Consider the following 72,089-nt stretch of genomic DNA (forward strand, 5'->3'; position numbering starts at 1 on the left):
ATTCCAGAATGCAGAAATTGACTGTTGCTTCAGATTTAAGATGACAGTAAAGATCAGATACAGAGGGGAGCCTGGGTGGCTCAGTTGGTTGAGCGTCCAACTTCGGCTCAGGTCATGATCTTGCGGTTTGTGAGTTCAAGCCCCGAGTCAGGCTCTGTGCTGACAGCTCAGAGCCTGGAGCCTGCTTCTGGTTCTGTGTCTCCCTCTCTCTCTGCCCCTCCCCCACTCGTGCTCTGTCTCTCTCTCTCTCTCTGTCAAAAAAAATAAACATTAAAAAAATTTTAAAAAAGAGATCAGATACAGAGACAAGTGAACCCATGGAATGGGGAAACTGTATCATTTAACTGTATATTGTGTCTAATATGTAAAATGAGGAAAGGAGATGGATTTGCATTGAAAGATAAAGTACATTTGGTAGGCTAAAAATACATTCTAGGGAAGGATTGCAGCAAAGGTGAAAGACATTCCTCTACTGCAAGCCCCGGGACACGTGAAAGTGCAAGCAGGGAAACTCAAATTCTTAACAAGTTCAGAGATAGTGGAAGTGGACCATCGTGATTATTAGGAACAAGGTTGGCCATTCATAATAATAATTATTATTGAAAGAAACAGCTGGGCCAGTCAGCTTTTCTCCCTAGTTTTTCCTTTCCCACTTTTCACAGCCAATATAAAGAGGCAGGCAGCAGTAGCATTAAAGCTAAATGTGGAGGAAAACTGTGAAGATAATAGCAGACTTGCCTGGGGAGGTTTAGAGTGGGTGTGCCTTCAAGAGAAGCAGTAAAAGGATTGACATAATTTTAGAACTCTACAACAGGCACAGACAAAGAAAAACGAGCAAAACCTAGCTATTTACAAGACAACAGCATACTAAACATTTTTATACTAAAATAAAGTTTGTTATTATGTTTTCACTTTTACTATGTATGAGATATAGGTCTAAATATTTTGTTTTTTTAAATTTTTTTTAACGTTTATTTATTTTTGAGACAGAGTGAGACAGAGCATGAACGGGGGAGGGACAGAGAGAGAGGGAGACACAGAATGGGAAACAGGCTCCAGGCTCTGAGCCATCAGCCCAGAGCCCGACGCGGGGCTCGAACTCACGGACCGCGAGATCGTGACCTGAGCTGAAGTCGGACGCTTAACTGACTGAGCCACCCAGGCGCCCCAAGGTCTAAATATTTTATGTGTAACTTATGACAACCCTATGTTGAAGATTCTATTATTTATATTTAACAGAGAAGAGGCACAGAGAGATAGAGTAATTTCTACCAAGTCATGGAATTTATGAGGGCAGAGCCAGGATTTGAACCAGACAGACTTGTTTCCAGAGCCAGTGTGCTTAACTCTGTGCTACTTCTCCTTTGTGATGCTGGGGGAGGGACAAGTCCAAGCCTGTCTTCCACTCTCCCTACTTTATTTCCTGAAAATGAATTATGCATGCAACAGCCCCTTAAGGGATCCCAAAGTCACTTTAAACTTTCTTTTACAGGGAAGGAAACTTTAGGAAGTGAATCTAAAACTCTGCCCATGAACCCCCTTTGGCGAACCCAGTTCATTTTATAGCCATGAATGACTTAGAAAGCATTATTTACTATTTAATGAAAAACAACAACACAAAAGAGAAGAATAAAGAGAAATAGAACTAGTGAATATCCTCACAGGAAAGTGATTAAAAAATATTCATATTATCTCCTGGTATATAAAAATTTAACAGCTTATTTCAGACATAGAATAAATAGATGCTTCTATGGAAAAGGTGCAAAGGCACAACAGAGAAAGAGGTCTTGAAATTTAAAATGTGACTGATATTTTTTTTAAGTCAGTAAGATTGAAAAATAAAATGGAAATTTCAGAAGGTCAAATAAGTGATCTGGAAGATCAAAATGTGGAGATTTCTCAGAACAGGGGAGAGGAAAAATATATAATTATTAAAAAAAAAAAGAAATGAGAAAAAACTTAAGAATCAAGAAAGGGGCGATTAAGGATGGACAACAACCACTTAGGAATTCCAAGAAAAATAATTAACCCTAACCCTACCCCAAAATGGTATTTATTATTATCCAAAATGATGATATCTATTACTATTAAAAACTCAATACTTAATGAGTGAAATGAATGAATGAACACATATTTGCTAGTTGGTTAAAATTTAACAATTTCAAGAATGAAGTACAAAGCCTACCAAAAGAGAAAAACAAAATGAACTAGCAAATACACACACAACGAATCACATAAAAAAGAAAGAGAACCATTGCCTTCAAACTGGCATTAAGAATGCCAGATATAAAAACACATTGGAGCGGGGCGCCTGGGTGGCGCAGTCGGTTAAGCATCCGACTTCAGCCAGGTCACGATCTCGCGGTCCGTGAGTTCGAGCCCCGCATCAGGCTCTGGGCTGATGGCTCAGAGCCTGGAGCCTGTTTCCGATTCTGTGTCTCCCTCTCTCTCTGCCCCTCCCCCGTTCATGCTCTGTCTCTCTCTGTCCCAAAAATAAAAATAAACGTTGAAAAAACAATTAAAAACACATTGGAATAAGGCATTCAAACATCTAAAAGAAAAGTTTCTTAAAGGTAGATTTTTAGACTGAATTTCTCATTAACAAAGAATAAGGAAAGATTAAAACATTTTAATTCATACACTTTAATATGTAACAAAAGCTTGGCATCCATGTGGAATTTAATGAAAACATATCCAAATATATACAGCATATTGAATGAACATTCTAAAGAAAAATGCAAAATATATGAAACACTGATCTGAACTCATTATCCCATGAAAGACATCCAAAGAGGATAGCTGTACATGGACCTAGCAAGTAATTCTTGTTTAAACTGAAACAGGAAGATACAGGCTTCATGAATAATATATATCTTTAATAAGAAAGTGGAAAACATGCAACAAATATTTTATTAAGGGGCCGCCTCCTCCTGTATCTTTTCTAATGGCAACAAAAAGGCAGAATTGCAAATTAAAGCTAAGAAAAACAAAACAATTATGACCTTAATAAAAAAAAAAAAAAACTAGAATATGATATGGTTCTGAGCTGTTGAAGGGAGAATGCATCTGACACTGATACTTTGAAAATTCTTTGAAAAGCAAAGTTTAAGGGAATAGGTTATAAATCCCGTTCTGAAGACCCATAGAATAAAAATATTTGTACACTTATAAATGTTTAGTAGCTTTCACAATTCAGTTAATCAATAGGTAAACTGCATTGAAGATTTAATTGTGGGAAAATAAAAACAAAACAGATGCAACAATTCTGAAAACATCAATGTGAAGACACAAAGGAGAGGAATAAGAAAGAGTAAGGAGGAGGGAAGTATATCTATGCTAATTTCCTTACTTTGCAAACTATGAAGTCATTAGAAAATCTCTAAAGAACATGGATTAAGGAACTAGAAGCGTAAAACAGAAAATTAAATTTACCACTAAATTATTTAAAACAATAACAGGGGGACAAATCATAAGAGACTCTTAAATATGGAGAACAAACAGAGGGTTGCTGGAGGGGTTGAGGGAGGGGGGATGGGCTAAATGAGTAAGGGGCATTAAGGAATCTACTCCTGAAATCATTGTTGCCCTATATACTAACTTGGATGTAAATTTAAAAAAATAATAATAATTAAAAAAAAAGAAAAGAAAAAGAAACTATAGAGGCGCCTGAGTGGATCAATTTGTTGGGTGTCTGGACTTAGGCTCAGGTCCTGATCTCACCCTTTGTGAGTTGGGGCCCTGCAGAGGGCTGTGTGCTGACAGCTCAGAGCCTGGAGCCTGCTTCAGATTCTGTGTCTCCCTCTCTCTGCCCCTCCCCCACTCATGTTCTGTCTCTTTCTCTTTCAAAAAAAAAACATTGAAAAAAAAACTATAAATGAGTGGAGATAGTATTGGTAGGCTTGTGTGTGAATTTTCTCATTTTATATACTGTCTTACTTTGTGAAACTGTAACTACAGTTGCCCTTTGAACATTAAGGGTTTGAATCGAGTGAGCCCCCTTATAGGTGGATTTTTTCTCAACAAATACAGTACAGTATTGTAAATGTGTTTTCTCTTCCTTACGATTTTAATAGGACTTTCTTTCCCTAGCTTACTTTTTTGTGAGAATATAGCATACATGACACAAAAAATACAAAATGTGTGATAATTGACTCTTTATGTTATCACTAAGGCATCTGATCAACAATAGGTTATTAGTAGTTACGTTTCTGGATAGTCAAAAGTAGTATGTGGATGTTTCACCATACAGGAGGTAGGATCCCCTGACTCCTAAGTTGTACAAGGATTAATTACACATGGATATACCCACACATACATACTAGTGTACATAGTATATATTTTCATAATTATCTATATAATTATATGGATAATGAAATCTAGAATACTAGCTAGTATAACTGCAAGAAAGAAAAGTTCGCCTTTAGCAAAACAGCATTGTCTCACCTGACCGAGAAGTACGGAGACTAATGGGCTGGAGCTGGTTCCTCACATAATGTCATCAGTTCCTGACTCATTATATCTTGGTATGTATAACTTTGATGATAAAAGCAGGATGTGTCCACATGGTGGCAAAATGGCCACGAAGAACCCCAAGCTTGTGTTCAATCCGTCAAGCAGGCCAAATTCCAGTAGTCCTGTAATAACCCAGTAGCTCCACAAATAATCCCAATACTGACTCTCCTTGACTAACTTAATGGAAATAATAGTAAACATGTATTTTATCATTTACTAGCTGCTTGATGCTGTTCTAAATCTTAGGGAAGAGAAACAACTAGCACAGGTTTTTATGGTTAGTGAATGTTAGAGCTTGGATTTGAACTGAAGCGGTTTTACTCCAAATCTGGTGATTTTAATCAATATTCCACATACTCATATCTGAACTGATTGCTGTAATCTGTTCACCAGGCCTGGGTCACCTGTCTACCTCTACAGTGGAGTGAAGTCAGTACCCCTGAACTGTATGGACTGAGAATAAGACAGGATAGTTCCTCCAAAATTGCTAGACAGATTAAAAAGTACTTCAAATGAGCTGGAAAAAAGAGAGAGAGAGAGAGAGAGAGAGAGAGAGAAAGAAAGAAGAAAACAGATGAAGAGTGTGAAGCTAAAAGAAGAAACCAATAAATGAGGGAGAGGGAAAAGGACAGAGAGAAGGAAAGGGAGAGAATTAGGGAGAGGGAGAGGAGTATATACAGGCTGGTTTCCAAATGGTTTTTCAGTGTCTGATTCCAAACCCTTATGAGACACTAATCCTCTTCTGACATTGGTTCAGTGATAAAATAGACCCCCTTGTCATCCAGTATTTTTTTTTCTTTTTCTTAAGCTAGTTGAATAAGCCAGTGTTGATTACATTATTAGAATTTGGTCTTGGCTCTTATAAGTTTGTAAGGGATATGCCCTTTGGAGTAGAATATGAGATCCAATGAAATATTTGTATATCTGTTTCAGGACTTCTTGAATAAATCTTTTTTTCAGAAATTAAAAATAATGGAAGCAATAATGTTAAATCTGTGTAGTGTGATAAAAGTCACTCTCAATTGTTCATTTACTCTACCATTTACATATTCTGTGTTTTTACATTAAGAAAAATTATATTGGAATATTCTATAATGATTTTAAATATTTGCAAGTTAAAGAGAAATGAACTATCAAGCCATGAAAAGACAGTGGAAGAAAATAAATGCATATTGCTAAGTGAAAAAAGCCGATATGAAAAGGCTACATTGTGTATGAATCCAACTATATGGCATTCCGGAAAAGGCAAAACTATGGAGATATAAAAAAGCAGTGGTTGCAAGAGGTTGGAGTTGGGGGAGAGATGAATAGGCAGAGCACAAACGATATTTAGGGAAGTGAAAATATTCTGTATGCCATATTGATGACCCTATGCCATTATACATTTGTCCAAACCCATGCAATGCACAACACCAAGAGGAATTCTAATGTAAACTATGGCCTCCGGGTGATAACGATGGGTCAGTGTAGGCTCATCAGTTATAACAAATGGAGCACTCTGGCGAAGGATGTTGATAAAGGGAGGCTATGCATGTGTGGGGGGCAAGAGGTATTAGAGAAATCTCTGTAGTTTCTTTTCAATTTTGCTGTGACCCTTAAACTACGCTGAAAAATTGTCTTAATTCGTAAATAAACAAAAGGGAGTAGGCAAGCGAGTGCAAGTGACTTTTATACCTCATCACCAATACAAGGGAAACATAGGCACGTCGGGTCTATCTGCGATTTTGATGTATCAAAGAATAATGCGTGGCAACATGCTGTCTGGTGCTTTTCAGCAATTGGATTGGAGAGTTAGATATATCTACTCTGAATTCCAAGTCTTTCACTTATTTGCTAGGGAATCATATAAGTTACGTAAGTTTTGTTTATATTTTAGTTTTTTTTCCGTCTGCAAAACTTGACATGAAGGATTGTCATGAAGATTAATTAAGATAAGACATATAGCATATATAATCGTAATTCAAAATAAAGTCTTAAAAGTGTTTGTTGTTCTAATTTTCATGAAGTGAAGTGTAAATTCACAATTTATTCCTAAGCAAACAGATCCTTTAATAGAAAAAAAAATAAATTCCAAGACTAACCTATATCAGGTCGTATTACCACACATGTGTTATAGACCAAACAAAAGGCAAATTAATATTTTGTGTTATTTGTCCTTGTATTCACACATTCTCTCTCTCTTTTTTTTTTTTTTTTTTTTTTTTTTTTTTTTTTTAGATTCTGATTGAGTGGATTTGATGCAGGGTTTGGAACCTGCATTTTTTTTAATTTATTTTTTTATTATTTTTAAAGTTTATCTATTTTGAGAGAGAGAGAGCACAAGTTGAGGAAAGGCAGAGAGTGAAGCAGAGAGAGAATCCCAAGCAGGCTCTGCACTGTCAGCATAAAGCCCAATATGGGGCTCGAACTCACAAACTGTGAGATCATGACCTGAGCAGAAGTTGGATGCTTAACTGACTGAGACACCCAGAACCCCTATTTTATTTTTTTTTAATGTTTATTTATTTATTCTTGAGAGGGAGAGGTAGAAAGCAAGCAGGGGAGGGACAGAAAGAGAGGGAGACTGAATCCCAAGCAGATTCCATGCTGTTAATGTGGAGCCGATGTGGGGCTCGAACCCACAAACCATGACATCATGACCTGGGCCATAACCAAGAGACAGATGCTTAACCGACTGAGCCACCCAGGTGCCCTGTATTTGTGCATTCTAAGTTTTAAATTGCAGCAAGGTGTAGATAGACAGAGTCAGGAAAACATAATGAGAGAGAGTGGAGAGAAAGAGCAAGACAGAGAGAGATCCTGGACATCCTGAAGAAGTCATTGTGAAGGCTCCATCCTACTGAAGAAAAATAACCTTACTCTAGTTACACTGCACATTTAACCTTTAATTTTCCCAGTGCAAAAGGGAACGCTAAATATTTCTATAATATATTCATTTCATTCTCTCTCTCTCTCTCTTTTGATTCTGTGAAATCTACCATAGTTTATCACTTGGATTGTTTCATTATCTCCTTAGCATGCCTCCCCATCCCCATTCTTGATTCTTCTAAGCCCTTCTTTATAGCTACATTAATCCCAAATGGAAATGTAATCACCATCTCCCCTGCCTAAAAACCATTGCTTTAAGAATAAAGAATATTATCATTAAAATATAAATCTCCTCATTGTCTGATCCCTGCTCTTCCCTGTTTCCTCCTCCTCCTCTCTCTCTCTCTCTCTCTCTTTTTTTATGTTCAGAAAAATAAAGTACATTAAAATGTTCTACTAATTATTTTAAATATTTAGGGCAGTCTTGTACTAATGACACTGTCAATGTTAGTCGGGGTACTGAACTCGGAGACAGTTACCCAAGAAAATGTTACAAATTTGTTCCTTCAATTTGAGGCACATGCTTTGTATGCCTTCCAGCTTCAACGTTTTTGCACTCCGAGGACATGCTTATTTCTGAGCCCGCGTTTAGTTGGAACAGTTTAATTGCATTAATAGGCCAGACAGATCATTGGATCATCTACCCCAAGAAGTCACACAGTCTCCAACAACCCTCATTTCTACTTTCTTATTTACCTCTCTGCGACACTGAGATCTATCAGACAAACTAGCAAACAAAACAACTAGTAAGAAGTAAGATTCAGTCAACTTGGTCAAGGGTTCAGTCTGGTCCACAGAATTCAATGTTGAACTTGCTCCATTTTGAGATATAAAATGAAACTGTGAAAACTTCAAGAAAAAATAATCCTTAATTTTGTTACAATAGATTATGTTTTAAGTTTCTAATATAATTCCAACCTAATGACTAGAAAACAAAATTTTAATGCTAGTAACATGAAGAAAAGTGCAAAGCATGATAGAATATCCATAAGTAAGATGGATTAAAGTGGGTAGCTGTCTGACTATACATCTGGTGAAGGTGGAATTTTAAAAGAAGTGGATAGCATGGGATCATTATATATCTCAGGGTGTAATATCTTGAATGCAAATTTTGAATAACTTGGATATGTGGCCAAAACTGAAATAAGCGTTTTTCTCTTTTGAAAGGCACAGCTGTGGAATTTAAAGATGAGTTATAGGACTTGCGTTCCAAAGTATTTGAGAATTACAGCCAGCATAACTTGAAAACATAAACCGATATAAATATAAGGAAGGAATCAAGCATTTATCCTGCTTTTCCTATCTGAACTATAGAACTGGGTAACCGAAGAGTAGATGAAGGGAAATGTCTCATCATGAGAATATGTCAAAAAACCCAGGAAGAAAGAATGACAGAATTTCAATTTCAACATCTTTTAAATTCTAATTAATTAAAGGATTCAAGGATTAAGGGCTTTTAATTTTATCAAAAGAGACAATTGGTCATTAAATACCTCCCGTGATTCCTCAAGGGGAATACAATACCAGGTATAAAGCAGATTTGAAAAAAAAAAAAAAAAAAAAAAAAAAGCTAGCTTGAATGTGATTAAGCCTCTCAACTCAATTACAAATTTGGAGAAAAAGTAGTAGAACAAGTTAAACTACAGAGGAATGCAATCCGTTATATCCTATAGGACAGATAACCTGGGCTCTTTAACAAATAGATTTCAGGAAAGAGAAATGATGGAGGGGATTCTATAGATTAAAACAGGGGTGCCTTGGGGGTTCATTGGTTAAGCGTCCTACTCTTGATTTGGCTCAGGTCATGATCTCACAGTTCGTGAGATGGAGCCCGAGTGGGACTCCGTGCGGACAGCAGGACCCTACTTGGGATTCTCTCTCTCTCTCTCTCTCTCTTTCTTTCTTTCTCAAAATAAATAAATAAACTTAAAAAATTTTTAAACGAAAATACTTAAAAAAACCAGACAAAACTAAACTTTGATGTCTATCAAAGCACAGTAGGATGATAAAGTAAGGAGGTAGCTACTATAAAAGTTTAGAGAAATAACTCAGAGAAGAGAGAAGGGGCTGTGATTGGGCCTACATAGGGACCCTTGGGATGGCTTGGGAGGTTTTATTCCTTGACATGAATGGCATGTAAAAGAATATTCACCTTGTGACAATTAGGTAACTACACATTTGTTTTATGAGGCTTTCTATGTTTCTTATTTGAGAATAAGAATTTTTTTTTAATAGGTCTACTAAGAGCAGACAGAGGAAATAAGTTATTTTGATATAGTCTTGAATTTGGGATCAAATTATAGAATGAGTTAATCCCTTTAATTAGCAAAATACTGAGTACCCTATCCCTAATAATCTGTTTTGTTCCAAGGGTCTAGATTGGTGTTTACAAGACGTGGCATAGCCCTAACTCTTGTTTTAATGTGAAAGTACTTTGTGTTTTCTATTTCCTTTGTTTCTTTAATTAAAATGAATATTCATGAGTTGAAATTTTAGAATTTGGAAAGTTAATTGGGATAGCTGCTGATAATAAGGGTTAGAATGGAATATATACATAGGTTGGTAGGCTATCAAGATTTTTAATATGTTCCGCCTATCTCCACTGAGAATTATAAAAATTATCTCCAGATTTAATAAAGTACCTTAAACCCTTCACAGAAAAGCATATAAATGCACAGCGAGCCATAACAATAGCAACGATAATATGTCCTGTTGCCCAAATAAAACCATGGTCAGTTGACCAAGACTGATGAATTTGTTTACAATGGGAAGATTGAGATAAATAGAAGCCTAAAGGAAACAGCAGAACGAATAAAAGGGAGGCAATTTGCCACCTTAAATATCACAGGAGTCCAGGAAAGCTGACAATTATTAGGTACGTTAAATATTACTAATATTTACCCAAACGTTGTCTGCCGAACACCTGAATCACTTACGACACAAATAATCCCAGACATAGCTGGATTTAGAGACATGTTTATGTAACAATTTCAAACTTGATATTTTATACCAAAATTAAACATAAAATATGAATGTCTTTTAAGAAGTTTTAATTAATAAAACCTTCTTTCATGAGGAAAATATTTCATATTCAAAAACCATTCAAAGGAACCTAATAAATCCTTATTTTTCCTGTAGCTTCTCTTTTGAAAATTGTTTCCACTGATGAATCCACTAAAATATGTATATGTCTATACACGAGTAAAATTTGCCATAGACATGTTTTATATGATAAATCCAAGGCAAATGAATGCCTCTTAAGCCAGAATAATGTATTTGGTCAGAACAAGCATAGGGGAAGAGAGAAGGAAGTTGATTTAGAACACCCCTGAGTTATAGGCCCATGGGTTGGACCCATCAGAAGACTGCTCATATCCCTACATCAGATGGCAGCAGCATCAGTTGACCTCCCAGGCCAGGTGTGGCTGTGCCCAGCAAGCTGGCTTCAATATCTGAACACAGGGCTTCCATGGCTCTTGGTCTTACTGAGACCTTCAGAAAATGGCCCTGTTTTTCTTGTTTAATCTGGTCTTGGAAGCAGACCTCTGCCTGAGGCAACATTTCAAAAGAGCTGTTTATGACTCTGGCATCTTTCTGTCCTTTCCAGACTCTCCTTCATCTATGGAAAATCCCTTCTCTCAGTTCTGTTTGTAAGAAACTCATGCTGACATGATTTGAGATGAGAAAAATTCTTAAAAGAGAGGGAGACATACTGGTGAACCACACCAAATGAATCATCACATATCTTAAAGAAAAGGCCTTTGGGGCACCTGGGTGGCTCAGTCTCTTAAGCATCCGACTTTGGCTCAGGTCATGATCTCACAGTTTGTGAGTTTGAACCCTGCATCGGGCTGTGTACTGACAGCTCAGAGCCTAGAGCCTGCTTTAGATGCTGTCTCCCTCTCTTTCTCTGTCCCTCCCCTGCTCACACTCTGTCTCTCCCTCTAAAAAAATAAATAAACATTAAAGGAAGGAAGGAAGGAAGGAAGAAGAAAGAAAGAAAGAAAGAAAGAAAGAAAGAAAGAAAGAAAGAAAGAAAGAAAATTTAAAAAAGGCCTTTAAAACCAGAGTATTATAGACAAGATCATAGCTAACAAATCTTAAAGGAGAAGAAATGTTAAAGAGAAAAATCAAGATACTGGTCATGAATAGCTTTGAGGGTTGCCTTGATTTTACTTAAAAGCAATAGGTAATTATTTATATTAATAACATAAGATTATTAATATCATAATATCAATGCTAACAAAGAGAAGTGCTATATCCTAGAAATCTTTTCTGAGACATGAGAATTGTAGAGTCTTCTTCATTAATGCTGTTCATTAACAGGATTGAAAACTGGCAAATGTGAAGGCATCTAATAGCTGTGGATGTTTCGGGACATGTAAGCCTTTCATTTGCACATTGCTCCATTTCCCATCCCTTTGCTCTGCTTGGTATTTTAGGAAAATATTCTCTCCAGTACCTTGGACAGCTGAGTTTGGACTAGTTCTGTAATGGGCATACTGGAGGACATAGATAGTTTCTCATTATTGCTCTGCCTTACAGCTTGCAGAGGAAGTTGGATCTCCCTCATGGCCCAGATCCTACCTGGGCAGTTTAGGCACATGGTCTGACTTCCATATTCTGGCTACTCCACTTTTCCTTTAACCATTGGGATTTTCCACCTTCCTACTCTTGCTAGTCTGGTTTGCCTACTTGCTTTAAATTGTCTAGTTGGATTCTCGGTTCTTTCTTCAGATCTAATTTATTCAAATTTTGCCTGATTTAATTCTCTATACTTTGAAAAACCTATCATGTTTTCTGTTCTCCTGAACAGAACCAAAGGAATTCAGAAAGTATTAAAACACCATGCACCGTCTGCATTCAATGAAAAGAGGCTTAAGCTATCAAGACATCATATGAAATAATTCAGCTTATTTTGTGTTCCCATCTTCCCAGTCCTGCTGCAAATCAACATAACCACAACACCTTGCTGGGGAAGAAGAAACACAATGGACGGTGCATGTCCCACGTGTAATGCTACTCCCTAGGGCTCTGCACTGTATGCACTCACACCAAAACCATGGGGGAAGACAGCATCCAGGCAATAATAAAGATTTGATGGAGGAATCTCCAGGCTGTCCATGCTGTGTAAATATTTCTTTATGAAAGAAAGAAGAAAGAAAGAAAGAAAGAAAGAAAGAAAGAAAGAAAGAAAGAAAGAAAGAAAAGAAAAGAAAAAGAGAGAAAGAGAAAGAGAAGGAGGGAGGGATGGAGGGAGGAAAGGAGGGAGGGGAGGAGGGAGGGGAGGAGGAAGGGAAGGAGAGAGGAAGGAAGGAAGAAGCAGCATGTATTTACTTTACAAAGTATCCTATTTCTGATGCAAAAGGAAAAAAAAAATGGCTGATGGTAACATATTACCTAAAGGAGAGAAACTCCACTAGATGCCAGAAAGATGGACTAAAATAGGCTCAGAAAGCTTGAATTCAAGCCCTAGTGTTAATCTTTACTTTCTGTGCAAGCCAGAAAATAGCACTGAACTTCACTTTCCTCATCTGTGAAAGAGGAATAGTAATGGTAATGCCTATCTTACAGAGATGTCCTAATATTTAAAAGTTACATCCTCCTTGTCAGCTATGTGGGAGTTACTTCCACTGAAAATGGAGCTATATTTTGCCAGGGGGCAGGCAATCACTTTCAGTACCTCTGGTGGCCTTTCTGTGAGAACAGAGCAGGTGGCAGAGCAGGTAAATGAGATTTTGAATCTGAGGCTAGTCAGTGGAGGTATCAAGTGAAGAGAAGTGACAGGAGGGCCGGGAAGGGAAGGACACTGGGAGAAAAGCAACAAGGGCAGAAGGAAAGTGGTTGGGAGAAAACCATTAATGAGATAGCAGGAAACTCTAAAACAGGGAGCAGAGTCTCACTCAAGGCTCTTTGCTTTGCCGCAACATCTAAAAACAAATTCCTAATTTTGAGAAAAGGTTAAGAAAGGAAAAATGGAACTTAGAGCAAGAAGAGACCAGAAAATTTAAGGTCTCCCCTTCCACCTGGAAATTTGTAGGAGTCTGAGTGAGGACTACCGTTGGCCTCGAATGCGGGTTGATTCCAATTCATTTAAGTCTCAAAGAACAAGGAATCTTGCCAGATAGGTCTTTATATAGAGATGAACCAGTTTCACATGAGAGAGCATGTGACAAACAGTGCAACACTAGACAGGACTCATTGTTTGTAATGAATGTTTTCCTCAATTAATTTGTAATGGTGATTTCAAAAGCTTTCCTTTGTTTAAACCTCTCATTAGATAAATGTTTCAATTTTTAATTAGTAATCGTCAGGCTTCTATTCTGTGTAACCGTTTTACACATAGTAGATTACAACACTAAACCCTCCCTTGGTTTTTAAAGCACTCATCAAATAAAAGTACATGTAGGACATTGACGGTGCCATAATCTAGGCATCAGGCAGTTTTCTACCATTATAGTTAATTGCATCTTCGTTTGACTAAGAGCCACTCAAATAAGTACCATTCAGATGTCATTTTCAGAGAAGATCCTGTTTTCTTTCCCTGACTGCATATTGGTTAGGGAGGTTGCTTTGCAAGCGGTGTGCTTGACTCCATATCCCAGTGAGTCTGTCCCAATAATTGCTTCATTAATGGAAGATCACTTGATATTGGATATCTTCATGTAGCCTTAAAAGTCTCCTAAAAGCAATAGGTTCCTCAGTGATATCAAATTTTACGATCACTGCACCTGTAATAGAAAACACATGTAAAAAAACAGTGCCTGTCCAATCTCTGTATTGGAAATGCTTGTCTTAATTAATATGCATTATTTTGAAAAAATATACCAGTTAATATATAGTTTGTTAAAATAAATGTGCATTGCATTTAGACAAGTTGTAACTCCATGACTGTGATGTTTTGACTACAATGAGAACCAGTAGAATTTAAATGAACCAAATTTTTTTCCTTATCAATTTTTTCCCCTTAAACACAGGCAAATACACAATGTAATATCACATATTTCCCCAAGTAGCTTTCTCTCTGATAATATTTTTTGAGGAAGATCAAGAAGCAATACACAGATTGTCATTTCTACATTTTCTGTATTTCATATGTTCTTTTTTGAATCACGACTCAGGTAAACACATGGTGATTTTCCCTGCCTAGTTGAAAGATACATCTTCTAAGTCTAGTGATATTTGGCATTTTAATATTTCTTATCAGCGATGCCATACAACCAAGTAAGCTTGGTTACCTTTAAAACTATTTCATGTTTGGAATCAGCTGATCACGGGTATTACTTATTCTTTTGTTCATTTTGTAGTGATGTGAGATGACAGGTATCCTTTTTTTGATGGAGTAGTGGTTTTCCAGCAAGGTTAACTGTCTTGGGCATATTCTATAATGTGAATTTGGCTTTTAAACTTCCCTTTAAAAACATAGAAATAATTTCTATGACAGAAAATCTCCTTTAAGAGTTTGAAATATATTTATATTTCATTCTGGAAGGGATTAAGCCAGAGGTATGCTTAGGGCTACAGCGTGCTAGAAATAATGCACGTAATGTACTTAATTAGAATGACACTTCCTAACTTCTTAGCAATTTTCTATCTCTCTTCTCTCCCACCATCATCCCCTTCTCATTCTTTGTACCAGGATTTATTTTTCATCCCTTTATGAGGTTATGTCATTTGAAATGAGTAAATATTTGCACTTCTTTTATGATTGGCAAAGTATACTCAGCATGCTTGTGAAGCAGTAATTAGCAAGGTACATGACTGTCTGTTAAGAAATACTGACATATTTTTAAAAAATAAATCCAAGCAGCATATCACGTCTCACATCTCTGTATTGGGAGTTACCTTCTAATGGAACAGCTCCCTAGACTAAGAATGTCACAGCAAAATGCGGAATTAAAACGCAAACAATTTTGCACCATGGCTCTGCTTCTAGTATCTGTTTAACTCTGAGCTTTTCTTTTTTCTTTAAAAAAAAATTAATGTTTATTTATTTTTGAGAGAAACAGAGAGACAGAGAGACAGAGAGGGAGAGACAGAGCACAAATTGGGGAGGGGCAGAGAGAGGGAGACACAGAATCTGAAGCAGGCTCTAGGCTCTGAGCTGTCAGCACAGAGCCGGATGCGGGGCACAAACTCACCAGCTGTGAGATCATGACCTGAGTGGAAGCCAGTCGCTTAACCAATTGAGCCACCCAGGTGCCCCAACTCTGAGCTTTTCTATGCTAAATACGTATTCTCCTCACATAGTTGAAATTAATATCTTCTAAATATAATCAGTAAAAGGATTTTCATCAGAACTAATATTATAAATGAGAATATATCTTAACTTTCTCTTAGTACAAGAATTCAAATAGTGTTCAGTAAGCCTGAACAAACATGTTTGTTCAGGAAGCTGATTCCCAAGCTGCGCGTCTGCTTTCTAGTGATAGGAATGACTTATCCTACAGGTATATACGCATGTGTGCTTTGGAGTGTATTATAATACATATCAAAGTAAAGGGTCAAAAACATCTCAATTTCTTATGACGAATTTAAAAATTCAGGTTCTTTTAAGTATGTACCTCACTTCAGCAACTTTATACTGGGAGAATTTCAATCATGTCTTCAATACAATAAGATTCATTGACTTTCACATTTCTGTGGGTCACATATCGGTTTTAGCTATGTCTGTGAACGGTATGATCAATGGTACATTCAGAGGTTTTGTTTGTTTCTTTGTTTACTCCTTAAAATCGATTTATTATATTACAAAAACAGGGTCTCCAAAGTTCTTGCACACAAAGTAATATAGCCACATAGTGAAAAACAGAAGTAACAGAAGGAGAAATAATCTAAGAAACACAGGGGATGAAAAATGGAATGTATTTGTTTGACATTTGAAATGGGAAAAAGAGTCAATGAGGCAGAGAGATTCAGAAAGTTACTTCCAGAAGAAGTAGAGAAAGTTTTCACGTTGACGCCAGTAAGATTATGTCAAGGGACCTAGAGAAAGCTGGTATCATGCCTCAAAGGGGAGCTGGCTTGATGGTCTAGGGAATGAAGCTTTTATACATGTTCAGGCAAGTGTCTGGAATACTTTTTTTTTTTATATTGAAGTATAATTGACATACAAGATCCTATTAGTTTTAGGTGTCTGTCATAGTGATTGGATTTTTTTATATATTACAAAAGAATCCCCATGATAACTCTGGTTATCATCTGTCACCTTACAAAATTATTACGATGTTATTGACTATGTTGCCTATGCTGTACATTATAGCTGCATTAATTAATTTGTTTTAACACTGGAAGTTTGTACCTCTGAATCTCCTTCACGTGTTTTGCCAGGCTCCCAGTCATAGAGCCTCACACCATTCTCAGCCATATAGAAAAGAAGATCGTTTACCTGAAGACTTTATACTACTTGAGATAGATGTGAGGGCATTAAAAAAAGAGAAGGCTTTCTTTTGGGACCTGCAATATTTTTGGAGAACAAAATGAATCAAATCAGTTTGTATTGTTTACTCACTACATCTCTGTAGCTGAGCTGGGTACGGTTTCCTTGGCATAGAGTTTACCTCTCGCAGGAAGCTCATTGGATGGCCATGCGTCTTTATTCCACAAGCCACTCCTGCCAAATTGAAGAATGGAGTCAGTTATTTTCACAAGCAGCCTCCTTGAGCATGATTAAGGTCTCATGCATGTATCACAGATAGGTGGACCAATCTGGGTTTCCTCACAGGAAGAAACAGATGCTCTAAATTAGCCCTGAAACTGAACTGGAATTTATGTTCATTATAAAGAAAAAGCACAGATAACTAATTCATTAAAACTTACAGAACAATGGTGAATAGGGCAGTATTTAGGTATCATTTATAAGGTGAGTAACCGATTCTCCTTGTTCTCAGATCTGTTATTATTTTCATATTCACAGATATAATAACCTCTCCTGGGTTGAATTCCTTGAATATAGCATGTTTTGAAATGTTTTAGAATCTTTTATTTTAAAGGTTACAGATTAATATGCGAGAATTTCATCTACTAACTAAGCAGTATAGACAACACAGAACCTCTCAGTTGTCACGTGCATCTTAAAATCTGTAACTTCCTTCCTGTTTCAAAGTTAAAATATATATACACCTTTAAAGTGTCAAAGCATATATTCCCTTTCCCACCATTATCCTCTAAATCACCTCTCTCTAGCTCTCTGTTTTTTCTTGTCATCGTGTGTTCCCCACATATGGCAATATCAATGGAATCTCTTTTATCATTTTTTTCTCCCTTCACTGCTCACTATCACTGTGGAGATCAAATACATCTTCATCTGTGCAAATTGTTCATCCTTAAATTTTTTTTTATATCCTTTGCAAGTGTAGCCTACTTTTGATCAGTGAGGGGAATGAGTCTCTATCACCTTCTCTAACATAGTTTTAACATTACAGGAAAAAGAGTAGCTGAATTTTATATCACTATCGCTTCACAGTAATATTCTTTCTATCATAATCATTTGTTGTTTGGACTTTTAAAAAAGCCAAAAAGAAAAGTTAGCTTTTTCATATTATCCCTATGATCATAAATTAATTTTATAGTACTAAAGACTATGGGGTAAGTTGTAGTATCCTGTTAAGTAGGAAGTACTACATGCTGTCAACTTTTACCTTTTCTTCTTTATATGATTTTGAAAATCCAGATTTTATTTTTTAAGTTTTTTATTTACTTTTTTTGAGTTTATTTATTTATTTTGAGAGAGAGAGAGAGAGAGAGAGCGAGCATGAGTGAGGGAGAGGCAGAGTGAGAGAAAGGGGGGGGGAGAGAGAGAGAGAGAGAGAGAGAGAGAGAGAGAGAGAGAAAGAGAATCCCAGGCAGGCTCCTCACTGTCAGCCCAGTTTGGGGCTTTATCTCACAACCTGTGAGATGATGACCTGAGCTGAAATCAAGAGCCAGACACTCAACTGACTGAGCCACCAGGTGCCCCAATCCAGATTTTAGTTTACTCTTTAAGTGTTCCCAAGTTTTTATTTAAGTTTCAGCTAGTTAACATGCAGTGTAATATTAGTTACAGGTATAGAGCTTAGTGATTCACCATTTCCATATAACACCCAGTGCTCATCACAAGTGTCCTCCTTAATCCCCATCTTTGATTTCACACATCCTTGACCCACCTCCTCTCCAGTAACCATCAGTGTGTTCTCTATACTTAAGAGTCTGCTTCCTGGTTTTCCTCTCTTTCCCCCCACCTCCCCATGTTCATTTGTTTTGTTTCTTAAATTCCACATATGAGTGAAATCATATGATATTTGTCTTTATCTGACTGACTTAGTTTGCTTTGCATGATGCTCTCTAGCTCCAACCATGTTGTTACAAATGGCAAGATGTCATTCATTTTTATGGCTGAGTGTTATTTCACTGTACACACACACACACACACACACACGCACTACATATTCTTTTTTTAAATTTTTTTTAAAGTTTTTATTTATTTTTGAGACAGAGACAGAGCATAAGCAGGGAAGGGGCAGAGAGAGAGGGAGACACAGAATCTGAAGCAGGCTCCAGGCTCTGAGCTGTCAGCACAGAGCCCGACGTGGAGCTTGAACTTACAGACTGCAAGATCATGACCTGAGCCAGAAGTCGGACGCTCAACCGACTTCCCAGGAACCACCCAGGAACGCCTAACACACTGCATATTCTTTATCCATTCATCAGTTGATGGACATTTGGGCTCTTTCCATAATTTGGCTATTATTGATAATGCTGCTATAGACATCAGGGTCCAGGTATCCCTTCGAATTAGTATCCTCTGGGTAAGTATCAGATTTTAAAAACACATCCACTAAGACTCTAAATGATCAAATAGTCTGTTGTATCTGGCTTCTTTTACATGGGGTTATATCTTTATATATGGGGTTAAATTTATAACATGCATCCATATTTTATTCTTTTGAATTGGTGAATAACATTCCATACTATGGATAGACTACATTTGGATTATTCATTCACCACTTAATGGACATTTGGATTTTTTCCAGTCCTTGCCTGCTTAATAATGTTGTTGTGAACATTCACATACACATCTTAGTATGGACCTATTTTCATTTCCTTTGGGTAGATTCCTAACAGTGTAATTGCTGGGTTGAATGCTAAGTTTATGTTTAACTTAAAAAAAAAAAAACAAAAAAAAAAACAAAAAAACAACTGTCAACTGTATTACCAAATAGCTGTACAGTCTTGTATTTCCACCAGAAATGTATGAAGTTTTCAGTTTCTCTGTACCTTCTCCAATACTTGAGAGCTGAAGTGTAGAAGTCTTACTGCCTCAAGATGTTTGACCACCATCTATGATCTATCACTGTTTGAACATTTAGCTATGCAGACATAGAGGTTGCCCTTAGGAATCTGGGCTTAAAACTAAAATCAAGAGGGAAACAAACAAACAAACTCAGAGCAAAAACATCAATAACCACACATTGTAGAGGAGATAATACAGATTTTATCCAGGCAAGTAAATAAATAAGCAAACAAAAATACAAACAAACAGACACAAAACAACAGATTAAGGAGTGCACTCAAAGTTCAGGATGTTTTTTAGAATCTCTATCACTTTTGTTTACTGTTGGACCCCCTGCATGTATATTTTCAGGTACCTTCAGCCAAGGATTTTGTAGGTAAGTTTGGCCTACTCTGATCTCTGCAGTATATTAGATTAGGATCAACCTGAAATTGGTGGGAAATCAATCAAGTCCCTATGGTTGTCACATCTACTGGAACTCCTAGTTAAATCACTCACTGGGTTGCAGGTCTGTATTTGCCCACACAGACCTGCAACCTATACCTAGCTGAGCTTCTGGCCCTCATTGTTGGCTTTTCCATTTATGACAAGACTCCAAATCAACTGAGTGCTCTCTTGCAGGTGGGCTGAAGGTATTGGTTTCAAGATCTGCTTTGACTGAACTTTCTCACCAACAGAAGGGGACAGGAAAATGGTAGCAATCTCAGGGAAGCATACCATAGACTCCTGCGGCTCCTATGCCATGTTTAATATTTTCTTTTATAAACTCTCCTCAATTTGTCATCTGACTTTGATTTCAGGAGTGCTGAAACGATTTTTTTTTCAGTTTGTCTACTTTTATAATTGCTTTTTGAGAAGAAAATTTGTTGATGCCTCCATTTCATTGTGCTTCCAGAAGTTAATCTTCTGGGTTTTCTCTTATCTTTCCTAGAACACATCTCCTGAAATCATCTATGAATATGGGGGTCCAAGTAAATTATGATTAAATATGATGGGCAAAAATATGTTTACCTCTGTATGCTCTCCTTAGAAATGACATTAAAGTGATTAAAATTATCTAAAAGTCTAAAGAGAAAGAAAATGGAGGAGGAGATGATAGGAGATAAGTTATGTCAAAGGAACATTGGACTCAGCAGGTGACAAGAAACTGACACGTCAGATTCCAAGGCAGAAGTTAACAGGTAGCAGGTGATTTCTTCTATAGAACCCAGAAGATGCTCAGGAATTTGAGGGGCCAGTTACCTGGAACCCAACTGCTCATCAACAGAGGAGTAGATGAGTGGGCTCTGATATAATCTCAGAAATGAAATTGGCATCAAACAAAATGAAGTAACTATAATAGATAAATATGGAAACATTTTAGTAATATATATGTTAAAGGAAGTATGAGATTATATAGAGTTTAAGGTTCCTTATAAAATTAAAATAAACTTTAAAAATACACATATGATTATATATGTATATATATCATAGGTGTGTATATATATATATATATATATATATATATCACATGTATGTGTGTGTATATACACACATATATAAATAAATATAAATATAAACATAAATATAAATATAAATAAATATATTTCTCACAGGTAGCAAACTATGGCCTGAGGACCAAATCTACTTTTTTTGTATGGTTGTTCCTTGAGCTAATAATGGTTTTTACAAACATAGTGGTTGAAAACACATTTTGGTATCCATAATACAGATTTATTGGAACATAGTCAAGCTCATTATTTTACATTATATCTATGGCTGCTTTTGCAGCATAATAGCAGAGTGAGTAATTGGGACAAAAATCATATGGCCCATAAAGTTATATTCAGCCTTTTACAGGAGAAGTTTGCCAAACTCTGATACAGACAGACAGCTACATAAATACAGAGATACAGATGCAGAAATACAAAGATACATAGAAACACACACATATGTACTCATATATGTACACATATAAGGGCGTCAAGCTTAAACATATAAATGCTTATATGTTTACATTTATAATTTCATATACGTATATTTAAATGTATAAATGTAAATGTTTTTATTCATAAACATATAGACATTTATAATGCTTATAGATAAGATCATTACAATTATGGGACTCAAGAAAGTAGTTGCCTCAGATGAGGGAATATCAAGAAATGGGTTGGAGAAGGGTCATATAGCTGGATGTAAGTTATTGTCAAGTTATTTGATTTTTATGTTTGTTTGCTTATTAAAAATAGACAGATAAATAGATAGATAAAAGAGACAAAAGGCCTAAGTGTAAACCAAAGATGACATTGTTCATAATAAAGGAATATGATTAACCCAATTATGTGCGCATGACAACCATTTTTTAAAAATTTCTTCATAATTAGCAGTTAACCCTCTCAATATCTTTGCCCACCTTATACAATTACGAATTACTCCTCCCACCCAAGAAAAAGAAGTTTTACTGTTTGGATAAATGGAATAAGAAGTACTACGTATGGCTAATGTTAAGGAAGAGGAACCAAATAGAAAGTGGGAGAAATAAAAGAACTGGTCTCTTTTTTCTACTCATGTAGCAAACTTTTTGTTCTCCAAACATTGAATGACTAATTACTCTCTGGCAAAAATTGACTAGCATTCCCCTCCCAACAACAAGAAATCCTGTAGATATGAGCCCTTGGTGGTAAGGGTAGTGTATTAATTTTCTGTTCCTGCATAAAAAATTGCCAGCAACTTAGTGGCTTAAAACAAGACAAATTTAGTAAAATGGTGCAGCCTCTGTGGAAAACCAGGCAGTGGTTACCCCCCAAATTAAACATAGAACTACCCTAATATCCTTCAGAGCCACTTTTGGGTATATAGCAAAAGAAGTGAAAGCAAGGACTCAAGCAGGTATTTGCACACCTATGTTCATAGCAACATTATTGACAGGAGGACTGAAGTCTACTTGTCTTTCTAGCTGTCAGCTAGAAACTGCTTTCAGCATCTAGAGGCCACTCAATTCTTTTCCACGTGATCTGTTCCTTCTCAGCAAGTCTCTCTCATGCTTCAAATCTGTCTGACTCCTGTTTATGCCACCAACTGGAGGGTAACGGTCTGATTTTAAAGGACTCATAAGACTAAGTTAGATACACCTAGATAATTTCCCCATTTTAAAGTAATGGGTTTGTGGGGCGCCTGGGTGGCTCAGTGGGTTAAGTGTCCGACTTCAGCTCAGGTCACGATCTCGTGGTCCATGAGTTCGAGCCCCGCATTGGGCTCTGGGCTGATGGCTCAGAGCCTGGAGCCTGCTTCCAATTCTGTGTCTCCCTCTCTCTCTGCCCCTCCCCCCCATTCATGCTCTGTCTCTCTCTCTGTCTCAAAAATAAGATAAACGTTAAAAAAATAAATAAATAAAGTAATGGGTTTTTATCTCAATTATATCTGCAAAATCCTATTTGTGTGTCATGTAACATAAATACAGGAGTAACACCAGGGAGTAGAGACTCCTGGGTGTGGGTGCGGGGGCATTCTATAATTCTGTTTACCACAACGGGCATCTTGTAAAAAAAAAAAAAAAAAAAAAAAAAAGCTATTTCTTGGCGTGGCTCACTAGTAGATGAGCCCTGCCCCATACATAGTATTTCCAATCAAATTTTTAATCCTCATACAAAGTGTCATTGAAGATTTGAGGAATGGAAAAACAAAAGAAAAAAAAAGGAAAAGAGTTTTTAAATGCATTTTAGAACACAGAGGCAGTGAACAAAACAAAACAAAACAAAAAACTATCTCATGAAATTAAAAGGATGAAATTATTTAAAACACATAAAGTTCTTAAAACCATAACTGGAACTTTAAGTGTTCAATTGATTTAGGTCACTATTACCATTTTATTACATTCATGAAATAAGAGCGTTGAAACCATAAAAAAAGGGACACTCATAGACCAACAAAGAATTCATACATACACACATATCTAAGAACATAAGTGAGGTGCCTGGGTGGCTCAGTCAGTTGAGCATATGACTTCGTCTCAGGTCATGGTCTCAGCGGTTGACGAGTTCAAGCCTTGCATCCGGCTGTGTGCTGACAGCTCAGAGCCTGGAGTCTGCTTCGGATTCTGTGTCTCCCCCTCTCTCTCCCCCTCCCCCACTCATGTTCTGTCTCTCTCTGTCTCAAAAATAAAATAAACATTAAAAAAATTAAGAACATAAGTACATATATGAAATATATACATATCTATCTTGCATATATACATATCTAACATAGATATATAATATGTATATACATATCTAAAATATCTATATCTATATATAAAACATATTTAAAGAAGGCATAGAAGAAAAATAATGCTGAGGAAAAATTACCTAAACTTATACATAAAAAGCATCATCATCAACAACAACAAAAAAAAACAAAAAAGAGACAAAAAAATCCAGAAGTTTAAAGATAAGGACAATAAAGAAACTGTCCAGGAAATATAAATTTTAATAGGGAAATTCCAGTCATAGAGAAAAGAGAAAACCAAGGGGGAGAAATTATCAAAGAAATAATATATGGATATCATCTCTGTTGTTGGGGCATGAGTTTCTACATCGAAAGGTAACAGCACATTTTAATCAACATAGTAGAATTTTAAGAGCCCCATTAAAATACCTACATCATTAAAATTCAAAATTCCAGGAATATAGGAAAGATGCCAACATTTTCTAGGGACGAGAAGTGGAGCGGCAAAGATTTGGGAATCAGAATAGCATTAGATATATGAGATATAATACTGATATCTGAAAGAAAATGAAATTATGCTTTCAAGTTATTGAATAAAACAACTTCTCACTTAAAATTCTATATTATGCCAAAAGATGAAACAAGAGTGATGGCAGAAGGATATTTCACGCCTGCAAATTCTAACATGTCCTTTTCCAGGAGGTTACAAAACAAAATCCAAGGGGAACAATTAAATCAGGGAATGATGTGGAATCGAGGGAGATTGTCCAGTACAGGACAGAAATGAAGGCTATTCCTATCCAAAGGCAATCTTAGGAAGGCCGCTGGGCTACTCTGCATGTTAGTACTACAAGTTTTATGGGAGCCACATAGTGGGCACAAGGAGGAATGTTTCCCCTCCCATGCCTTCCTTAAATATTGAAACAAAAGATTTTTGATATGATGATATAAAGTGGAATTCTTAAAAATTCTGAGAGTAATATTATTTAATATAAACACAAATTAAATTAACAAATATATATCTACTTGTTCCATTTTCACCCAAAAGCCCACATTTGTTTGTGTTTTATATTTCCTGAGAAAACGTTCTCATCTATACTTACTGACCATGGACCATGTTCTTCTTTGATACCTAAGTATTGTGGCGGTTGATATATCATCATTAATTAAAAGTAAGATATCACAGGTGCAGATAAAACTTCAATTAGCAATTTATGTTACTAGCTTTAAACAAATTAAACTCTTAAAAATCTCTAAGAAAAAAACATTCAATATAATTTTAATTAGTAAGAATATTTAATTTAAATTACTTAATCAAAATTTTCAGTGTTATTTAGCATAATGTTTACTGGTCTCTTCAGCATTATTTTTCTATGAACTCTGCATCTTTTTTTGGATATTTTAATAACGAATCTTATTTTAGCTTTTAGAAATAATTACACATACACGCGTACACATAAAAACATCTGTACCTACCTGCATATCCCTTAATAACATATGTCTATTCAATTTCAAGGGCAAGGAGTTGGCACCTGGGAAACTCAGGTTGAATGTCCAGTTGACAATCTGGAAATGTCATCAGGTACTCTCGAAGAATGTTTTCCAAACAGTCAAATCTGTTTTCCACTCTTTCCAAGTTGCTGGCACTTGTCATCCTCCTCTAGTAAAACTAAATCCTTTTTCCATTCACCTGGCTCAGTATTGCCTCACAACATTTTCTGTCCAGCTGCAAGAAATGTTGCCTCTCCCAATTGCCAATTATTTCCTCAGCCAACACATTTTCCTCCATCGCTTCTTTACAATACCTTACTCTTATGTAATGCTTTCTTAAGTAGGCTGTCAAAGTCCTTCCAAATATACTACCTCATTAGTCTTCTTGATAATTTTATAATGAGCACAGGCATGGACAAACCCAAATTTGTCAATGAGTTGGATTCTCAAAAGTCATTTGGATGTTGGCTGTTTGGAACCCAGCGACAAAATACCGAGTTTGGATCTCAGCACAGTCTAAATATGCCTTCATGCACATGTAACTAAAGTACAGTTCTATATGTGTGATGCTATACAGATGACCCTGTATGGTTCATGATGTTTCTGCAGGATTACAAACCAGTTGGACGATGAATCCAACTGGGGATTCCAGAAAAACATTTTCCTCTGCTGACTTCCTGGCAACAGAGTTTGGAAATTCTTCATTCAATACTACCCAGTTCTCATCTTTATACTGCATAATAGGAGAATTTGGAGAAGGGCTGATCCAGGGTTCTGGTGGAATATGGGAAATGAATGTGGAAGCAAAAAGGTAGCAGTGAGCTGCAGAAGTTCTGGGGCTAGGTTTTTTATCTTAGGAGTTCACTGCCTTGTTTTTTTTTAACTTCTGGTTTCCCAGGATTTGGCCCTTATGTACTATTTTCACCACCAACTACTTGACACTTTCCATCAAAGTTTCTCACTTCCTTCGTTCACTGTGAACTAGAAAAAAGTACGTACTCTCCTTCTATCTTCCTATGTATGCCCACAAAAACACTTTGAAGATAGTGTAAATTTTTCTAGTAAATATTTAAAACATCAAGGAGATAAAGACAAATTTCATAAAGGGGAATGCACAGCTGTATATTGGTGGTCATGGTGGCTATGATATACATGAAATATTGGTATAATGCTGTTCTATTTTTTAAAGAAATGCCCAGCCTAAATATTTCTCTAAATATTTTAGAGAAAAAACTCAGCCTCTTTGGCACATTAGCACAAGAGAAGTGCAGATCCTGAAGCCATGAGAAGGGAAGAAATTAGTATTTATGGTGAGGACAGGATGAGGTCATCCATCCATGGAGTTGAGTTTAGAAGAGGTAGATACCACAAATGAATCACCCCTAAGTAGTTTTGAAGACAGAGGCTGAAAGGAGAAAGAGAGAATGAAAGAAAGAGAGGAGAGGAATTTTGTATATGCAAATCAGTAAGTAAATGTGCATTGAGAAGGGCCTCAAGGTAGAGGGTTCAGGACTTAAAGTATTTAAGGGGCATATAGTAATATGGAAAATGGGTAGTTGCTAGATGTGATACTCACAGGGTCCTTATATTTCCCTCTTGTTGATAATTTTCTGAATTTTTCTCGTCACAGAAAAAAAAAACTAGAATTTATGTTCTGGGGTAGAATGTTGTTTTTTTTTCCACAATTTTCATAGCTGATTTCATATACTAGCAAGTTTCAAGTTCTGGAAGTTATAATTATTTTTGTTTTGATTGTCTTTTTGTGAAACATTGTTTTGTGAGGCTGAGAATTTGGGACATTATGCGCAGGCATAGTGAAGCAAACTCAAATGCAAGAAGGGTGAAATACAATATAGACAGTGTCCTTTACCACTTCTTCCTCTGATGCTATGTCACTGAGGGAAAAGAAACAGATGGCCTTATGTAATTTCTTCCCCTTTTCTCTTATAGCCATTCCCTTACCAAACAATTCACCCTGTCATCTGGGATACCAAGTGCAAAAATATCGCTAGGTGTTTTTTGTTCGTAATAACAAACAACGTTTGTTTGTTTCTAATAACAAGTGTGGGGAAGAGGAGAGAGAGAGACAAAGCAGGAGTCTCAGCCTTTAGAGTTTGAGGAAGAGTTTCTGTTCCATGGATCTTCGGTGTTTATTCCCTGGCTGAGTGTCATATATTTTAAACGGGGAAGGTCTTGGAGGTTACCTACTCTGATCTCTCATTGAAGCGATGAACACAGATCACTTGTGTAACACATGGGAACGGTTTAGATATGATTCCCAGAAAGAAATGCTACAAGAAATGTTTTTTTCCAACGGCTTAATGGTTTCACCTAAAAAATAAACAAATTTGAAAAACCAAATCATCTACAGAGAAACTTCTTTCTCTAAATTTCATGAATTTACCATTAAAAGTGACTGGAATCCTCAGTAGATATCAGGGCTTAATAGTAGTAATCAGAGGTATCATTAATAATTATATACTAATGCTCCAGTTGGTACATAAACACATGATTCCTGGTCAGTAGGTATAAATGAGGCATAAACAAGCACATCTGGAAGGTTCCGGATACATAGTAGGTTGATTGATTGATAATAAGTAATGGATCACATTTGGTCATTTGAATTAATTTGGAAGGGAAGTCAGCTGTAAATAGATTAAAAGTAGAATGCTTAAATATTAAGAGTAATTAGTTAAGTTTCAATATAGTTTTAACAATGGAGCTGGAGACTTTGTAGGCACTCAGAAAATCTGATTCTGTATGCAGATGTGGATATTCTAAAGAATTAATTTATTATGTATAAATTCATTCTAGGAGAAGTACCACATAAACTGTAAAAATAAAAATAATGTTATACACATCTGTTTTTTAGAGGATATTCATTTTGCAATACAGCTTCAAACATTTTTTAGTCTAATCACATTGCTTAAAATCAAACAATGGAAACCCTGTCTTTTAGTGATTTTTATGCTTTCTTTAAGAGAAAAATTTTGTGTATGAAATTTGATAAATTGAAAAACTACTCCAATTATTAAAAAAAGGAAACTATAAATGGATATTATCACCCACTCTCCTTTTTATATGGATCATTTGGTTATATTCGTATCTATGTCTCTTGTCCAGAGTTCTATTTTTTTTAATTTTTTTTTTTTTAGGCCTTTTAGACAACACTGCAATCTATAAGCATAGCATACACTGTAAACTGATGATGTGTTGGCTGTCATAGAATTGCTATGCGTTTGGTTTTTGTGACCAGGTCACTGTCTATGTTTCAGCATTGAATTTCAATGCACATCTACTCCACTTAAAAGTCTTTAGAGCATGGTGATAAAGTGCTGGGAGCATAGACTGTCTAAACATAAAAATAGAGAAGCCAAAAATGTGATACTTCATCCAATCCATTTACCTGCCAGTTTAATAGTGTATCTCATACTTTGTTTTTATTTAAAATATGTGAGAGTTTGAGGTTTCTGTAGGATGGATGGCATATATATATATATATATATATATATATACACACACACACATATATATGTGTGTATATAAAATATATATTAAAAATATATATATGTATATGTATACATATATATATATATATTTTTCTGAATGGTGCAATATTATCTTCAATGAATCATTAGATGGTCATGCCATAGTTTAGAATACCTACCTGAATGGATTGCAGTACAATATTTGTGAGGTCGTTGCCTGGTGTTCTCCTTTGATATGCCAGAGAGGTTGCCTTTAGCCTGTTTAACTTCCTGATCCTTGCCAGTATAATATAGACCTTGCCTTATTAATATAGACCTCTATTGTTGCTTTTACATAAATTAACATTTTCCCTTCCCAGTAACCACATAAGGTAAGTAATATTAGTCCAACTTGACAGATACAGAAACCACAGCTCAGGGAGAGCCCACAAGCTGCTTCAATTAATTATTTGAATCTAGATCTTCTGACTCTACAGAACATCTTATTTTTTCTTTTTCTTTTTTAATGTTTATTTATTTTTGAGAGAGAGAGAGACAGAGCGTGAGCAGCGGAGAGGCAGAGAGAGAGAGGGAGACAGAATCCGAAGGCTCCAGGCTCTGAGCTGTCAGCACAGAGCCTGACGCGGGGCTTGAACTCACAAACTGCAAGATCATGACCTGAGCTGAAGTCAGACGATTAACTGACTGAGCCAACCATGTGCCCCAGAACATCTTATTTTCAAAATGCCATATATATTAGGATGATATTTTGATTTGAATGTGAAGATGTGATTAATTGGGTTTTGAGTCATTTCTAGAGTCATTTCTTTTTGTTTGCTACTTTCCTGCCAACATGGAGTGAAAAATTTTAATGCTTTGAAAAAAGGAATTAGCAGGACAGTCTAAGTTTGTAGCAATAAAATTATTATGCAAAATCAAAGCAGAGTAAATATGTTTCTATGACACATGACTTATATTGATGCTTCCATGATGCATGATTTTTATAAAAAATCCTTGTCCCTGACTCTACCGTGATTTAAAAAAATTTTTTTTCAACGTTTTTTAATTTATTTTTGGGACAGAGAGAGACAGAGCATGAACGGGGGAGGGGCAGAGAGAGAGAGGGAGACACAGAATCGGAAACAGGCTCCAGGCTCCAAGCCATCAGCCCAGAGCCTGACGCGGGGCTCGAACTCACGGACCGCGAGATTATGACCTGGCTGAGGTTGGACGCTTAACCGACTGCGCCACCCAGACGCCCCTCTACCGTGATTTTAAAGCATATATGTTATAGAATGTTAGTATATCTTAATTAAGTGATAGGTTGAATCTTAAGCTAACACAGTACAATCAGATGCAAATATTCTCTTGTAAGGAATACTAAGTGTGATTTCTAGATAGGGAGGTTGTATTTGGAATTCTCGGCATCTACTATTCTCCCACTGTCAAATGGATCATTACATTTTCAACACTTAATTATCTGTTCACCTAAATTGTGTCTTATTTAACTTGATCATTTAAACTGCTAATGTGACTTTTTTATGTTCATCTTGTCTCTATATAAATGAACTGCTATTTTCTAACTTGACTCTGGCTTAACAAATGAAATCTGAAATTTATAAAGTGAAAAGGGAAAAGCAGAAACTTTTCTTTTTCACTTGTAAACGAGAGTGGTTCTCAGTAACTTAGCCGCTAGACCTTGGCATATTCCTTGGACTAGGCATTGGGTCACTCCCATTTTTCATAGCTTGTCACACAATTAACTAAATCATTAAAATGGAACTAGTCCATTGTGACAAACCAAAAAGACTAAGAGCCTGCCTAAGGCGCTACACCGTGCGGCTGTTTAAGAAAATTCCATCTCTTCTAAGTTAGTGATGGATAACGTGACAAAAATATTCTGATTAAATTCTAACTTTGGAATACTTAATAAATTAGTAACAGCATTAGAAGTGCCACTTACATTCACCTGTCAGGGAGGAGCACTGCAGTGCTGATCTTTTTGCCCTTTGTCTGCCTTCCCAGGAGCCGCTGGCAGCTGAGGGGGTCACATCTTATGAAGGTGCCAGATGACAGCGAGGTAAGAGATGAGGTTCCTTTGTAATGCCTCTGTACTTATTCATTTTTTCCCTTCAAATTCAGAGTAATCGAAGAACACAATGCTTTCCTTTGACAGATTGAAGCCTAACATCTTTCTTCTTCATCATCTCCTGGTCTTTTTTTTTTTTTTATCATGGAAAAATTATTTACTTTTATTATTTTAGGGCACTTCTCAGGGAGGCGTTTCACCATAGAAAACAGATGTGTGGTTTGAAGCAATGTTTAAGATGGATTTAAGCAAAATTATAATTTCTCGAAAGATTGCTGAACGACAGCTAACGTTTTTGCATGTGTATTTCCCACTAGGGTTTGTGGCATATGCAAGTATGAAATGACACATTTATTTATTTTTTTAACATAGATTAATTAAAACTAATTTCAATCATTGTTGTAATTACTTTTTAGCACGGTTATTCATATATTGCTGTAGATTGTATGTTTTTGCTCACAAACACTTAAAACACTCACGTGTAAAAATCATACCGTACTAGAAGTTACAATATTGAGGTTTTAATCCTGGCCTTTTTTTTTTCCTTTTTTTAAGTTTATTTATTTATTTTGAGAGAGACAGAGCATGAGCGGGTGAGGGGCAGAGAGAGAGGGAGAGAGATAATCTCCCAAACCAACTCCTCACTATCAGCATGGAGCCCAGTGTGGGGCTTGAACCCATGAACCGTGAGATCATGACCTGAGCCAAAATGAAAAGTTGGAGGGTTAAATGAGCCACCCAGGTGCCCCAATGCTGGTCTTAACACTAGCTACATGTGTGAGCCCCACCGGGCACTTTACCTCACTAGATCTAAGTTAAACTTTTAGTAAAATAAGGGAATAGGTTGATCTTTAATTTTACCCCCCAGTGTAACCACTCACAAATATCAACACTAATATCAACACTAATGATGAATAATTAAAATACTGAATTACTAACTTAAAGGCAAATATCTAGGTCTGTCATATATAATTTTTATTGTTTATATATCTAAAAGTTGGGAATTTGTACAGGTATATCAGACAACTTTATGAAGTAATGTGACTAGTCAAAGTACCTAATTTGGTTTCAGGAGAAGATATGTTGAGATCTAACGCAAAGGAGAATGGCTTTTTTTCCACAGTGATGAGCCTCCATTTTAAAGTCAGGGAACAGATCACTGAGGCGTTTCCTCTATTTTGATGAACAACTGTGCTTTTCTTTTGAATCTATTATTCTGATCTGGAGTGATTTCCCTGCCCTTCTCAATACTGGTCTTGAGTTTCCTAATCTTGGGTTACACAACCTGTATCTATTCTCATATGGGTAGAACATTGGCTTCATATCCAGACCCACTTCCAATGGTTTCTGTTTTTTTCCTTTTTAGTTTGCTTTCTTTGTATGCTTTCCCTATCCCAACATGACTTCCGTATTTCTGACCATCATGATAACTTGACAACTAACTTCCTGATTTATATAGTGGCTTAGGAGAAAAACAAAATTAAATTCTATCCTTGGGTAATTCCAATTCTGGATAATAACAATGATATTACTACCACTAATGGAACTACTACTAATGGTAGTAACGGTCATAGAAAAAGTTCACAACAGGTTAAATTTAGCAGCCATTTTCTCACCCACCACACCACTCACACTGACCAGGTGAGGACATTTCCTTCAACTGAGTCACCAAGTAATGTAAAAGGGACTTCCAACAACACTTCCAACTTAGTATATACCTATACTAAGTTACTAGGTTAAAAATAGAATGTTCAGTTAGTTGTGAAAAGAAGAGTATTGTGATTGTATTCCGGAGAGGGAAAAATCTTCTGAATAACTATGCAAGTCCTCAGGAGAAAAACATTTTTTACTGTCAAGTGTTTCCAGACACTCTCCAGGGAATTTATGACTCTTATTTGCATTGTCCTTTTCATCACAGTATAGTTAGCATCCAAGTTTCTTTATTTTTTATTGTTTTGTGTCTCTGTACTATAGTGTAAGTATACATCGTGTTGTATTCATCTTTGCATTCTAGTCCCAACACAGGATTGGTCACGTAATTGTTATTGTTATGGTTGTCGAATGAATGAATCCACATTGTTGGAAAGGCAGTCCAATCATCATTTTAAAATAAAGCCTCAAACAATTGTTGAAAATTAATTATGTTGGGGAATTGTTGTAATTTATGTTGAGACATGAATTCCCCAGCATAATGCAATCAACAAAGTAGGTGCATAATACATACGTATTGAATGAGTGTATAAATTAATGAATAGATGCATAAAATGTAACAACTAAAAAGATTCCAGCCACCACCAAGATTAAAAAAAGAAGAACGAGAGAGGAAAGAAAAGAAAATGGAGGGAAAGAAGGAAGGAGGGAGGAAGGAAGAGATGGAGACAGAGAGAGAAATTAAGGATGTTAAAGTTTTGCTTGGCAGCAAGCAGCAAAACTATTGAAATAGAATTTTATTAAAGATTATTTGGGTATATCCAAAACAAAATGCAGAGCAGTAATAGCTTTTGAAATAAGATGCATATAATTTTAATACCTCATAATAATAGAAAAGGGAAGCAGGTTGTCTAAGAGGACCCCCAGACTTCTATCTATCTTGCTAAACTAGACCAGATGGTTGTGCCATTCATGGAAATGGGAGCTTCTAAACAAGAGTCAGTTTATGCAGAAGGATCAGGAGTTTGACATTAGATGAAATCTGAAGTACCTTTGAGACAGGCGAGTGGAAGTGTTAAATAGCCAAGGGAGAGGTGGAGAATGAAGAATGTAGGCGTGAGAGGTATTGGCAATTAAATGGTAATTAAAGGCATAGGTAGCGATGAACTGGAGTCAAAAAAAAGCACATGTTGAGAAGTCCTTATCTATTCATTTAATTGTATACCATTTCATACTATGTGTACAAAACTGTAAATTAATTACTCCGGTTAAAACGTTTCTGAATAATCAATGAGATTTTATAGACATCTTTTCCCCCTCTGCTTTCTATTTCCTATTATTAATATTTAATATTATTAAAACTTAGATAAATATCTGTACTCCCTCAAATCTTTGCGTACCCTCCCAAAAGTAAAGTTTGGTTTTTTTTTTTAATGTTAAACTGATTTCTTTCTGCATTCATGTAATTTGTTTCTTATGTAAATTCGTGTTTTACATACATTAGCACCAGCCATTGGAGGGGAATTATGGCATCACCAGCTCCTTATTCTAAAAAATGCTACTTTTTAAGGATATTAAAATTCATTGCTCCTAAGCTAATAATTCCATTTGTTGTAAAACAAACTAAATTGGAGAAGCATTAAGGCGTCTGGAAAAACATTAGTTAAGGCAACAAAATAACATTCTTTAAAAAGACTGAATCTCACATTCAAAAATCCATCGGGACAATAACACCTTTCTGTTTATCCAGAGTTGGAGCTTATTCACTATGTTACACTCCGAGCTGACTTTTCCACACCTTTTTCTATTTTGGTTCTTGCCTTCATCTTTAAACAGTCCCCTTGGAAAGGTAATTCTTCTGATACAGAAAAACAACAAAGAGGGGCAAAACGTGTGGAAACAATTTCAAGAGTTGATGTTGTCTACAACCATCATTGATGATAAACAATGGGATTTTTCCTTCCCCGAGAAGATTTTTTTTTCTGAAGCTTCCTCTTTGAGATTTTTAGATTTAAAGAAAGTTTCTCAAAAACCAGCTGTAATGTGTGAGAGCTAGGCCACCCACAGTTATTTTCAGAGAAACAAAGAATGGAAAATACCTAAGAAGGACACTGAAATGTGCCAGTATTTCAGAATTCTCATGGCAAATTATCAGTGTAAGTTTTCTTCGATTCCCAAATTCTCTCATGCTTCTTCAGATGGTGGTAATTCTTCTATTTAAAAAATCCGGTTATTTGTATCTGTTTGTTCACAGTTTGCTGAAAGTAAGCACAATTAGTGAATAAAATTAACTATTTACCCTCTGTATCTTCACTATACTGTCAAATTTCCGATGACTTCATTTTGTTACGTTTAGTGCAGTTTTTTATTTTATTTTTATTTTTGAGTTCTCTGAAGCAGGAGTCTGGCCTGAATTCCCCAGGTTTCAATCCCTGGAAATGAAAGTTTATAGTCCTTTTTTGGTCTTTAACGTTGCTGGATATCTCTGCCGCAGTGGAGAGAGCTGATTTTCTTCTAAAAACTATCTATTCATTTGACTCCCGTGGCAGTATTCTCTCCAGGTTTTCCACATGTCTCTGTAGTATTTTCCTCTCGTTCCCCCCACTCCCATTGCGAATGTCGATACTCTCCCATCTACTTGCTCTTTAAATATTGTTAATACTTTCGGTTCCCACCTTGGCTTTTAGCATTGCTTCTTTCTATTCCCTATAGATGATTTCATTTCCCTCTTCACTTTAATTATTGTCTATCTGCATGTAGATAACTTTATTTCTCGAGCTCTGATTTTTTCTGAGCTTTAGGTCATAAGAATATTATTATTATTTACTTTTGGTCATAATGTCATTTGGATAGCCCACCTTCACTTTCACTTTGCCATGCCCCAAACCACTCTTCCCCCTGCATTCCTCACTTCCGCACACCTCGCTCACTATGTCAGAATCATAGGAGCCACCCCAGAGTCCTGCATCTCACACTCCCACATCCTGCCAACTTGACCATGTAAATACAAAGATTACTTCTGTCAAGCACCACCCTCATGTTGACTGCCCAAGTGTAGGCTTACCATTTTTCTCACCTTATTTTTTCCAATAGTTCCTTACAGGAATCCTTTGTTGAAGTACCCAGTTGTAATATCAAGACATTCCATGAATTACCATACCCACTTATCATCCATAAAAAAATGATCTCATTGCTAAAATAATACAAAGGTAAAACAGTTTATGTTATAAATCCTTGAAAGTAATACACATATTAATTCTAAGTTTATTGTGTTCAAGAAAGGTAAAATTTTGATAAAGAATCATGCTTAATAAATTGTTCAAATTTTATTAGCTGGAAAATTTCATTCTAGCATAGATAGTGTTACATTTTGGGGTTCCAAAGTATCTTAGGTATATTTTTTGTGACAAGTGGGCAAAAGACATCAAATCATCTCTTTCAGGAAACTTACGTTGTAGTTTCTGGTTTAGCTAAGCAGACTTCCTCTCTGGCCTTCTATTGCACTCTGCCTATACCTATTTTAACACTTAGGCATACTATATGGAAATTTCCCATTTATGATTTATGTATTCTCTTTCCAAGTGTACTATAAGAAACCTACCCATTTTCTTTTTTCTCTGTTTAGTTCTTGCCCAATGTGTATTAGGCACTTAGTAAATGTTTATGAGCTCACATATTAGAACCAAATGTATATGTGTGTGCATATATATATATATATATACACTTAATGTTTATTTACTTTTGATACAGACAGAACATCAGTGAGGGAGGGGCAGAGAGAGAGGGAGACACAGAATCCGAATCAGGCTCCAGGCTTTCAGCTGTCATCACACAGCCTGACGAGGGGCTCAAACTCACGAACTGTGAGATCGTGACCTTAGCCAAAATCAGATGCTTAACCCACCGAGCCACCCAAGCACCCCTAGAACTAAATGTATACTGTTAAGTAAAGACAATAGTTCCTAATCCTTAGAGAATCAAACATGTTAATTTCGTTGACTTTATCTATGTGAATAGCTGTCACTATGTGATATGACATGGTGTGTGTGTGTGTGTGTGTGTGTGGTGTGCAAAACCAGTATTTTACATTTTTCACATTAATGAGGAAAAATATCATTATGTTAAGGCATGTTAGACCAAGGGTTAAAGCAAGAATTCAGTGTTCTGGCACATATTTGTTTATATCATATAAGGACACAGCACTAATATGCTTTGAAGTGATTATTGCTGTGATAAAACACTAAAAAAAAATTATAATCCAATGTGACATGGGAAAGTGAAAATGTAAATGAAAGCAGAACATGCAGATTGTTTTTACGTTGTACCTGCCAGTCAAGCTAAAATTTTATGAAGAACTGAGAAGCAATTTTCACTCATGTACACTGTATCATGTAGGTCATATTCTTTTATGTAAATCCCTTTCACTGGGGTGTTTAAATTTCAATATAAACATAGTTCTAAAAAGTATGGCTTTTATTTCTTTCTCTCTAATTTATTCTGAGTTTTGGAAAGCAAGTGTGTTATCCAGCATGACACCTGTTAGGGGCACTGCTTGAGTAGGTGTGAATGCTGGAGCTGCATCTGTTTTGTGTAACTGTGGTATTGCAGGGCACTGTCCTTCCCCATCGTACGTGGTCCCACACACAAGGAACAGGAAGATGAGACTCAGAAGATGTGTATGAATTCACAGGTGAAATTTTGAAAAAGAAGATAGAAGTTTTACTTTATTCCTTGGGAGAGTCTACACATCCATCAGCGTTAAGCCTGTTTTGTGTCTCATCTTTGCAGAGTTAATTGACAAATTCCACATCTTCACATCCATTTTTTTCCCCAAACACCCAAAGTTTCCTGTTATGAAAATCTCTCTTTGTCAGTTCATTATAATTTTGGACACAGTCTTTGTCCATTAGCCTCTTCTCTTTTTAGGGGAATGTGACCTAGAGCATTCCTAGACTCTGCCAGGATATGCCATTGTTGACTTTCAGCCTAGGAAAGAAACAAAACAAAGTAAAGAAAACATCCCAAATACATAGGATTTATCCCTAATTGTTCTTTTTTTTTTTTAATTTTTTTTCAACGTTTTTAATTTTTTTTTGGGACAGAGAGAGACAGAGCATGAACGGGGGAGGGGCAGAGAGAGAGGGAAACACAGAATCAGAAACAGGCTCCAGGCTCCGAGCCACCAGCCCAAAGCCTGACGCGGGGCTCGAACTCACGGACCGCGAGATCGTGACCTGGCTGAAGTCGGACGCTTAACCGACTGCGCCACCCAGGCGCCCCTATCCCTAATTGTTCTTATGGTAGTAGATCATGGCATGTGAATTAACCATGGGAAACTTCAGGTCATTTACTATTTATGAAAGTTCCATTAATATAGCATATATTATTTTCATTATTTGAAATTATGTTAAGATAAATGCATGTAGCACACTCCTAATTAAATCCAGTGACTTTTTAGTTCTTAAAATTCATTTATGCCAACATACATACTTTAAAAGATTTTGGCATTCGGGACCCAAGCAGGTGGAAGAGTTTGTATTACATTAATCAATATTTCATTTTGTAATTATATTATCCCTAGTTGTAAAAGAAAACAGAAATATAAGACAAGGCAACTGAAAAGAGTTCAAGGGTTCCTGGGTGGCTTAGTCAGTTGAGTGTCTGACTTTGGCTCAGGTCATGATCTCACGGTTCATGAGTTCTAGCCCCACATCAGGCTGTGTGTGCTGACAGCTCAGAGCCTGGAGCCTGCTTCTGATTCTGTGTCTCCCTCTCTCTCTGCCCCTGTCCAGCTCACGCTCTATCTCTGTCTCTGTCTATGTCTCTCTCTCTCAAAATCAAATAAACATTAAAAAAAAGAAAAGAGTTTCATGAAGCAGGGGTTTATAGAGGTGAGGTCAGGGTCAAGTGATAGAAAAAAACTGGTGAAGTATCTTATTTCTAGAAACTTCATTCTATATATAAGCATTATTTTATCAAACATAACAACCCAACTAGTACTCTCTCCCCAAATGAGCTTCACTTACAGCCTCTTCATCACAGTTGAAGCCAATTTTATATTTCAAGCTTCTCAATCCCAAAATCATTGAATCATTTTTGATTCTTCTCTTTGTCACACACTGCATCTAATCAATCAGGACAACCTGTTGACTCCATCTTCAAAATGGCCCCAGAATCAGAATGGTTTTTACCACTTCCACTATTCCAATATCAAAGTCCAAGCCTGGATTACTCCAACAGCCTCTTAGTTGGTCTCCCTAATTGTACTCTTTTTTTTTTAAGTTTATTTATTTTGAGAGAGAAAGAGAGAGAGAGAGAGAGAGGGAGAATCCCAATCAGGCTCTGCACTGTCAGCTCAGAACCCCATGCATTGTTGCATCTTACAAACTGTGAGGTCATGATCTGAGCCAAAACAAAGAGTCAGATGCTTAACCGATCTAGCCACCCAAGCACTCTAGTACACTTGTTTTCTAATAGACTGTTTTCAAAACTCTCACTGTAGTCAATTTAAAGGGTGAATCAAATCCTGTTGCTTCTTTGCAATGACTCACTTCACTAAAAGTGAAGAAGAAGTTCTTACTTAGCCTATAGGGCTCCACACAACCTGATCCTGTTTCTTCTTTGATTTCACTGCTTCTTCTGTTCTCTTTTCTCTGTATACTCTGGCCATCCTGGTCTTTTCCTTGAGCAAACAAGCCATATCCTTGTCTTATAGACTTTGTAGCCCCATTACCTTGGCCAAAAATGTTCTCCCAACACTCCTGTCTGAAATTCACATGGCTAACTCACACACCTGTTTTAAGTCTTTGCGTATATGTCATTTGAATATATTATTCTGTTGTCTCTGGCTTTTACTGACTGTAGTAAAAGATTTGCTACCCATCTAGTTGTGTTCTCCTATAGATAATCCATATTTTTTTTCTTGCATGTTGAATTTACAAACTTTTTTTGTTTTGTTTTTAGTGTCCTCCAGTGTCATTACTGTGTGTCCAAGTGTCTCTACGTTGATTGGGGTCAGTCATCCTGAAGTCAGGTATCTCATGAATTCTGAAATATAACTCTGTAAATATTACCTCTTCCTTATTTTCTATTTTCTTCTCTTGAGTTTCTGGTGGAATTTTATTGGAATTTGTCATTCTGTTTTCTATGACTTATAATCTACCTTTTATAGATTCCCATTTTTATCTCTCTGTGTTGTCTGGATGAATTCTTCAGTGTTTACTAAATCTTCAACTGTGTCTAATCTGCTCTTTGATTTACGTACTGAGTGTTTAATTTCAAAGACTGTATTTTTAAATTTTAAAATGCTCATTGGACTTTTGTCAAAGCTGACAGGTCTTAATTTAAAGTCTCTACACGAATGTTCTGTTAAACTAAAGTTACATGATAACATGGTGACTGTTTCTGTTGACTTGCTCAAGGTAGATTTTCATGCATTTTCTTAGTTCATAAACCTGAACCTGAAAAAGTGTAATAATAGAAGTTGAGAGTTGATGAATAAATGAATTTTGACATGGGACAGAAACAAATTCAGAACTTCTCCAAAGTTTTCTCTCTTGCTATTCTTAGTCTAACCACAAAGGTATTTCACCAATAAAGTCCTGAATGAGAGCAGGTCTGAGGGTAGGTCTGAATGATAGCAGGACAAATCCAAGAGAGACAAATTTCCTTCTGCTGCAGGCCATCTTCTTTTTCCCTTCCCTACTCCACAACTTTCTGCAGAAGTAACTCTTAGTTACCGTTAGCATTTTTGTGGATCTTAGATCTAATTTATGCTGCTTGCCCAAGGCCTCACTCCTTTGTCTGCTTCTGTGATAACAACTCTAATTCTAGGTTACTGACATTAACGATCCTTTTTCCACCTCCCCCAGATTCTTATTGCAGTTTTGGCCCCCGTTGATTTCATTAACATATTTTTCAACTCAACTGTGCATTTATTATTTTTTTGATGTTTTATTTATTTGAGAGAGAGAGAGAGAGAGAGAGAGAGAGAGAGAGGAGTGGGGGAGGGACAAAAAGATAAGGAGAGAGAGAGAGGATCTGAAGCGGGCTCTGCGCTGACAGCAGTGAGCCGTGCAGGGCTGAAACTCAGAAACCTTGAGAGTTAACCAAAATGACCTAAGCTAAAGTTAGATGCTCAACCAACTGAGCCACCCAGGTGCCCCTCAACTCTGCATTTAAAAAACAGTTGTTATATATATTTCAGTATTTGTAGGCTCTATGGTCTTCCATATTAAAGTATTACAATGTGCTAGATAGTCTATATTCAATGTTCTGTGATTAAAAAAAAAGAATAATAATTCATAGCCCAATTTATCTCTATATATTTTACATTTTTATCCACTAGCATTAGTAGCTTTGTTCTAAGATTAGGTGGTGTTTATTCAATGAAATCTGGTTTAAAATAGCAGACTCTTATCTGCCTGCCTTCGACTGCCATCATAGTTAAGTTCAAATATACCGGAACCTCTGGTTTTCTTCAATAAAATAGGTATAATTCTATGAGCTTCTAATTTTATAATTAGTTATCCAAATGATTAATATGTTTATAAAAATAATCTCTTACAAAATATAGTATATAAGGGGCGCCTGGGTGGCGCAGTCGGTTAAGCGTCCGACTTCAGCCAGGTCACGATCTCGCAGTCCGTGAGTTCGAGCCCCGCGTCAGGCTCTGGGCTGATGGCTGGGAGCCTGGAGCCTGTTTCCGATTCTGTGTCTCCCTGTCTCTCTGCCCCTCCCCCGTTCATGCTCTGTCTCTCTCTGTCCCCCCAAAAAAAAAATTAAAAAAAAAATAAATGGTCACTTAAAAAAATATATATATAGTATATAAATATGCCACATAAACAATTGAAATTTCTCATTGACTACTTATAGAAAAATAGTTATTCCATATGCCTCCATGGCAGCAAAGAACATTGGTGCCTACTGTGAATACTTCAGACTAGACAAGAAGACGCAATCCAGTGTGCCTGTCCCTGCATGTGATGGTGTAAAAGTCAGGGTGAGATGTCAATATAATACCAAGTTTTAAACCTAACTAAGGGTCTATAAAGGCTGTTAGCAGCAAACCTTTTTTATTCTAAAGGAATAGGGCAACACTCGTATAGGCTTTTTGGCCACCTGTAGAGTGCCACTAAGAATATTACCTTTTGGGGCACCTGGGTGGCTCAGTCGGTTAAGCGTCCGACTCCAGCTCAGGCCATAATCCCATGGCTCTTGAGTTCCAGCCCTGCATTGGGCTTTGTGCTAACAGCTCAGAGCCTGGAGCCTGCTTCAGATTCTGTGTCTCCCTCTCTCTCTGCTCCTCCCTGCAAGTGCTCTATATATCTCTCTCAAAAATAAATGAACATTAAAAGAAAAAAAAAGAGGATGTCACCTTTTGACCTTTCCTACAAATACTGGATCCCAACCAGTTCAGGGCCTCGTGTGATTTTATACCTGCTACAGAGGTTTTCAATGTCCTCTACATCTGAAGCAGGTATGTTCTAATAGATTATTCAAGTAGCTGTTCAAATTGTAGGACACGGGCTACAGCTAAGCATTATACACAAAGACAAACCAACCTCCAAACAACTTGACTAGTGGGAAAATAATGTGGGCTTCCCACAGGATGACATCCCTAAAATGACCCTCTTGTCACAGTAGGATCTCCAGACAGTGTCAGCATAACTGCACTGTCCCTGAGGGATGGGAGTGTGAAGGACAGCCCCAGGCCTTGCAGGGGAGAGGTTTCCTGTACAAAGCCAAATGGCCTGATTAAACCACCCCTCTGTGCCTTTAGATTATTGAACGTTTTGTTCTAACCAGCTAAACTGACACTGTAATGGTGCCTGAGGTAATGCTACATAGCTGAGCATTGCCAAGGAATAGTCCTCGCCTGTGTATAAAAGGTGGCAGCCAGCAGGTAAAATGTGGGCTGAATTAGGTAGCAGACAAGGCAGAGCTGAGCCAGAAACACAAAGCGCATTTATTCACAGACCTAGGCTATTCTTCTAGAAAGGCATTGTGGACAAGACTGCTGTTCTCATGCTGATTTTCTCTGTTATCCCTTTACATTCTGACAACAACATTGTCAACAGAAGCACCATCCAACATGGGCACTTCTATGTGTCTGCCCCTTGCCTTGTTTTTGTAACCTTAAACTCTAACTGCTTCCCATTTCTTTCTCCTAAACAGATACATGCAGAAGGAAATCACCGGACAAATGCCTGGGTTTGTAAAAGGGCTACTATTCCATAATGGAGCTTCGGTATTTTTCTAAGGCTTTACTGTCTTTTCTTCTTTGTTTTCATTTATTTTGCATTATATTTGGTATCGATGATAAAGATCCAGACTTCAGTAAGGCAACTTTCCTTGGTGTTTTACATTTACTGACTTAATATTGACGTGGCTTAGTCTTATCCATATGTTTCAGAATATTAACCTATGTGCATATTGTTCTCATTTTTGTTACGTGGTGAAACGAACCACTGTTTCATGATGACAGTGGCCAGGTAATTCCGGAGAAGAGAAGAAATGGTTTCACATGCCTTAGTTCTGCCTTCCAAGTGAGATTATAAGCTACTTCAGAGCAGAGGACATAATCCTTCTATATCTTTTCCACACAGCGCTGGCTATTTGCATGCTAGTATCTCTGCCTATATACATTTTCACCTCCATATGCAATCCCTGCTGTACTCCACTGAGAATTTATCCTTCTGAAATACTGCTTTTATCACTAACTCACCTGCTTTAAAACTTTCAATAGATCCTTGAAACCTGCAGGATAAAGTGTGCAATTCATCATCACATGTATCATTTCAGTCATATTCCTCACTGGTCCACACACAAACATTGACAAGATTGCGCGTGCCTTTGGTGGTCTCCAATACTGGAAGTGGGTGGCAGGGGAGGGCTGCAGTTGGGGATAGGAGGAATAAAGCTCAAAACTGTGTCCAGCAACAGTCCATGCTGGCCTGCAGTGATGTAGGAGCAGAGGCTGGGGCCGTGGCTGCGAAGCTGGAACTTTACACGTGTAATTAAGAGCAACCTTGAGACTAAATACTCTGAAGGTAGGTGGCTTCCGTTTCCTAAAGCTGGAAGTGGGATGTGAAAAGAAGGACAAGACAGTCCAAGGAACAGTGTTTGGATTATCTCAAAGAGAGTAGAGAAAACAATTATAAATCCTATTTTATAAATTTCATAGCAGACCTGAAGCTTGACTCCTTATTGTTCATTTAGGAAATGCTACTATTCGCTGGTAGTGAGCTCTTGTGTATATGTGTGTTCTTCTGAACAACAGCAAAACTAATTACTTAATATGGAGATTTTTGAATGTTAAAATCAAATAATGCATTTTCCCCAATTTCAGAGATAGCATGGACATGAAAATAAAAATGTTAACCAAGGGGCGCCTGGGTAGCTCCGTCAGTTAAGCGTCTGACTTCAGCTTAGGTCATGATCTCACGGTTCATGGGTTTGAGCCCTGCATTGGGCTCTTTGCTGCCTACTTCGGATTCTATGTCTCTGTTTCTCTGCCCCTCCCCTGCTCACGCTCTGTCTCTCTTTCTCTCTCAAAAATAAATAAACATTTAAAAAAGTGTTAACCAAAATGATACTTTGAGAAATGATTGGATATTTTTAATCTGAAATCAAAAAGAATTTAGGAAATTCTTATTACGGTATTTAAATAAATGCGTGCTATTGTTGAATTGTAAAGAAAATAGAGTCATCGTCACCATGATATAAATTAACCCAATGAAATTGAAATTAAAACAAACATAAAAATAGTGGAAAGACACTGAATTATAAGGCAAGATATACATATAACCTTTAGAGACTAACAAATGCTTTCTTCATTTGGAATCTAAAAATTAAATGTCACACTTGACTATTAAAAAGAAACATAGGTTTATTCTGATATAATTTGTTAACAAACGCACAAATCACATACACCATTTCTGTTATTTGATTCCTGCTTTCAACTCTCTGGATTGTGTTGCATATGTAGTACTAGCATGATTCAGTTAATTGGTTCGAATCGGCCCTGGCTTCTGCTCTTTAATTGTCTGTGCCTCCATGATTAGTGTTCCTTCTCTATTAGTCTGTCATTCGGGAACTCAAGATTTGTGTATCATGAAGTGATGAAACATAAAGACAGTTTCAAATACAAGAAGATTCTACAGAAATTAAAATGTTACGTTTAAGTCCTATTTTCTTCATTCTCACGAGGAAGGGTACTTTACAATAAACACTTTTGCATTTGCTGCTTTGTCCGATACAGACAAAAACAGACCGCATAAGCTATTTTCTCCTGAGCGTATGATTAATGAATTATCCCCTTATCCCCTAATTGCCATATAGGGAATGGAGTTGCCTGTGGGAGATTAATAAAAAAATCCTTGAGTGAACAGTTAGTATGGCCTGTCTAATATTTTGTGTGAGTTAGTTTCCAAACATGCAATTACCAGCCACGGAACACTACCGCACAGAACTAAGAAAAGAAGATATACTCAGGAGGCATTTTCCTTATCTGGCATGCAAGTAATTGTTTTTGTGTGGGCAATAACAATTTGATGCTGATTGAAGGTTCTCCTTTTTCCTCCTGATTAAACGTGCTCCTTTCCTTTTCTTTTTCATGAGGCTCAAATCAGAACATGATTATGCAAAGGAATATATAACAAGCCAACAAGTAAATGAGTATCTTCTCCATATTCTCAAAAAAAAAAAAAAAATCACAACTACCGATGGCAAAAAGAGAACATAATGGAGAGAGGGTTGGACCAGGAATCATAATATGGAGGTTCCTTAACTGACCTTCCACTAAGCTCTTTAAGCATCAAACCGTCCAAGTTGGAATGTCACTTAGAAGTCACGTAGTCCAACTTTCATTCAATAGAGGAATTCTTTAAAATATTGCCAAAGGAGGCTTTTCAATCTGGCTCACATCTTGGGAGCTCATCCCCCATAACACAGCCCACTTAAATGAAACAAGTAAAAACTATTCCCCTTTTACTTTTATAATGACTCCTGGTTCTGCCCCTTTAGATTCACATGGAGCAAATCAAAACTCTTTAGCAATTGCTGAGCCTTCAAATATTTATAAATAACTTTCACAATAACTTGAATTCTCTCTTAAATGTGAAACTCGAAACTTTAGAATCGTATACAAGTCTCCAGATGTGATCTTTCCTTTAACTGTTACTTCTTTTTCTTTCAGTATTTTATTTAATTATTTTAAAACTCATTAATTTTCAATTACCGACTAACTCGGTAGATTTTTTTTTTTTCAAATGAACTCCATTGAGTCTAGGTCTGCTACATTGTTGTTGAAAAGGTGTGCACCAGGCACCTGGGTGGCTCAGTGGGTTAAGCATCCAACCGTTAATTTCAGCTCAGGTCATGATCTCATGGTCTGTGGTTTCCAACCCCGAATGGGGCTCTACAAAGACAATGTGGAGCTTGCTTGGGACTCTCTCTCTCTCTCTCTCTCTCTCTTTACCTCTCCCCTGTTCACTCTCTCTCTCTCTTTCAAAAATAAATAAATAAACTTAAAAATTTTTTCTATTAAAAAAAAGTAAAGAAAAAGGAAAGGAAAGGAAAGGAAAAGAAAGAAGAAAAAAGAAAGAAAAAAGAAAAGAAAAGAAAAGAAAAGAAAAGAAAAGAAAAGAAAAGAAGAGGAAAAAAAAAAAGAAAGGAAAGGAAAGAAAAGGAATGGAGTGCACCAAGATTGGCATGTTTGCTAAGAAAGGTGACCCAAATTACATTATGCCAGGCATTGAGGCTTTTCAAAGCAGTTGCCACAGTTTGAGATCTTTAGTGTTCAACTTGGCATATTGAGAAAAACAATATTTTCAGTGCCACACAGTAGGTTACACTCACATGTTTATTAAGTTCCAAAGGTTGATATAACATACAAAGCCATTTTCTGCAGGTCCAGTGAATCATACAATTTTTTTGAAGAAATTTTAAAAAAACTAGACTATGGCCACCTTCTAATGAAGTCACCTACTTTACTGGTATTTTGAAATCAAGAGCAGTAGAGTAGATCTCAGATAATCAGTTCACAAGCTTAGGTTTAGAGGACAGGTTGGAGGGAAGTTCTGACAGCTATTTCATCCAAGTCAATGAGAAGTCTAGTGAGCTATCCCTGCTCAGTAATAGAGTTTCTCTTCCAGGTTAATAAGATTATTCTGTGTCCTGGCTGCAGGGGCTCTCTCCTGTGTGAAGCAGTGGGTACACAACACCAACTTTTGCCTCCTTAAACCCCACTGATGGGCCACTGAGTGGCCCAGTTGGTTGAGCATTGGACTTTGGCGACTCAGGTCACAATCTCCTGATTGGTGAGTTTCAGTCCCACATTAGGCTCTCTGCTGTCAGTGTGTCGTCCTTTCAGATCCTCAGTCCCCCACCCTCTCTGCCCTTCCCTGCTTGTGAGCTCTGCCCCAAAATAAATAAATATTTAAAAGAAATAAATAAGTAAACCCCGCTGATGATAGCATTGCTGTTTTCAGACTTTTTTCCCCCTATTAAATAAATTAGGTCTTTTTTCTTTCTTTTTTTTAAAGCATCTTAGCTTTTACTGTAATATTGACTTTATTAGTCAAGCTCTTAGACTTCTTAGAATGATATTCTTTTTCTTCCTGATCATATCTCTGCTAGTTATCTGTTTTAATTAAAATTCAAGATTTAATATGTGTCAATACTTATTTCCATCTTCTTATTTCAACCTCAGGTCCCATACTGAGGTTTTTGTCATCCAGGGCAGTAGTGGATGACAGATTTGTGCACTATTCATAATTTCAAGCATATCCTCTAAAGTCTAGGTCAGTGTCATCTATGAACTACACCTTTTTCTTTTTCTTTTTCTTTTTCTTTTTCTTTTTCTTTCTTTTTTTTTATGTTGTGATCATGGGCCAACCACTTAATCTGAGGGATTCAATTTTCAAAACTATTCAGGGAACACAGTAATTTGAATCATTTTAACTATATTTCTCTGTTGTGGAGTCTTCTCTTGTTTGGATAAATGTGCAGTTGCACTTAGAACAATGAGAGAAGATGGAGCTTCCTGTCCATTAGCCAGATTTGCTCTAATTCAAGAAATGATACTAGAAAATACAAAAATACAACCTGGGCAGACTTTCTAAACATGTCACCAAAGAGTAATATGAAGGAAAAAGGAACATTTTAGATAAGAAGGTGAAATTACAAAGACTGGAGAAATCAGAGCTGAGACAAAGACTAAGAGTGGAGAGAAGGATGTGAATCCTGGCATCATTTCCTGAGCTGTCCTTTAAAGGATTCTTTAGCTACAGATGGCATATACCCTGATGGCTTTAAGTGATAATCTTAAACTTGACACTAATTCTCTTTTGGGGGCCCTCACCTCTGAATGTTAATTTTTCCCCTCTATTTTTAAAAACTGTTTATTTTTTTATTTTGAGAGAGAGAGAGAAGGAGAGAGCACGAGTAGGGGAGGGGCAGAGAGAGAGAGGGAGAGACAGAGAATCCCAAGAAAGCTCCACGTTGCCAGAGCAGAGCCTGATATGGGGCTCAAATACACTGAGCTGAAGTCAGATGCTTAACCTACTGAGCCACCCAAGCACCCCCTTCTCTAATTAAAAAACATTTAAATGTTTATTTATTTTTTGATAGAGAGAGACAGCATATGAGCAGAGGAGGGGAAGACACACACACACACACACACACACACACACACACACACAGAATCCAAAGCAGTCTCCAGGCTCTGAGCTGGCAGGAGAGAGCTTGATATGGAGCCAAACCCATGAACCATGAGATCATGACCTGAGCTTAAGTCAGACACTTAACGACTGAACTACCCAGGCACCCCTACCCATTTCATTTTTTTTAAGACAAGTATGTCCTTACATATTGGTTAAAATATGGTTAGATATTTTAAAATGGGTTTTAAGATTAAAACCCATTGGTTAAAAGAGGGATGCCTGAAAATTTATTATAATCAGTGAGGCACACACCAGAGATGAAGGTGGTATTGCTTAACTCAACTACATCACTTATAATCCATTTTATTTTCTTAATCTTGAATTGGATTCACATGTTTTCAGTGGCTTAGACATGGCAGAGAGCAGTGTATGATGGAGGAGAATTGAAGTCATAAGGTCATACAGCAAGTATATTTTACAATTCAGAAAAGTTGAGTTCCTCTGCCCTTCGTTATGCATAGATAATTTATATGAATGTGAAGCAGAACCAGGAAATGCTTCCCATTTGTTTTCCCTTGCCTGAGGTATTGATAAATACCTTCTATGAGCTGGCCCTTGGCAATCTGGAATGTGGCTTAAAGTTCTCCCAGAGTAACTAGTAGTTTCCTCAGGTATTATCTTTCTGCTGAGTATCATTTTGAGAGAGAAGTAGCTAAGATACAAACCATAGTTACAGTGAAAATAAATGTGCTGAGTTATAAAGTCTTCCTGGGGATGAGGAAGACCAAGTCCATCTACCTCATGGATAACATTACAGAAGTATCTCCATATAACTGGTTGATATATTCCATGATGGTCCATTCACCTCTGGGTGAGTTTGTTGACAAGTATAGGCAAACTGACAGAGATGTGAAAAACAAAAGCAAAAACAAAATATATCCACCAACCGATTCTGAGAAACAGAAGAGAGACTCTGATGCATCATCTGAGATTTGAGGATGTCAAAGAGTTCAAACACAAGGAAGGTGGCGGTAAGTGACTATTGTGAGAGGGGATTGAAAGACAGCTGTTGTCAGAATGTAATGCCCATGTCCATGTGAAGGAAACATGCTGGAGTTAGAAATCTAAGTGGGGAAAGAAGTCACAAGAGCTTTGGTAATGCAACACTTCCTGTATGTGAACACTGGCAATAGAAGATACTACCTATTTTTAGACTTACCAAATGCTATATCAATAAAGGCTTTGCCTATGCTATTCTACAGTCTGAATGGGTGAAGCAGCATGTTGGGCAACCTGTTAGCACAGATAAAAACTCTGGTCTGATTATAGAGTTGCCAGTTTCAATAACAGAACATGAATGAATTCTGGGCCTCATGGGGCCTTCCCCTCTTGGAGATGCCCCTGACCACTCCTTAGGCTTGATTATTTCTCTTAGTGGCAGTTGTGTCTTATATTAGAAAATTTCCTAGGATTAGCTACTTATGTGGACTAAGAAATTGACTGGGGTAAAATTAAGAGTTAGGGGTAAGATGAACCCTGCCATCTGGGTCCTAGCTATTGTTAGTGATGACAGAGGGATCTAGAAGTTGGTAGATCATAACCACTCAGCAGAGAAAAAGAGGAAACAAGAATTGCATACAGATAAGAGAGGTTAAGGTGATTCTTAAGGCTAATGTGGCAAAAAAATAACTTTTGAGGTATTGTCTGAATCTCTCCCTCCTGTTCTTTCCATATCTCCAATTCTAGTAGATAGTCAGCTCTGTATTCATATATCAGAGAAGGAATGTGAGGGATAATAGAAAAAAGTTTAGATTTTGCCCAGTTTTGGTTTTATGCCATAATGAGGTGAGAGGGAAGAGAAAAAAGGGAATAAGCATGTTAAATAGTCCTTAGAGATAAGGCTAGAAGTGATGGGCCATATAGACAACATCTTGGTAAATGATCTTTTTTGAACGGTCTTGTTTCAGTTGTCAAACCCATTGGGAAATGGAAACATCATTTGCTACTGTTCACCTTGTGGCTAGACCTATATTAGCTGCTCTTGTCATAGGTACCTGATAAAATCTTCCCTTGCTCAGCATCGAGCCCTCAGATTTATGTCCACCCAGCAGGAGTGGGCCAATCTATATCTCTTCATTAAATGAAATTGTCTCTTGCCCCTGTCTAGTTTATCTCTTGTAGAATTTTCCCATAATCTCAATTTGAGAAGCCATCCATAAACCCTTGTCACTTGGCAAGACAGTTGGAAGGAGAAGGTAGCACATCTATATTTAGTGAGGGCTGAAATCAGCCTGTGGTCAGACAATAACTAGATACAAAAACTCTACTTTATAGTGATAATGCCATTTACTTAGAGATGAGGAAGAATAGCTTGAGGAGATGACAATGTTGTCTATTTTAAGCATTGAGTTTGAGATGCATCAGAACTTCTAAGTAGAGATCGGCAATAAGCAATTGGATGAATGCATTGAAATCTTACCACAGTCTATGGTTTGGAGATGTATATTTAGAATTTAACATCTCTTTAAGTTATTTCTGGAGAAAGTTGAATATGGATATCTGTCTAGGATACACAGTGAATAGAGAAGAGAATAGAGCAATAGAGAATAGTGAATAGAGAAAAGAATCAAAGTGTTGGGAACACAGACCTTTATGTAGAAGGAGATAATGGTGTCACACTAACAAAAAAAAGGATATGTGTCATGTGTCAAATACCAGGGCAGTGGGATAACGCCACCAAGCATTCAGTGAATTTTGAAACCAATCATTGACCTTAGTGTTCGATGTTTTTGGAAGAACATGGTATGGATGTTTGACGGCTCTAAGCTGTAGCATGAGCAAGGAAGTGGAGACCATCTTGTTTTAAAAAGCAAGGATAATCATAGGTATATAGTTAGTATACATAAAGGAAGTAAAACGAAAGTTTGTATTTTAATAATTAAACTTCTCTTTTTCTTAAATTTTCTTTTTTTAACATGTATTTATTTTTGAGAGAGAGAGAGAGAGAGAGCTGAGAAGGGACAGAGAGAGAGGAAGACACAGAATCTGAAGCATACTCCAGGCTCTGAGCTGTCAGCACAGAGCCCGATGTGGGACTTGAGATCATAAACTGAGCTGAAGTCAGATGCTTAAGCAACTGAGCCATCCAGGCATCCCTATCATTAAAATTTTCAAGATGAGCAGTTCTTGGGGGGTATTTCTATGTTGAGACAGAAAAACCAGTGAAGAGGGAGAGTTTGAAAATGCATGTGAGATAGTATAAACCATATAATGCAAACCAGGTTACCTTGCAAAATGAATTTATCTGTGTATCTGTGTGCTTGCATGAAGTCTCTCTCTCTCTCTCTCTCTCTCTCTAGCTTTTAATTTTTTTTCAACGTTTATTTATTTTTGGGACAGAGAGAGACAGAGCATGAACGAGGGAGGGGCAGAGAGAGAGGGAGACACAGAATCGGAAACAGGCTCCAGGCTCTGAGCCATCAGCCCAGAGCCCGACGCGGGGCTCGAACTCACGGACTGCGAGATCATGACCTGGCTGAAGTCGGATGCTTAACCGACTGCACCACCCAGGCGCCCCTCTCTCTCAAGCTTTTATAGGGACCAAACCTGTGGCTTCAGCAACTCTGGCAGGTGAACTATTGCTCAGGTGACTTGCCCTCTCAAAGGTGCATTAACCATTGATGCCACTAGAATACCACTGGTCCTGCAGTGGATGCTGTGGATCTATAGATTCCTAAATAGCTTGTTTATGTGTGCCCTCAGACGCCAAAACTTAGGAGAATCTTATTCACCTGTCAACTTATTGACTATTATTTATTCAGTGATCTTTCAAAACAGAGCTGTAAACAGGCTTTGCAATAACTACTCCGTTTTAAAATCATGTCCCCCAAAGACCTCAAGAGCAGGGCTAGAAATGTGTAACCACAGATCTCCTAAACTCTTTTCTATTCAATTGTGTCAGTTTACAGTTACTGGTAATGTTATATGCAAGTAAAACTATGATGCCCTATTTTCTTCGCTTCCAAATCTGAACTACAATTTAGCCTGACAAATGGGCAAAGGTTTCCAGGTACCACACGGCTGGTATCTGTGTATTGGAATATGATGAACCCATATTGTTTTTAAATCCATGGAGGTGCTCGTCAAAGGTGCCTCTGCGAATTTTGCCGTGAAAGTCTGGGAATCACAGGCAGTATTACTCAGTTCATTTATGAACAAATGTGGGATAGCAGACTGCAGATTCTAGAGAAGGTATTAATGAATCATCCCCCAATGATCTTCCAACGACCCATAGGACTTCAAAATGAATCATATGACCTATTTTTTTAATTAAAAAATGCATTTTAAATGAATTATTTATGAACAAGTACAGCTGTAACCTTGATAATATTAAACTGTTCTGGGCTGTTGAAAGGTATCTCATAGCAGTGACTATTCATAGTCAAACATGCAGAATGTATTAATGTAGTCGGTGAAAAATATGAAGTGGTCTCTGAAGAGGGTGAAGATAAATGAGCCTATCAATTCATATTGCCTTCTTGCCATAGCCAGTCACCAAAGATTTGTGCAGAAATATTTTATTTTGGAGTTATTTGTAGTCTGCAAGTATCTATAATTCTGTCCTTCAAGTTTTACAATGTGACTATTTAACACACTATAAGTAATCAATAAAAGGAATATTGGCTATGCATCACACTTTCCTTAGGGATAGAATTAATGAACATGGCATTTTATTTAAGATAATTTTGGTGATCTTTCACATCTGAGATAAATTGAAAATTACTCTGACTTTGGGAAAACAGTATTTTCCAAGTGCTAGCCAAAGCTACGTTGTTTTTCAGACATAAGTGGTAACAATACAGAATGAGGTTTCGGTCAGGAACTCAGGCCACTTCACCATCCAGATAAATTTTCCTAATCTATTTTACACTTTCTAAATTAAACATTTCATTTTAAAGGTATAAATTGAAGATACTAAATTATTGTCTAATATATAAGATTCTTAATTAAAGTGCATATTATGTGCGCAGGAAAACCAAGGACGATCTAGAGTGGATAAAAATTAGTAATGAGAAAAAGAAAAGGAATGAGCATCACTAGGCAAATTGAACTTGGTGGAGGCAAGCATCCTTTTCTTGTTTTCTACTTTCAGTAAGAATTTAGAAATCTTGGGAGCTAGAAAGGAGCTAAGACAAAGCACCATGTAGACAACTTAATTAGAATCTGAAATATATTGACAACTTCCTCCTCTTCCTCTTCTCCTTCTCCTTCTCTTTCTCCCTCTTGTTCTTCTTGTTGTTGTTACTGGTGCTGTTTTTGGTTTGTTTTTTTGTTTGTTTTTGGTACAAAAAGGTGATTTTATTAAAGCATGAAGACAGGACCATGGGCATAAAAAGCTGCACTGGGGTTGTGAGGAGTGACTGATTATACACTATGGAGTTGGGGGGGGTTGGAGAGGTAAAGGCAAAAGGGAAGCCTCCAAAAGGACTTTCATAGGCTAAAGAGGACTCATAAGATACTGGAGGCCTAGCTATTGTCAAGCTAAGGTTGTTTTTTCTCTAGCAAAGCACTAATATTAAGACAGGAGGGAGTTCCTCAAGGAATGTTCTACTCTGCCTATCTAAAGTATTTGTCAATGGGCTGCAGGTTATAAGGAAATTTACTTTTCCCTACCATTTCCTTCTTTGCCTTCTTTGTTCCCCACATCACTATAGAGGGTAGTGTGATGTTAGGAATCCAGGAAACTGAGTCTATGGGCTTCTGGAGGCTAGGCTATTGATAAGATTGACTTTTTCTTGGAAATTACTAAGACATTTGTAAACCAGTGGAAACTGATGAAGATGAGACATTCCATCTTCAGGAACCTTAAAGATTTAAGGGTCAAAAGTTTTAGGGGGGATATGATGAGGGAGCATAAGACAAGCTGACACTCTGCAAACATCTCCCCACCCAGGTGGGATATGTGTGACATTCCTCAGACACTCCTGGCTTCCCAAGAACCAAGGAAAGGGAAAAACCAATGGCTAACTGATAGAGATCACAGTCATTCAGGACATGAAATATATGGACGTCTAATGCAAAAACGTTTACAAAAATAGAAACGAAATGAACTAATTGTATTAACTGAACAAACACTGTAAGTTAACACAGGAAAAGTTGCTTTATCCACACTAATCTTCGTCCTTTACAACCAGCATGCAGGGCAGTAGTAGTATCCCATTTTACGAACCAGTAAGCTAAGCCTCTAAGAATTTAATAATAATAAAAATCTAGACCAGTACTAAGAAACAGCAGGGCAAAGATGAAAAGTCAGGTCTGTCTGAGTGACCCAAAAGGCTATCCTCTTCCCACGGCACTGTTTCTTATTAAGATTTGGAGGCAAAGATGCTCTGAGGAGGAGCTTGTATCTCTTCTAGAAAAATCATATTTACACACCTGTAAGCAAATTCATCCTCTGTTAAAATGGCATATGTGTACATGCAGTTGATGAATTACAGGCATGTATACAGGCTTTTGACTCCATGATGTTCACTTTATGAACTAAAACCATAAAGAAGTTTCCCATAGCTGCTTTTTAATTTTTAATTCTCTGGTCATATCTGTCTATCATCCTCTTTTTTTAAATCTTAATTTGCACGGGACATGTTCACATATGTTTGGCATGGTAAAGATTTCACAAAGTTGTTATTTTAGGATCTCCAAATCATGAAGCATGATTTTTAAGCCAATATATTTAGAATGGCCCAACATTTTTTTAAAAATTATACAGATTGTCTTAATATGAGATAGCTAGTGATGTTAATTTGAACCATATATTATTGCAAGTTGTGTAGGTATAAATGGTTAATTTATAACAATTTTATATAGTTTATTCATGTAATTAAAAAAATAATTTTAGTTGTTTTAGGTAAACTCTATATTGCTTACATTAATAATGATAATAATAATTAACAATTACCATAATTTTTCACACAGTTTACACCAAAAATTCACATATTTGGAAACATTCAGATTGACAAAATTTAAGTCATTATTACCAGGTGTCTCACATAATATAACTAGAGGATTAAATGTAAATTTTTTTTAAAAAATCCAAACACTTATATTTTGTGTCTGAAATAGTAGTAGATAGTTGAATAAATTCTCCTTATTCTTTCTCTATTTCTTCTTCTTAACTTAAAACAAACCAAAACCGAAACAAAAAATTAACAAAAAAATCCAAAACAACTAAGATTAACTCCTCCAAAAGACAATGGATGTAACAGACCAATTCCCTCAGGAAAGTCTCTATTTATGATTCAGTCACGTGTATTGACCTTTCAGTAAGACACTTTGATTTTAATTTATCCTTTATAAATAATCTATTTATGGAGAGAGACAAATATAATAATGAATATATCACTAAGGAACTATATAAAAGTCTCAGTTATTATTATGGACAGGCTTATTGGTCAATTACAGATGTTTTTCTTACAAAGTTTTTAAATACTGTATATATATATATATATATATATATATATATATATAGGCTAATGTCCTATTGGTGTAGATTACACTAGTGTTTTAAATATATTAAATCCGGGGCACCTGGGTGGCTCAGTGGTTTAAGCGTCCGACTCTTGATTTCTGCTCAGGTCATGATTTCATAGTCATGCAATCAAGCCCCGTGATGGGCTCTGTACTGAGCATGAAGCCTGCTTAAGGTTTTCTCTCCCTCTCCTTCTGCTGCTCCCTGGCAAGTACTTGCACTCTATCTCTCTCAGAAAAATTTTAAAAAATGTTTATATATAACCAATTTGAAAGACAGACATCTCTTAAAGTCTAAGTAAAGATCATACATAATCATATATGAGTTCATAAAGTCTCATTAAGTGAAAGTAAAATATTAAAGACAACCTCCCAGGTTTGTTGCCCTGCTGAATATTCTTTAGCCCTCATATCCCCTCCTAATCCGTTCCTTACCTTCTGCTACTACTGGGGCTGCTGTGCTGTCGTCTACTTTTTTCTCCTTCTTGTCAAATAGCTTACATTATTACTGCAATGGAAGATTGCAAAAATAACTGCAAATTCTTTTCATCAAGAGTTGGAGTTCATTTTTTCATCCCTTGCAATTGAGTAGGCCACGTGAGTTATCTTTATATGAGACATTAACAAATGTGAGTCAAATTAATCAAGTTTTCTTGACCTCAGCAGTATTGACATTTTGGACTCGTTGCTTCTTTGTTGAAGGGGCGTTGTCCTGTCCTGTTCACAACATTTCTGCCCTCTCCCCACTAGATGCCGGTGGCAACTCTTTGACTATGTCAGTCAAAAATGTCTCTACAGACATTGTGGAATATCTTCTGCAGGTAGGGGAGAGTACCCCTGGGTTGAGAGCAACACTGATGTAGAGTCTTGATAAGAGCTTCTCATAAGGGTTTGCTCTTTCATGCTGTGATCCTGGATTTATGCTGGAATCCTTAAGCTACCAGGAGAATAAGCTTGAGCTAACCTGTTGGAGGATGTGAAACCGTGTGAAAGAGAATGAAGGCACTCCAGCCAAGAGCCTGTCGCTTGCCAGAATAATCTAGACCCTCTAGCTGAGGGTACTGCACAGAGATCAGCTGAATTGATCCAGACTAGAAGAAGCACTCAGCTGACTTAGAGTCATGAGATAAATAAGCAGTTGTTGTTTTAGGTCTTCAAGTATTGAGATGGTTTATTATACAAATCATACAAATCGTATTAACAAACTATATACATTTGGAGTTTTATTTAGTTTTCAGTGGTATCTGTTTTTCTTCTGATGGACACTATTTAATCATTAATTATTATAGAATCAGCCAAGACGATATACTGATGAAAAATATGTAGTCCTGGGGCGCTTGGGTGCTCAGTCGGTTAAGTGTCCAACTTTGGCTCAGGTCATGAACTCGCAGTTTGTGAGTTTGAGCCTTGTGTCAGGCTCTGTGCTGACAGCTCAGAGCCTGGAGACTGCTTCAGATTCTGTCTCCCTCTCTCTGTGCCCCTGTCTCCCTCTCTCTGTGCCCCTCTCCCTTTTGTGCTCTGTCTCTCTCTCAAAATTAAACATTATTTTTTTTAAATGTAGTTTTAGAGCCAAACTGACTGAGTTCAATCCTACCTATACCACTTTCTATCAGTACTACCTAAAGAAAGTTAGTTCAACTTATTTTGCTCAGTTTCCACATCTGTAAAATGGAGTTAATAAAAGTTTCCAAACAATAGTAAGGGTTTTGTTAAACAAATATGGTCTAAATAATCTTAACTGGGGGGAAGGGTGTGTGTTTCTTTATTTCCACCACTGATGAGAGGTTTAGAAACTTAGATATACATTTATCTTCTTCTCTATAGACCATTGCTTTATAGTGTTGTATTTGAGAATATATGTGACTTTTTGACTCTATACAGAATATATTATTACAGTGGAAATCGCTTTCATAGATGAAAAGAATATTTATAAACCCCAAACTATTAACAAACCTTAGTGTGTCCAGTTCAAATTTAATAAGAAAATTACATAGGAGTCTGGATCAGATCCCTTTCTCTGTTCTAGTCCAAATATCACTCCAGGGTGATATTATTTATTCCAGATGTGATCACCCTATGGATTCTACCAACTCTGGGCTCTGAAAAAGATCTGGTTCCTAAGTAAGGAAAATCAAAGTTGCCCGTATTCATATAGTAGGGGCTTGGGAATCTTGTTTCCATTTTTCATATTCTGTCTTACCTCATGATTGAGTTGTGCCCTGGAAACTCCATTTGCTGAGACAGTGCCATTTTCTGCTGTATGAAACTTCTGATCTCAATTTCTTCTCTGGCTCTTTTTTTTTTTTCCTGTTAATGGACTTCCTAGACCTGTTTCTTACAAGGATATCCACCTGATATCAATCCCCTGAGATTCTTATTGTCCTCCTATTTATTTCTGCCCTGTTTACCTCTTAAATGCCCTCTCCTTGTATATGTCTGGGTCTCCTAGTGTCCTCTAACATGTTTGAAATTCTTATTTTTAGGCTGTCAGAACTTGTCAACCAGATCCAGTTCTGTTCATTTCTGAAAATATTGGAGCATCTATTATATTATCTCTAATTGTCACAACAACCCACCACAACTCTTTTTTTTTTAATGTTTATTTATTTTTGAAAGAGAGAGAGAGCGAGTGAGCAGGGGAAGAGCAAAGCGAGTGGGGGAGGAACAGAGAGAGAGGGAGACAGAAGATCTGAGGCTGGCTCTGCACTGACAGCAGAGAGCCTGATGGAGAGCTCAAACTCAGGAACCCAGGAACCATGAGATCATGACCTGAGCCAAATTCAGAGGCTTAACTGACTGAGCCACCGAGGTGCCCCAACCATTCACAACTCTTAAAACAAACAAACAAACAAACAAACAAGTCATGCAAAAAGTATCACTGAACTCTGATTTAAACCCAAAGTGCCAGGACTCTCTAAATTAACACTCTACTTGTTCTTTTTCCCTCATATCTTACCACTCCCATTCTGGCCAACTGGCAAAACATGGAATCATTTTGACGGTTTGAACCAAGCTGAATAGTCACCATTTATTTTTTTAAATTATTTGTATTATTTTTGTAGGCAATAGGGGATTACTAAAAGTTGTTCAGCAGAGAAGCAATAGGATGAAAATTATGTTATGGAAAGATTAATTCAGAGTAGATTGAGGAGGAAGAGAAGAATAGCAAGATATTATAACAGTTCAGATCAGAGGCAATAAGGTCCTGACACAAAGCAACAAACCATTAGGGAGCCAAAAGAATCAAACAACTAACATTTACTGCTGATGCCTCTGGCATGAGTGAGAAGATAAGGAATGCCAATAGTAATTATGAATTATCCCCAAATGACTATATTGTTGAAACCCATTAAAATATGCTGAGTTTAAGTTTTTAGTTAGTACATAATATAATGAAATATCCATGCAAATTTATTTTAGGTGCTGGGAATAAATCTTTGGTAAAAGCATTAGGAATTCAAAATATTGCTGAATAATTAAAGACTCTAGGTAAGCATTTATCTAGTTTTTTTTAAAAAAATATATATATATATTTATTTTTATAGCCCTAGGGAATGCATGCTGTCGTTGTCTAATTAGTTGAGTACAAGGCTGTAAGGTTGGTGAATCATTGCCATAAATGTTCATGTCTTCATATTTTCGCACAGATATTTCTTGTAATTTTGAACGCCCTTGGCCCTCCTCTTTTTCCCATGGGCTACCTTATTTTACTGAAAGATGCAGCTCAACTGCCAGATCATCTATGAGAACTTCCTTGATGAACTCATTAAGGAAACCCTTCATTGGTGATTTAGGTATATATAGAACATTGGCTTATATGTTGTAGAAGAGAAAAAAATATTTTCCCTTTACCCTTCTGAATTCTTAGAAGAGTTCCTGTAGTAAAAGATTAACAAGAGAAAAAGAAACAGAGGTTTAACATGTATACATACATGTAATGTATGTATGAAAGAAAACCCAGAGAAAATAGTAGCTCAAAGAGGTGGCTTTAGAATTCAGGATTGAGTATTACCTTAAAAGGAAAGGGGAAGAGGGATGTAGGCCTCTTAGGGGAAACTAAATATTTTTTTACAAAGTTTATGGACCTTTAGAAGAATAGATAGGAGGTGTGATATTTGTGACAAAGTTTGTCTGGGTGTGGTGTTGACTTCTAGACTCCTTTTCTGTGATAAGAGTCAGTCTTGACTAAACTCCTGGGAGGGATTGATGACAATTAAGTTTCTTTTGGGGGATTTGTGTTCCGGCAGATAAGAATTCAGAGAAAGCCTCTCCCTGTGTCTGCTGTTTCCAAGTGCCTACAGCTCAAAACAATCAAAGTGGCATATTTTGGGATAGCGTGTCCTAACTCTAACAGTCATGTTTTGGGGAGACATATTCTGTTACCCTTCAATTTCCATTATTGCTCTTGCCTGGTTATATTTTACTTGCTATGTGTCTCCCCAGGAGGTTCAGTGATCTTTAAGAACATAGAAAGTGCTTCAGCTATCTTTATTTTTCACTTTGATTACCACTTATAAGCCTGAGGTCCCCAATATGTCAGAGTAGAAGGTAGAAGGAAAATAGAAGAGAAAAAGAGGACTAGATTTTTGAACCTCCTGCATACTAAATATTTTTACAAGTAGCAAGCAATTTGCAGCCAGATTTTCCTCCTTAATATTTTGTGTAGCCAAGATAAATTTTGTGTTTAGATACTTCTATCTATTGCAGGTGTCTAAAAGTCCCCAAAATTCATACTCTCTTATACTCATCTGGATTTGTTAATTTGTGATTAATCTGGCATTTAGGGGTGTTTGAGTTGGCAACCTTTGCTTTACATATATGCTATGATTTCACATATGGTCCCAAGAAACCTGCTTTATTATACCAACTTTATAGATGATGAAACTGAAATTCTTAGATACTAAATAATTTTTCCAACACTGTTCTATTAATCTTTCTAGTGAAGATGAATTTGTTTTAAATAAAATCACTCATTTCAGGCACTTGTAACTAAAAGTTGCAGATTAACTGAAGAAATGCAAGCTATTACCATAATACATTTCATTTCAGTTGGTGGATATGCATAGTTACATTTGAACTATCAGCTCCAATGCTTAATAGCTAGTTATAAGGGAACCATGACCAGTGTGAAGATCTGGAGCTATGGCTTAGTTACATGCATAAGCTTTATAGAGAAAATGAACAAGAATGTTGCATAAAAATAGTCTACACCTCCCTAGGTGCTTTATTAGTAGTCATTGCTTCATAACATGTTATCTGACGTGTGAATAGTGTCAGTTGCAATAGCAATAGTTAGGGTTATTATACTGAGAAAGAATAGTATAATTAAAACATGGGGAGGGGTGAAGGGTAAATCAGGTATCATTTAAAGGCAGATCATCTGTATTGATTGTCTTCATCTCAAGAAGACAGGTTTGCTTCCAGAATTTATAGCTTGTCCCACAGCATTTGTTTGAACTTAAAAATATCTGACAGGGACCAAGTCCTCCCAAAGGTAAAAGTCCGGTTGTGCTGTTATTCCCAGGGAGGATATTGATATTGATACTGATGTTCGGAGTTGTACTATCACTACAATGGGATGTGAGCTCAATGACAAGTCAGGAAATGAAGGCTGTTGCTATTCTTCAGGCTGAAAGTCAAAAGCACGACAAAAGGGGAAGTATAAACTACCATTTTCTTTTAGGCTTAACTTCTATTATAGCTAACCTAAATATGAAGTCTGTAGTGAAAGGTAAACATATCTATAACATCGTTAATATTGGTGATCAGCGTCTCTGATCATACGTAGAGAAGTATGGTAAGGTGTTTTTTTAAAAATCTCTTCATAGTTAAAACGTGTTTCCTTTTCAAGGATGAAACTATTCTTATTTAAGAAAATAAGCCATTGTTTTTTTTAATGATAATTGTAATAAGCCATTTGGGATGGAAGTTTAGGTGCCCATGGCAATGAATAGGCTAGAACTAAATATATACATTAAAAAATCTATGCATTTTTCCGTGTTAACATATGAATAGCAGTTTGGAGACAGAACAGAGTCTAGAGGAAAATGGGAAGGATGAGAGCATTCATTTCAGAGAAGTACAGTACTGTGAATGTAGTAGTTTCAAAACATGATGATCAATACTGTATTAGAGTATTTGCATTGTAAATCTCCCTACCTGATCAAAACCTTCTGGAAATGTAGCTACTCCAAACAAAGTCATGTGAGAGTGAAGTATTTGTAGAAGAGGCTTGGATACTATATTTCTGTAGATCGCCTTAAGAACAGAACTGCTGGGGCACTGGGTGGCTCAGTGGGTTAAGTGTCCCACTCTTGATTTTGGCTCAGGTCATGACCTCATGGTTCACGGATTTGAGCCCTGCGTGAGGCTCTGCACGGTGTGGGGCCTGCTTGAGAGTCTCTCTGTCTCCTTCTCTCTCTGTCCCTCCCCCACGTGTGCTCTCTCTTCAAACTAAATAAACTTAAAAATAAAAATAAAAAAGAATAGAACTACCATGTACTGGACCACAATAAGATCCATAAACTGAAATGATTAAGCAGGAAGAGCAAAGCAAAGACAGAGAGGACCATAAGCCACAATCCTTTCTTGCCTTGAGAATTTTCAGAAATTTTCAGAAGGTCATTGGAATTCTATAGTGTGGAATAGCATTCCAATTGATACTATCTAGAACTGTGATGACACAGAGTAAATCCGAGTAGGAAATTAAAAAAGAAAAAAAGAATCACGCCTCTTAATTTTTTTTTTTTTGAGAGACAGTGGAGGATGGGCTATACTTAGAGAAGATGATCCAGCTTTCCTACTTCTTTAAGAAAGGCTACCAAAATAGATTAATTCATTTTCGTAAATTTTCTGAGATTTTCATGTAGGATCTTAAATTGGAATGTAAAATGGATGACGAAAAGTCAGCTGAAATAAAACCGTTTCTTTCAAATTAGAAATAGTTAACTCTAATCAGTTAAAGAATATATCAACAGATTAATTGATAGTCTAATCAGAAGTGAGTTAAAACTTTCAAATAAGGTCAGAGGGCAAAATATGCGTGAACAGACTAAAATACTGACCTGAAACTACATCAATGGATAAAAATAGAAAGTGTTTTATCTCCTCTGCTTCTTTTAATAACAAGGATCAGATCAAGCAAAAGGCTGCCTTTGCTCTTCGGCTCCTTAAATCAGAGACTTCAAAGAATTAAGTCTCTGCTCACATCATTAAGTGATACAGGAGAAATCTAAGTGGTCTTCAGCTTCAGAGGCTGAGTGTCCCTTCGTCCTTGATCAGCTGGTGAGTCCTAATACTATTTGTCTCTGTCAAGCCCGCACATCTCAGCACCTGCATTCCGGAGTCCCTACTTGGTCCATGTTTCTGGGCTGAAGGGATGCTCTTCAGAGTATTGACTACTGTGAGCTTGACAAGTTTGCCCTTTTGACAAGGTGAAAGAGGTCATTATAACCACCAGTGGGATCCACAAAGCAATTCGTAAGGAGGCTTGAGCCAATATTTTTACAATTGTACATCAGGGATATTTTGAACACAGACAAACCTTGTAAACAGTACAGGATTTTTTTTAAATTGTTTTTAAAATATAGCTATCAACAGTATTTGTGTTTTTAATTGCCCACAGCACTATGTCAGTAACACTAAATATGTAGTTTACTGATTTATATGAAAATGACAAAAATAATTACTGCATCTTAAGTGCAATTCTCAAGAGATAGTCAGCTGAGAAGTAGCACATATTAACAAAATAACTGCTCGCTGTCTAAGTTAACTCCTAAGACAGTTAAGAAATGTAAACAGAACAAGGTAGAGAAATTTTTTTCAGAACTATTCTTGGAATAAAATTAATATTTCTCAATGATTACTAGAACATGTTTAATCTTTGAAATAAAAAAAAAAATTGAATCATTGGTCTGGTCTTGACCCTGACTAAAAGATTCATAGTGTAATGAGAGAAAGCAAAAAAGAGAGAGCAAAATTAAAATGATTTCATAATTCATTTTTAAATTATTAAAGATATTTTGTTCTCTCTGTTGTCACCAAAGTCAAGAGAATGCTTTAATTAAAGCATTCAAAATCAAAGAACTGTGTTGCTGAAATACATTTAACCAATTTGGTTTAAGATGTTTTATCATGGTTCCAAGTGACTTGCACAATGCTAACATTATTTTTCTAATGTACATGTTTTAATACACAAACAGCAATGTTTTCTATATAAAGTACTGGGGTCTTTATAAGTGTTTCCTAGACCAGTCTTACCTGGTATGTTGCATGGGGACTTTACATTTTTACATTTAAAAACACAGTTATAGTATCATTAGTATTCCCCAAAACTTGTGAAAAGCAACCAAGCCCCCTCACCATTTTTTTCCACAGCAGGTTTGTAAATTTCTAGGGCACTTGCATTTGCCATGAAATATTGTAACAACGAGCACTCCTAAAATAATTAAACTGGGATCCCATAAAAGTATTATTTCCTGCAGTATTTTGGGGAGACCTGGAGGGCTGTAGTTTACTGACTTATTTGTTTAGAAGATAAAGGAAGAACTTCTAGAATATTTGTGGAATATATCTTCAATGGTGGAAAAGCCTTAGGAGGACTCTTGGATAAGCAAATACGAAAACACTTTCTAGAGCGTTGTTAAGAAAGCTGTACTATTTCTTCTTCTCTTTCTCCTTCTTCTTGTTCTCTTCTTTCTCTTCCTCTTGAGCTTGCCTCTTTCTCTTCCTTTTCTTAAGCTCCGTCACCCCAGAAGCTGTCACAGAATTGATTACAAACATCATGTTTTCCCATGGAAATGGGTCCCACATTCTAAAGGACAGATCATAATGAATATGGAAGATCATAAAAGAAAAAATTAAACTCAACTGCATGATCTCTTTATCTTTTACAATTATCATAACTGAGGCCTCCTCACAAAATTCACGTGGGTAACATATTTTATTTAAGAGAATGTGTAATTCTGGAGTAAATGCTTCTTTAAAAGTGACTTTATTTCTTTACAAAAATGTCAAGGTCTTGAAAGACGAAGAAAGACATGGGAATGATTCCACATTAAAGGTGATCAAAATGATATGATACTAAATGGAATGTGTAATCCTGGGTTGGATCCTAGACCCCCAAATAAATACTCTAAAGGACATTGTGGGGACAGTTGGTGAAATTTGAATATACATATTATAGATTAGATGACAATTTTGTGTCAATGTTAATTTCCTAAATTTTATACTTGTATTGATGCTATGTAAGAAATTTTAGAGAATACTCTTATTCTTTAAAAATATACACTAAAGTATTTAGAAGTAAAGGGGAATCATTTGTAATTTAATTACTCTCAAATGGTCCAGGAGAAGGAGGGATAAAAAGAAATAGATAGGCAGATAGATAGATACATAGATAAATAGATAGATACATAGAAAGAGAGATAGGTAGATAGATAGATAGATGATAGATAGATAGATGATTTTATCCTTCCAAAATAGTCTATTAGTAAAGGGACACGCCATTAAAGCATCCATAAGGAAAATCTCTATATATAAACAACACACTTCCACATCCGGGAGATGGGGTTCTAGTTTCACTAACAGAATCCTTAATCAGTGGATAGTATTTGTACAATTGATTGTACATGGAGTCCAGGGAAACCTCAAGCTTCTACAATGCGGAAACCAAGAAATGCCACCTTTTAATTGAAGTGTTTCTGCCCTTTTTATCCCTGGGATGTTTCTTTCAGGGGTGTGGCAGTAGCCCAGGTGGAAGCAGAAAGACAGCAAAGAGTATGCACCCGGGAGAGTAAACCCACCTGAAGCTTCCACAGTACGTTCGAGAGGAGAATGACCATGTGATACACTGTTCAAGCCACGCAATTATATGACAGAAAATGTTGAAAATAATTAAAAAGTTGATAATTTTGAAATGTTCACTTAACGGAAATCCTGTAAAATAAGTTAAAAGTCACAAACTATTTTCAAAACTGAAGTTATTCCTGAAAATATACATCCATATACAATAAAGTGATTGGTAAACAGTATGTGGACTAGCTGAAAGTAGTAATTAAAATAAACAAAATAATTTTACTAAATATTCCACATAGTCTTAACTCTGTCTCTCCTATCATGTCATTGATCCATTTGAAGGAAAAAAAATTTTTTTTCCATTAGTCTTTTCCACATAAAATCTTCAATAGTTTTTGCAAGTTGCCTTTTATTAACAATAATTGAAAATTCTTGACACCCCCATTGGACTTTTCTCTGTGGATTATAATATTTTTACATAAGACTATTTATAGATATTTTAGTTAGGAAATAGCTATAGATACTGAGGTACTACATAGCTCTGAGAAAACACTGCTAAACAGAGAACATCTCCGTTGTCTTGTTTTCTCTGCAGAAATGTGCGACTACTTCAACCGAAATGTTTTCGCATGTACTGTCTTTTTTACTTCATTCAAAATACTTTCCTTTGACAAACATTTTTACATGACAAACCTCATCAAATGAATTGTCTCTATTTTGCGATTTGCTTGAATGCTTCGCCAAATTCAGATGTTGTAAAATTGTATTCCCTGTCACTTCACTCTACTCTAATTTTGGGTATAAATTCATCCAATTAAACACAGGACCCTCCTCACAATTGTTTTCAAAGTTGAGGTCTCCAAAGTACAATTATAAAATTTGAAAATTAAAACACTCATTTTTTGAAAACTTACCGTGTGTGTGTCTGTCTTTATTTTTCCCCAGCTTTATTGAGGTATAATTGACATGTAGCATTGTGTGAGTTTTAAGATGTACAATGGTGTTGATTTGACACACTCATATTTTGCAAAATGCTTATTGCCATCACTTTAGGTAACACTTCTATCACGTCACACAATTACCATTTCTTTTTCACAATGAGAGCACTTAAGATCTCTTTTGTCAACTTCTGAGCATATACTACAGTATGATTAACTATAACTACCATGGTGTACATTAGACCCCTAGAACTTATTCATCATATAATTGGGAATTTGTTCTCTGGACCAGCATCTCCCCATTCTCCTACGCCCCAGCCTTCTGGTAACCATCATTCTAGTGTCTGGTTCTATGAGTTCAGCTCTTTCAAATTCCACGTAGAAGTGATAATATACAATTAGAAGTAGCCTAATATGCATGTAATTGGAATCTCTCAAGGGGAGAGGGCTGACAGAAAAATACGTGAACAATCAGTGGCCAAACATTTTCCAGATTTGATGAAACAATGATTTTATGTATGCATCATCCCATTTCTTCAAAATGGAGATTCAAAATCCTAGACGATTTATTGTGAAGTGGTTAAATTATAATCAATAATAAAATTAAAAAATACAGAGTTTACATAGGCATGATATGTGACAAGAAACTGTTGTTTACAAGAGTTAAGACCAGGATTCCTGGGTGGTATGGTCGGGGAAGCAACGGACTCTTGACCTTGGCAGGAACAGGAAATGATTAAGCAGGAGTGCTGGTTTAGGGGCACCTGGGGGGGTGCAGTCGGTTAAGCATCTGACTCTTGATCTCGGCCCAGATCGGGATCTCACAGTTCCTGAGTTCCAGCCCTGCATCGGGCTCTGCGCTGATGGTGCAGAGGCTGCTTGGGATTCTGTCTCTCCTCGTCATTGCCCCTCGCCTGCTTGGGCTCTCTCTCTCTCTCTCAAAATAAATAAATAGACTAAAAAGGACAAAATTAAAAAAATAAATAAATAAATAAACAAACCCACAAGAATTAAAACAGAACTTCTCAGCGTCTACTTTTCCCCATACATATCAGTTCCGCTTTCACTGGTCATTTTCCGCTTTCCCTCTGACCTGGCTCACTGGCAGGGGCTCTCGCTGGCAGGGGCGCCCTCCAAAGCACAACCCTCTGATTCACCACGTGGCAGTAAGGCCCGCAGCGTCACATATTCCTCCCACTTCCACCAGGGACCAAAAGGAGGAGAAAGTCCCTAGCCACTTGTGAACGGATGCGCTTTATTTGATAAGCAAGCCCTTGGCGTGACCACGTTGCCTCCGAAAAGGGTCAAAAAAGGAGTAGTAAAACGAGGCCTCTGTTCACCGTGTATGCGTCCCACACATTACAGGTGACATTTAGTACAAGTGGCGATCTACTAAACCCATCCTGACCTATTAGCGTGCAACAATCAACACAACGGCGGCCACGGCAACAGCAACAATACTGGAGTGAAAACTGAAAAATCTAGAACAAATGTTAAGAAGCCTTAACCAACATTGCCACAGTCGTCCTGAGTACTCCGTGTTCGGAAGTTTGCAGTTAGAAATCATTGTATTTAAGATACTGCGATGCCTTTGTAGTTTAAAAAGATTGACACATTTTTCTGTTTATTATGTTAGTTTTCAAGAGGTCTAGGCAGGTGTAGCTGTGCTTCACACTGCAAGATATCCTAGATGAAATGATCAACCTTTTCTCCCAGGGATTGATAGATCTTTAAATAAAATTATTAATTTCCTGTGGCTTTGAAATTTTGTTTATGTGAGTTGATTCCTTTGTGACACAGTACTATATGCATTTTTTGATGGAAGGAAAACTATATCTATACTTATATCCATGTTTTTATAGCTACAAATAAAAATAATATACTCAGTATTTCAGAGAGACAATGTATACAGTTTGGAAAATTTTGTGTGATACTGTCTTCCTTAGGCTCATTTTATTTTGACAGTTAGGAGAAAACAATATTATGATAATTTACAGAACTGAGTGTATCTGAGAATCACAAGCAAGATTATCTTTCCATTTTTATTTAGCATAAGCTCAGAAAATTAATGTAGTTAAGGTACTCTGGAAAGATCTGAGAACGGATATAAAATATGAGGCAGAAAACTCATCCCTAGTGAGCTGACAGTCTAAATGAGGAGATAGACACACACACATACAGACACACATCACACACACAAATGGAGACCACATTTACAGAGCAGCATATTAAACAATGACATTTACAATATTAAACATGACTAAATACTGGTGGAAGCTGCCAAGTGAGAGATGGCAGATGAAGTTCATCACCAAAGACTTCCTTGATAAGGTGAAGTTTAATTTCATTTGTATAAAATACCTCTTATACTAAAAAAAGTAAATCCATGAATGTCTTTGTGCCTGTTTTGATAGCAGTTCCTGATGTCCTTACTCAGCCTTCGGGCATCAGACTGAAAAGAATTATATTGATGGTCCCAACTCCTTACGTTCAGCAGTGTTAATATGGGGGAGCATATTCTTATCCAAGTGACTGACAGTAAGTGGGCCACGGGCCATGACTCATACTTATTTAGCTAACACTACCTGACAGCCACACTTTGGAGGTCAGCCAAAGAAATTAAGGAAAGGGGGCATTACATGGACTTTCTTTTCCCTAAAATAATCAAATAGAATGGAGACACTGAGGAAAAGCTGTTTTCACAACTTTGAGTTGAGTACCTCTCACATCAAGTTGGGCAGCGTTTCTAGGATTACAAAGTGATGACGGAAAAATAACCCTTTTATGGTAACAGAAGATGCATTCATTTATAAGGACTGCTTGACTTACCTTCTTATAATGAAGTGTCCTAGGATGGGCTTTATGCTTTTTTCCTTGTATTTTAAAGTCTGTAGGCTGGGTCTGAGACAAAAGTAACACAAGCATCGTATAAAAAATAATGTGCTCTGTTTGTTTTAAATATTCACATTATTCATCCCATTGGTTAGAGTAAAATATTTGACACATCATCTTTAGGAAATATTGCACACTAACAGCTTTCATTGAAGGAATGTGCTGTCAAAGATCTTTAAAAGATTCAAGGCTTGGTATTTGGTGAGACTCTCTTTTACAAAGCCGAGGGCGATACCGCAATGAAAGGGATTATTTTGATAGGAATTAATCAGTAATAAGTATCTTTCCATATCTTCAGATATCTTCGTAATTGTGAGCATCTTGGTGTCCTCAGCTGAGCCAGTGTGTCTCTTTTCTCCCTGTGTCTTTATTCCAGCCATTATTCTGTCCTGTTATCTGCTCTTCTCCCTTCTTCTCTGTGACACAGTATATACTTCTTCCAAAAAACCATTCTAACTTCGTGATTCAATCTGGCCAATCCCTTCATCAGCGCCATTTCAGTATCTTTGCACAGGTTGTACTTATTCAGATATCAATGGGTAATTTCTCTAGCACATTTGTTCTTTCCTTCATGACACAAGTACTTGTTGAACTCAGTTCTATGCCAGACACTCTGCTTAGTGCTGGAGAAACAAAGAAACACAGCACAGATGTATCATTCTTGACTTTTCAGGACAAAGGCGAAACCATAAGTAGATAATCCCAATGTCATGCGATGAGTGCTAGAAAAAAAAGAGGCTTGGTTCACAGCAGAGCAGTGCTCCTGGTTAAGGAGAGAATGGTCAGAAAAGCCTTCAGGGAACACACAAAGGGGCCCTGCTGAACTTTAAAGTTCAGGTAAGCTCAGCCCTTGAAGATGGTAGGTCAGAGCAGACATTGCTGGGTAAGAAAGCAGCCTAGACTCTAAGGCAAGACTTATGTTAAGTGAGCATGGATAATTTGTAGAACTACAAGTCATTCTGGGTGACATGACAGGGTAATAGAAAATGTGTTAATGAGTGGCAAAAATCCCAGTTAAGGAGGGAGTCAAGAATGAGATTATTTTAAAATTAAACACAACAACAACAAACAACGACAACAGTTGGCATTCCAAAAGGTTAGGAATTTATTTTAAATGGTATGTGAACCATTTCATTTATGCAAAATTGTCATTGTGTCTAATCTGTGTTTTAGAACATTATTGTGGCTACAAAGAGGAGAATGGATTGATGGAGGCAAGGTCTTGGCCAGAAAGAGAGTTTTTCAGGTCAAAAAGATGGGGCTTAAACTAAGGTTGTAAAAGAAATTAGAAGGAAATAGTTGGATTTAAGACTTGTAAGGATGTAGAATAAATGGATATTTTTGTCAATTTGGATGTAGACTCTGAAGGACAGATTCAAAATGTTCCATGAGTCTTCTGTTTGATCCACAGGGTTGACAACCAGGTGTTCACTGAGATTAGAATATCAAGAAAGAAGCTATGTTGGCATTAAAGGAAGGAAGAGAAAAAAACCACTGTTTTTGGGTTTAAACTTTAAACTTATTGAGTTGGAAGTGTCCATAGAATAATGAAGAATAAATAATCAGTAGTGGACAAATATGTCTCTGGAAAGGAGAAGATTAATCTGGGGCAGAGAAATCGGTATTTAAAAATTCAGAATATAAATGGTGAAACGCTTGAGATGGATATATCACCCGAGGAAAACTTGTAGTGGTACAAAAAAAAAAAAAGAAAGAAAAGAAAGTTCAAGTGCAGAACTCTAGCGCTATAAGGACAAACTGACAAGAGTCTATGAAAGAGGCTAAAAGGCAACAAACAAGAGTACTAGAGAAAGAACAGTGGAATATGATATTCAGGGAGCAGAAGAGAGGGTTCAGAAAGGAAGAGTGATTGAGAGAGTCAAATGTCAAAAGCATAAAAGAAACCTAAGAAGTGAAAAGCATCCCGCGGTTTTAGAATCCATGAGATTCCCTTTACAATAGCAATTTTAGTGAAGATGAAGGAATAGAAAAGAGTTTTCATGTTGAGTTACAAATGAGAGAGTTGGAAGTAAAGAAATTGCTTGTAGAGAACTCTTAGCTTTCTTGTATAGAAGGAAAAGCATGTGAACAAATGGCAGTGGTCTCCCTCAACCTTGGGTAGCCTGCCCTTCTGTTGCCTCGTTGGGTGGGTGGGGCCAGAAGAGGGTGTTTGTGACCTGAGTGGACTCACAGACTACTTGTCTCTGACACAAAAGCTGGGAAAATGGCAGTTCTTCAATCCTTAGTTAGTAATAGTACCTACCACAAAGAGTAGTGGTAAATAATGCATTTAATTACTAAATGTCAATTTATAACCTTATCACATTCATTGTTATTTAATACCTGTACAAACTGGCATGATCATAGAGATAGTAGGTACCGACTTGATTGACTTTTTTCTTGCCTCCCTAAGGGAATATAAGAGGCTTTAATAATTTATTCAATAAGTCTTTTCACAGCTTCTCCCGTGTGCTAAGGTTGATAGTGGATGATTTTTGCTTCATGTTATTGATGAGGCTTTGAAAGCTTAATCTCTTCTAGAATCACACAGATAGTAGATGACAGACCTGGGGATTACACATAGGTCTTTCTGACTGCAAAGCTTCATATAATATTGGGAATATTCCCAATATTATATGACAGCAAAGCTTCATATAATATTGGGAATAGAGTAATGTCTCTTCTTTTAGGAATGACACACTATGTCACTAAAAGAAGTGTCACTATGTGTCACTTCTAAAA

At 36.8% G+C, this 72,089-nt stretch overlaps 2 long non-coding RNA genes across 2 annotated transcripts; one reads left to right on the plus strand and one right to left on the minus strand.

The window, feature by feature from the left end:
• Positions 1-30,811: 30,811 nt before the first annotated feature.
• On the plus strand, positions 30,812-42,803 carry LOC123385704. Its single transcript, XR_006598668.1, has 3 exons — positions 30,812-30,871; positions 39,494-39,563; positions 42,707-42,803. It is a non-coding gene; the product is annotated as an uncharacterized LOC123385704 (long non-coding RNA).
• On the minus strand, positions 37,222-38,872 carry LOC123385703. Its single transcript, XR_006598667.1, has 2 exons — positions 38,557-38,872; positions 37,222-37,516 (listed from the first exon to the last, which is right to left on the minus strand). It is a non-coding gene; the product is annotated as an uncharacterized LOC123385703 (long non-coding RNA).
• Positions 42,804-72,089: the final 29,286 nt, after the last annotated feature.

This window comes from Felis catus, chromosome B2, assembly GCF_018350175.1.
Source record: "Felis catus isolate Fca126 chromosome B2, F.catus_Fca126_mat1.0, whole genome shotgun sequence".
In the NCBI taxonomy this organism is placed as follows: Eukaryota; Metazoa; Chordata; class Mammalia; order Carnivora; family Felidae; genus Felis; species Felis catus.